The following is a 72089-nucleotide window of genomic DNA, read 5'->3' as shown; positions in this document are numbered from 1 at the left end:
CTTGCACAAATTTTATTTTTTTTCTTAATTTGGAAAAGTTGAACTTTTGTAAGTAGATTAAAAATTAGAGAAATTACCAAAAATACGATTTTTTTTTTACAATTTTACTTTTTTTTGAAAATATTTATAAAAATACTATGCAACGAAAATCAACCAAATATGCAAATAGTTGTATCGAGTTTTTTGGCAATCTAGTCAAACGCAAAAACCCATGGAGATTACATATAATTGCATCAAGTTGCAAAAAAGTCATTTTTTTGAAAAAAAAAATATTTGTAAAATCATAATTTTGCAAATAATTAAAAAGTATATATATATTTGTAAATTTTTTAAAAATTGATATTATTTTTTCAAAAATCTTTTTCAACTTGATTTTTTTAAAAAAAAGTCCTAAACATCATATAAATATTAAATATAGAACTTAACTCTTCATAAACCATATTATAGATTTTTACATAAAAATATGTTACACGTAAATTTCGTTTATTACTTGATCAATTTAACGATTCAATTATATTTTAAATTTTTTAGCATTACTTTTTTTATCACTTATTATAAAATAATAAACTAAATTCTAATGAAATACCCCTATATATATCTTATCATTATTCACATTTTAATTATTTATACTTGCTTACCTATTATGTACCGTGCTTAACCCACGTTACAAAGCTCAAGCTAAAAAACGTCGATTAGCGTGCAAGTGTAATTGATATTGTATCTCTCTCCACCTGTTCACGAGCAACTTCCTCCCCCTTTGGTCATCTCCCATCTATGACAATGGTTCTCGGCATCCCTTCAATCTCTTCTACATAATCTTTCAGATCGATCTATTCTACAAAAGGCAGAAGAGCTATTTAATTTTTTTTATTTTCTCTAATGCAGAAAATCCATGGAACTGCTTGGCTTAGTTGCTGGGTCTTATCTTAGCAAATCGACTTGGGCTTTTGGATCTTCGTAGCAAATCAATTTATGAGTTTTCATTCAAATCGAATTGAGCACTCTACTCAATTTATTTATATTAAATTAGAAATGATAATTTTTTAGGTTTTAATTTTGGGGTTTTTATTGAAATTGATTTGACAATCTTTGTATTGAATGTATTTACCAACTAAGAATTCTTAGTTTTTTCTTTGTTTGTACTAAAAACCCTCAAGTTACAATGTAATTGACATAAATGACATGTATGTAATGGACCAGTTCAACTAATCTATCTCTATTTTATTCCTAGAATTTGAATTCTGAGCCCTCAACTCTCCACGTTTTCCCCCCTGTAGTCTATTATATGTTTCTCATCTCTGGTCCCGTGATTCAATTCTTTGTAATTCTCTGCAATTCTCACCTCTGATATTTAGGAATTTGTTTTACAGACACTGCATATACACTGAGCTACGTGACTAATATTATATAAAACACATGTTACGAGGACACTATATAACCAAAATCTTTTGCTTTGTACTCTCATCTACTTAATTATTTTAAATAGAGAGAAAGTGAAGTTTATATTACTGCTTTGGGCTTCTCTTTACCTTTTTGTTTAGGTAACTAATAGATATGAAAATAGCACAATCAATGAGTAAAGCTGTAAATTACTTTTGTTTTCTATCCCTGGCTAATCAAAGTGATTAATTCATGTTTATTGACTTTCAAAATTAATGTTCTATTCGTCTAATGTTCTGCTACTATAGATTGTTTGTCAGGATTTTGAATTAATGTCAGTGTTTTTCTTGTCTCACTTTGTGTCCTAACATGCTTTTATCTGAAACTATCTAGTAACATTATTGAGCCTGATTAATAGATTTAAATTTTCAACCTTGTATTAGAATGAAGATAAATAAATCCAAACTTTATTTGAGCAAATATTTTGTGGTAGTTGCTTTAAAGCATAACTATGATAGATCAATGATAAAATTGATACCCAATATTGGTGACTAGTAATATCCATCCATTGTTATTGAAGCCATATAATTTCTTATAAATTTCTGTTCTTCTCTATCTCATTTAGTTTCTTTCGAGGAGAGACCCTATTCTGGTGAAAATGATTGCGGCCACAAATGCCCTTGAAGCTAGGCACAGGAATTCCTTATGTTTTTGCACCTTGTATTTCCGTAATTAATTAAATTTAGAGAAATATCTTCTTAACCAATATGGCTGTGCGGATTGTGTCTACAGTCTCTAAAGAATTTCTTGTGTTCATTTCTTTCACTCTCTCACTTCCTAGAGTTGTCATGCACATATGTCTACATCTTATGCACAACTAGGCAACCCTGAGCTGCAGATTGGCATTATTCCTGGATTTGGAGGTATTTTTTTATAGTTGCTACCACGTGTATAGGTTCTAAATTATGATGATAAGGGTTAAGAAAAGTAACTTTAATCTGAACAGAGAGTTCAACCACTTCTGTTAAATATTTTTGGAAGTACCAATTAGATGTATCTTCCTTACCTGTTGTTAAGACTAGGGTGTTTACCCCTGCATGCCAACTTGACTATTTAATGATCATTAATCTTTTCAAGGACGCAAATACTCCCATGCCTGGTTAGCGTGTTGAAATCTCTTGAAATGATATTGGTATGCAATTCTTTGCTTTTGTTTTTTTATATACATTATTAAATATTTTTCTCAACTTAGTACTACTAAAAAGGTTACGGAATCAATCTTTCTAAATCAAAATAGTGAGATGTCCATATAGTTGCACATCACATTTTTGTGCTAGAGATGTTTTTCCGTCCTATAAGCTTCCAGTGTAGTCTTTAGGAATTTTACTAAAACTAATAGACTGTAATACTCATAGCACACATTGAAGGTTGCAATCTTGGGAAAACAATTTAATTAAAAGTTAGAGAGTGTAGAAAGTATTCATTAAGTTCTTAATGAGTCGATTCGATGTATTTTGTATTCATGTATTTCTATTGAAATCTGGTTGTATGAACTTAATCATGTTTCTTCATTTCTGATTTATAGGGGTATGTAAACTCAGTTCTATATTTATGAAATCCACTTATGTTGACAGATTACAAGAATGTCTTATCGTGGACTGATACTATACCAAGAAGTATAAAGAAGGTTTCCATTCTTGGAGGAGGGTCAATTGGATCTTAGATAGCCACAACATTGGTTGTTAGTAATTATCCTGTGATCTCAATAGAAGTAACTGTGAATTTCTCACAGGCTGGGATAGGTACAGTCAAAGGTGAGGTCATTATCACTTAAATACTTGTTTACTTTTTCATATATGCTACTTTGCTACTCTCTCGTTTGATGTAAATCTTTCTAATTTTTTGCATCATCAGTATGGTTTGATACTTCAGTGTATGGAATTTGTTGTAGGTTGCTTTTACCATGTAAAGAATTTTATTATCAATGATTTTCTATTTGATTCAACAAATTTTGTTCTCATTTTTGTTACATTTCTATCCTCTTATTTGCATCATAAGCTAACGAGGCTCCTTCCTACTGTAGGCTTGTGGTATCGGCTTAGACCTCTGATAGCATGCCTTACAAGGTTGCAGGTTGCTATTCCGAATGAAGTCACAACTCACAATTGAAAGCTGCTATTTCCTGTTTCATTAGCTTCATTTTGAATTAAAACAGTCTGTCTGTAAAATGTAATACTCGTAGATATTAATGTACTTTTTATTCCAAGGATAAACAAGATATCACAAATTCATTTAAATTTATTTTAATTTATTTTATGATGATATTTCATAATTTTACTTTTGCGTGTTTTCCATTGATGTTTGTTATATTTTTATTTGATGGATGTGTATATATGTGAAGTAGGTTGAAAACAATATCAATAAAATGGGAAAATATATTTTTTTTAATTAAACAGCTTTAGCCGTCGGTTAGTGGAGGAGTGCCGTTATAAATAAATATTATAGGTGTCGGCATTTTTATCAACCGACGCTAATAAAAAGACTATATGTGTCGGCGGTTCAAGACGACCGACGCTGTTGTACATCCATAGGTGTCGGTTATATGCCTTTTTGTGTCAGTTATTAAACCGTCACAGACTAACTTTTAACATTGTCTAATTAACCGTCGCCTAAAGCCTATACTTATAGTGTCGCCTACATATACTACACCTAATAATCGACACCTTTGACCTATTTTAACCGACACTAAAAGCCAAGTTTGTACTAGTGGTACTTGAAGCAGGTTGTTGTCGGGCACCCAGTCATTGATCCTGTCTCTGGGAAAATTGTTGATACCTCTGGATTTGGTTGATTATATTCACTTGAAATGATGTAGTGAAAACTGAAAAGTTTATTTCGTAGAGAAATTGTGTAACGTATATGTAGTCATTTCATTACCTATTCAGTTATTTTTACCTATAATTGTTATTGCTTGCATCAGTTTTTTATATACATACGAGTCGTATATGATAATATTGATTTCATAATGGTGATATATCATACAGGTTGAGAAAAATATATTTGTGGTCTTCGTCTCCGAAGAAAAGCAAAGAATAAAATCCTAAAAATATGTGAAGCTTTTGGAGCAAATCATTATTCTTTTAGTGAGGACTAGCTAAGCAAGCTCAAATGATAACTGAGGTATTCATAGTGCTCCGTTTCATGCTTATGTATCACTCATGGTACATTGTTGGAACTGCTATGTCAAGTTGAAGGGGTCTTGTTCACCTAGGCAGCTGTTGCCCATATTTTTGTCTATTAACACTGAAGTTCCCCTCTTTTCTTTTACTTTCATTGTCGTGCTTTACTTAAGTCCTGCACAATTTTCGCTTAATATTTTATTGATAAAGTGTTTTATTGTCGATAGAAAGCCGATAAATGTAAGAAGATACATGCTTTCAAGAGGCAGAATGCATAGCAACAATTTTAGACTACCAAAGGCCGAGCTAAGATGGTTTGTTTTAAATCTATTTATCATTGTTTTAATAGCTACATTGAACAACTCCTGATCAGCCTATGTTCTAATAAGATTTATTATTTTAAGCAATTTTTTTTGTATATGTGGGTATATGTGGCTTTACAGTTACTCATGTCATGCAAATGCTACAATTTGGTAAAAGTTTCTGTTATTTGGTATCAAGTTAATTGCACTTTACATATATTATATATTTTTTAATGCAGGGTACTAGAATTGACAACGCACTATTGAATGGCAATGACTTCCGAAGCAACAATGATGAAGATGAAGATAAAGATGTTGATCGTTACTCCCTCCATTAACTACAGTAATTTTATTTTAATTAGTTATATCTACTGTGTCAATCAGGAAACCTGATTTGTAAGATAACCAAGTTGTGCTTGTAAACTGAATTTGGTTTGTGGGTGTTTGTAAACTGAATTTTAATTTGCTTTCTACTTTTGATTGTGAATTAGTACGTATTTACGGTATAACTAATGTAAATTATATATTGTGACTTGATTGCGAGGTTTAGAGTTTGTTTTGAGTTTGCGATTGCATAAGATTTTGGCAGGTTAAGAATTTAAATTGGAAGCCGAAAATGGCCGGATACTGAAAATTTAGTTTTTGGTTATTTTGGAAAAACAAACTTACGACGGTTGTTCTTCAAACATTTCGTCGTAATTAGTCTGGTAAAATGAACTTACGACGGTTGTTCTCCATATATTTCGTCGTAATGTATCCATTTTCATATTTAAAAATATTTTTTTTTGAATTTTCATTTTCCCACCTTGTAGGCCCCATCTTCTAAAATGTGACGTTTCTTCTATCAGAAATTTCTAACTTACGACGCATTTTTCCGTCGTAAGTACATAACTTATGACGTTATTGTTCATCGTATTTTGGTATTTTACGATAATAAATTCCGTCGTAAGTTGATTTATTATTTTATTGAATATGTGGGCCCCTACTTCCTAACTTGCGAAGCAATTTTATCTTGTGACGAAAAAGCGAAGTTACTACTCGACCAAAAACGACGATTTTTCTCAGTCTGAAATGGCTCAATTACGATGATTTCAGTTCAAAAAACCCGTCATAAATGGCCAGATTTCTTGTAGTGTTATGTGTTCAAGTTGAGGAAAGCTTTATATAGATTAAGGCAAGCACCTCGTTCTTGGTATGAAAAGTTAAGTGATTTTTAATTAAGAATGGTTTCATTCGAGGTACTATTAATCCAACTTTATTTAATATGTTTAAAGTTAAAGATATTTTCGTTGTGCAAATATATAATGATGATATTATATTGGTGCTATTACTGATTCTTTGTGCGAATGGTTTTCTAAGTGTTAGGATAGTGAATTTGATAAGAGCAAAATGGGAGAGCTCAATTATTTTTAGGTCTTATAAACAAGCAAACTCCTGAAGGCATATATATACATCAATAAAAGTACATCAAGAACTTACTCAAAAGTTTGGTTATAATAATGTCAAGTTGAAATCAACACCAATGAGTGTAGTCAGCAAGCTGACAACCGATGTACATGGTAAAGATGTTGATATTCGGACTTATAGAGATATGATTGGAAACTTATTATATCTTACAGCCTATAGACCTAATATTATGTATAGTTTTTGTGTTTGTGCAAGATTTCCATCTAAGCCTAAAGAGTCTCATTTGAACGTTGTTAAGAGAATTTTCAAATATTTGAGTGGAACTATTACTCTTGGTTTATTCTATCATATCACAAATGCATTTGACCTTGTTGGGTGTAGAGATGCAGATTATGCAAGTTGTCAATCATATAGAAAGAGTACCAGTGGTGTTGGTGCTTAGGACAAAGTTTGGTTTCTTGGTTAAGCAAGGAGCAAACATATGTTGAGGGAAATATTTAGCAGCTGTGAGTTGTTGGTAACAAATACTTTGGATGAGATAACAACTTAAGGATTTTGGAATTTTTTATGGTCAAACTCCTATTTACTGTGACAATACAAGTACTATCAATATTTCTGAGAATTTAGTGAATAACTCGGGAACCAAGCATATCGATGTTAGACATCATTTCTTGAGAGACAATGTGGCGAAAGTGATAGTTAAGCTGATATTTTTTGGTTACTGATGCTCAAATTGCTGATATTTTCACAAAACCTCTAGTTGAAAAGCGTTTCAGCACACTCAGAAGAATTTCTAATTTTTTTATAATTTTTTCATAGGACTAAAATTGATATATCTTAACATCCGTACGGTTGGATCGTCGAAAAAATCATTTAAAAATTAATCTTGTAAATCGGGAACGAGTCTCGTTGTGGGGATGGGTACTTTTACCGGATTTTTCTAATCCTGACATGCAAGATGAATTTCAAATTTTTTAATAATTTTTTCATATGAATAAAATTGATATATCTTAACATACGTACGGTTGGATCGTCGAAAATTTCATTTTAAAAATTAATCTTGTAAATCGGGAACACGTCTCGTTGTCCGGAGTAGTACTTTTACTGGATTTTTCTAATTCTGACGTTCAAGATGAATTTCTAATTTTTTTATAATTTTTTCATAGGACTAAAATTGATATATCTTAACATCCGTACGGTTGGATCGTCGAAAAAATCATTTTAAAAATTAATCTTGTGAATCGGGAACGAGTCTCGTTGTGGGGATAGGTACTTTTACCGGATTTTTCTAATTCTGACATGCAAGATGAATTTCAAATTTTTTAATAATTTTTTCATATGAATAAAATTGATATATCTTAAAATACGTACGGTTGGATCGTCGAAAATTTCATTTTAAAAATTAATCTTGTAAATCAGGAACACGTCTCGTTGTCAGGAGTAGTACTTTTACTGGATTTTTCTAATTCTGACGTTCAAGATGAATTTCTAATTTTTTTATAATTTTTTCATATGACTAAAATTGAAATATCTTAACATCCGTACGGTTGGATCGTCGAAAAAATCATTTTAAAAATTAATCTTGCAAATCGGGAACGAGTCTCGTTGTCGGGAGGGGTACTTTTACCGGATTTTTCTAATCCTGACATGCAAGATGAATTTCTAACTTTTTTATAATTTTTTCATAGGACTAAAATTGATATATCTAACATCCGGACAGTTGGATAGTCGAAAAAATCATTTTAAAAATTAATCTTGTAAATCGGGAACTGAGTCTCGTTGTGGGGCTATGTACTTTTACCGGATTTTTCTAATTCTGACATGCAAGATGAATTTCTAATTTTTTTATAATTTTTTCATATGAATAAAATTGAAATATCTTAACATCAGTACAGTTGGATCGTCCAAAAAATCATTTTAAAAATTAATCTTGTAAATCGGGAACGAGTCTCATTGTCTGGAGGGGTACTTTTATCGGATTTTTCTAATCCTGACATGCAAGATGAATTTCTAAGTTTTTTATAATTTTTTCATAGGACTAAAATTGATATATCTTAACATCTGTACGGTTGGATCATCGAAAAAATAATTTTAAAAATTAATCTTGTAAATCGGGAACGAGTCTCGTTGTGGGGACGGGTACTTTTACCGGATTTTTCTAATCGTGACATGCAAGATGAATTTCAAATTTTCTAATAATTTTTTCATATGAATAAAATTGTTATATCTTAACATCCGTACGGTTGGATCGTTGAAAATTTCATTTTAAAAATTAATCTTGTAAATCGGGAACGCGTCTCGTTGTCCGGAGTAGTACTTTTACTGGATTTCTCTAATCCTGACATGCAAGATGAATTTCTAATTTTTTTTTATAATTTTTTCATATGACTAAAATTGAAATATCTTAACATCCGTACGGTTGGATCGTCGAAAAAATCATTTTAAAAATTAATCTTGTAAATCGGGAACGAGTCTCGTTGTCGTGAGGGGTACTTTTACCGGATTTTTCTAATCCTGACATGCAAGATGAATTTCAATTTTTTTAATAATTTTTTCATATGACTATAATTGATATATCTTAACATCCGTAAGGTTGGATCTTCGAAAAAATCATTTAAAAATTTAACTTGGTAACCGAGAATCTCATTTTATACACTAATACTTTTACAATGGTTTCCTTGAAAAACCATTATGTAAAGATAAACTAAGACAACTTTTTTTTTATTATAAAACTGTTGTGTAAGCATATCACCTTTTTTCAATCTAACGGCTAATATCTAATCTCATTTCAATCAAGGGCTGTCATTCCGACACATCAGCAATCCGAGTAAAATGTTGACAACCTATCATCGGGTGCCACCACATCAGGTGGTGCCCATTGAAATTATAAATTAACTATTTTAGACAACTGTTTTATTCCATTGTATGAAGGTATCTAAGACAACCTTTCTAAAAACTGTTGTGTGAATTACACAACGTAATATCTAAAAGCTTGTATGAGACCAACTAAGACAACACTTTTGTTTTAACATAAAACCGTTGTTTAAGAATATCAGCTATTTTTCGATCTAACGGCCCATATCAAATCTCATATCAATGAAGGGCTTTAATTTGGCCACCTCAACAATCCTTGTGAATGATTTACCACCTATCACGTGTTGCCACCTCAATACGTGGTACCCACTGAAATTTCTTAGACAACTGTTTTCAGACCGTTGTTTGATGGTTTAGAGGACAACCTTTCTGAAAAACCGTTGTCTGAATTGGTGGGTTCCGAAGGCATAAAACGCAGCGGATAAACGTAAATAAAACAAAATTTCGAAACCCAAAAACAGGATCCATCTATAATTATGGGCAGATTATGGAGATAACGAATCATACCTTTCAAGAGATTAACTTTCACGAACTCAACGGAGATCCTAGCTATCACGCTTTGTGTCTACCTCTCGGAGAAACACCTCTATGGTATCCACACGAGCAGCTTCAAGAACGTCTCATGAACTTGACTACGGAATGGATGTACTAGCCTCCTTCTTGACGATCTGAATTGCCTCTGCCTCTCTTTGCTGCTAGGGTTTTCTTAAAAAATGTACAAGCCTCTTTAACCTCTCATTATCTATTTATAATGACTGATTAAAAAGGCCCATAATAGCAAAGCCCAACCCTAGTAGGTATTGGATTAAATAATAAAAACGAATTTCTATTATTTAATTAATAACTAAGTCATACTTAATTATTATGGGCAAAAACATTCCTTTTAATTCGAATTTATATTAACTCAATTAAGTCTTACTTAATTATAATAAAATTCAAATAATAATCAATTAATTTAAATCCATAATTTAAATTAACTATTCCATTAAGTGCTCTATTTGTGCGACCCTATAGGCTATTATTTAATTGGCAATAATTTTATTCTCTAATAAAATTATAAACAATGAGCGGTATCTAGTAATACATCATTGTTACCCAATTAAACAATAATTAAATCGTGATTAGATAAAACCTTTCGTGATTAATGTTTTTCGTGTAATATAATCCCTTTAACCATACATATTATAGATTAAACTCGAGGCATGTATTTAGTCATCCTCTTCAACATTTAATCCGGGTTTACTTGATCCATGAGTAGATTATCGAGACAAATCATTATTTGAGCATGGCCATGCTTTTATAATCTCACTCAATCAAGAGGCCAATAATATCTCTCCTAATTATAGGAGGGTTAAATCCTTTATCTATCATTCATATTTCTCATACGACTCATGATATACCCGATGTCCACTTTTATCATCACCCGATCAAAAGTAACTTTTAATGTAGTCAAAGTATATTAATCCTCGTATAGAAATATAATGATTTCAAATCAAAGGATCGTTACACCATTATCACTGTGAGTCTTTCTTATGACTTTATTAAACATGAAGAATCTCACTGTGGGTCTGTCCAGTACCATGTACTCTCACATGTACCTAGGTATTGACTTTAGTATCCCCATACTTATAACCAATGAGATGTGGTTATCTTGTCAAACAACATACTAGTCTATCTATGTATTATTATTGTCCTATATAATAATACTCGACTAGGGACCTTTAAGAATATGATATATTATATAATCTCAAGTTCAAGTCATGTACTTAAACTATACAATTTGTATCATGATTCTAAGGACATTTATTATGCTAACAAAATATCGCAGTAATTAAGGTCATAATAAATACATTTATTGAATGATCAACTGACATAAAGATAAAAGAATAATGTATTGCCTCTAGGGCACCTACACTAACAATTTCCCACTTGCACTAGAGCCAATCACCCATATATCTAATACCCATGGAACTAGTGTGACCATCGTGCTTCTGCTGCGACAAGCCTTTGGTCAGTGGGTCTGCAATATTATCATTTGTGTGCACTTTACATATGTGTATATCACCCCTTTCATTAATCTCTCGAATAAGGTGAAATCTCCTGAGTATATGTTTAGCCCGGGAGTGTGATCTAGGTTCTTTAGCATGTGCAATGGCTCCATTATTATCACAGTATAGATCAATGGGATATGCGATCGATGGAACCACTCCCAAATCAGAAATGAACTTTCGAATCCAAACGGCCTCCTTAGCTGCTTCACAAGTTGCAATGTACTCAGCCTCCATTGTAGAATCAGCTACTGTTTCTTGCTTTCAACTCTTCCAGCTTACAGCACCTCCGTTTAGACAAAACACAAAACCAGACTGTGATACAGTATCATCTCTGTCTGTTTGGAAACTTGCATCGGTGTAACCTTTTACAACGAGTTTCTCTTCTCCTCCATACACCAAGAATGAATCTTTAGTTCTTTTCAGGTACTTAAGAATATTCTTAACTGCCGTCCAGTGACCTTCACCCAGATTAGACTGGTATCTGCTCGTCATGCTCAAAGCATACGAGACATCTGGGCGAGTACATACCATTGCATACATGATAGATCCAATTGCTGAAGCATATGGAACTTTATTCATGTGGTCCTTCTCATCCAATGATTTCGGACACTGGTCCTTAGAGATCGTTATCCCTTGAGACACGGGGACATATCCCCTTTTTGCATTTTGCATTCCAAAACGATGCAAAACCTTATCAATGTATGTGCTCTGACTTAGACCGATCATCCTTCTAGATCTTTCTCTATAGATCCTCATTCCTAGAATGTAGGATGCCTCTCCTAAGTCTTTAATGGAGAAATTGCTCCCTAACCAAGTCTTAACAACCTTTAGAGAAGGTATGTCATTCCCCATTAATAGTATATCATCAACATATAGTACTATGAATGCCACATAGCTCCCACTAACCTTCTTGTAAACACACGATTCATCTTCATTTTGAAAAAAGCAATACTCTGTGACTATTTCATCAAAACGGATATTCCATCTCCTAGAGGATTGCTTCAATCCATAAATGGATCGACGCAATTTACATACCTTGCCAGTATTCCTTGGATCGACAAAACCCTCAGGTTGTGTCATGTACACATCCTCTTCAAGGATTCCATTAAGGAAGGCTGTTTTGACATCCATTTGCCAGATTTCATAATCATGGAATGCTGCAATGGCAAGTAAAATCCTTATAGACTTGACCATAGCCACTGGTGAGAAAGTTTCATCATAGTCAATACCATGAATTTGTTTGAAACCTTTTGCAACCAACCTAGCTTTATAGGTCTGAACATTTCCATCTATGCCCTTTTTCTTCTTAAAAACCCATTTGAACCCTATGGGTTTTACCCCTTCAGGTGGATCAACCAATATCCATACTTGGTTTTCTTACATGGAATCTATCTCGGAATTAATGGCTTCAAGCCATCTCTTAGAGTCTGGACTGTTCATAGCATCTTGGTATGTGAGAGGCTCATCTTCATCTATGAGCATCAAATCACCACACTGAGTCATGAGAAATCCATATATCTCTGGCTCATGGCGAAATCTACCAGATCTACGAACAACCTGTGTTTGTTGAGCATTATCATTATTCTGCTCTTGTTCCACTTCAGGTTCAATGCTATTTTGCGGTTCTCGATCTTCATCGAGATCTATAGTTCTCCCACTGTTTCTTTTGGAAACAAAATCTCTTTCCATGAAGATAGCATCTCGAGCAATAAACACTTTCTGCTCAGAAGGACTATAAAAATAATACGCCTTTGTTTCATTAGGGTATCCTACAAAAATGCACTCTTCGGATTTAGGTCCAAGCTTGTCAGATTCTTGATATTTCACCAACGCCTTACATCCCCAAACTTTCATAAAGTTCATGCCTGACCGTTTCTCTTTCCATATCTCATATGGAGTCTTTTGAACCTTCTTAGTAGGAACACGGTTAAGTGTGAAAGCCGCTGTTTCTAGAGCGTAACCCCAGAAACTAATTGAAAGATCTGCATGACTCATCATCGATCGCACCATATCCAACAAGGTGCGATTTCTCCTCTCTGAAACTCCATTCCATTGAGGTGTTCCTGGCGGAGTGAGTTGTGATACAATTCCACACCCTTTCAAATACTCTCTAAATTCGGTGCTTAAGTATTCACCCCCACGATCGGATCGTAAGATCTTAATACTTGCATCTCCGCCAATTTGCTTCTCTACTTCAACCTTGTATTCTTTAAATTTTTCAAAAGAATCGAATTTGTTCTTCATAAGATTTACATATCCATATCTACTGAAATCATCAGTAAATGTTATGAAGTAGTAGTAGCCTCCTCTAGCCATTACACGCATTGGGCCATATACATCACTATGTATTAGCTCAAGACGTTTAGTGGCCCTTTGACCCTTACCAGTGAAAGGGGCTTTAGTCATCTTACCAAGCAAACAAGATTCACATTCTTGGTATGATTCAAAATCAAACTTATCCAAGTATCCATCCTTATGTAATTTGGATATGCGTTTCTCATTTATGTGGCCTAGACGACAATGCCAGAGGTATGTTTGATTTGAGTCATTCATTTTAAGTCGTTTGTTTTCTATATTACAGAAAGGGTTATCTAAATTAAGAACATATAAACCATTAAATAAATGCGCAACACCATAGGTTAAATCATTCAAAGCAAAAGAGCAACTGTTGTTCTTTATTGTAAACGAAAAACCTTTCTTGTCCAAACAAGAAACAGAAATAATGTTTCTGCGAATCGCAGGCACGTAAAAACAGTCTTCTAGTTCTAAAACAAGCCCAGAGGGCATAGATAAATAATAAGTCCCTACAGCTAAAGCAGCAACTTTTGCTCCATTGCCTACTCTTAAGTCCACTTCTCCCTTAGCCAAAGTTCTACTTCTCTGCAGGCCCTGCACATTTATACAAATGTGAGAAGCACATCCAGTATCAAATACCCAAGATGTAGAAATAGACAAATTGACTTCTATAACATAAATACCTGATCCAGAAATCTGAACTGCTTTCTTTTTCTTCAGATCCTCCAAGTAAATTGGACAGTTTCTCTTTCAGTGACCATCTTTCTTACAGTAGTGACATTCACCCTTGGCCACACCACCTTTAGGCTTTAAAGCCTGTTTGGGACCTGACTTTGGCTTGGGTGTAGAATCAGATCCAATCTTCTTCTTACCCTTCCATTTGCCCTTCCCTTTGGCCTTACCTTTATTTCCCACCATCAGTATGGGAGCAGGTTCAGCTATCTTCATGTTGGTCTCATATGTTCTCAACATATGCAACAATTCAGTAGGTGTTTTGTCAAATTTATTCATATTGTAGTTCACAACAAACTGAGTGAATTTGTTGTTCAAAGAATTCATGATTAGGTCAATACCAGTTTCCGGACCAATCGGGAAACCCAAAGTTTCAAGGTACTCAATGTAACCAATCATCTTCAGAACATGTGGGCCAACTGGTTCACTCGCCCCTTGTTTGCAATTAAAAAGTGACTTACTCGTGTTGAACCTTTCTTGACGAGTTTGGCTTGCAAACATGCTTTGCAAGTGCTCATTGATAGTATATGCATCCATATGCACATGCTGTCTTTAAAGCTTAGCACTCATAGTTGCCAACATAAGACATGCAACATCATTTGCATCATTCTCATCCCTTGTGCGTGCTGCTCGTTCATCAGCAGTAGCACCCTCAGGAAGGGGGCCTGGAGTAGGAATATCAATGACACGAAGCTTGCGCTCCTGCCTGAGGACAATCCTCAAATTCCTCTGCCAGTCTAGGAAGTTGTTTCCTCCTGTCAGCTTGTCCTTCTCAAGGACTGAACGTACGGATAGTGTGTTTGTGTTGTTTGCCATTACTCAGTATCTACAATAATAAAAGCCCAAAATAAATATTAGATTGTTTGAGTTAAAATTTTATGTTCATATGATTATGATATATTCGTAATATATCTCCCACTATTTTTTTTATCAAATTAATAGCCCTAACTATTAATTCGGAAAGTATATCCCATAAATCATTCTAGTGAGCCAAGATCCATATTTCGTCATGTTCTAAGTCAACCACTGGTATCCTTAAAACATGATTATTTAGGTAGACAACAGTTGTCAATTATATCATATATAATTCTTGGATAATTTGGTGAACAACAATTGATCTTATCTATCTAATAGATTTTTAACCAAACTCTATGCTTTTAAGTTCATAATAGTTGAATATAACCGTTTATATTCACCTTATTATGATGACTCAGTTAAGTTAGACCCAATGATACAACGTCCGAATATAACCGTTTATATTCGTCGCATTTCACCATGATAGATAGGAGTCCCCTGCCACTGACAGCCCTTCCCCTTATTGATCTAGGATTTAATGAGTGTTCATTCATTGGAGAGCATCTGATTAAAACTTAATATTTTTACTTAGGGATTTTTAATTTAGAACGATCATGATCCCATCATAAAGAGATTTCCAATTTTTCCTTGAATAAAATACTTCAAATCAATACTCGTCAATGGTTTGATTTCCAGGTAGTGGAGGAGTCACATCGGTCTCGCTTAAAACCCACAGCCTTACAAGTTCTATGAACCCGTTGTTGACAAAATCGCCCCATGTCAGAAATAAAGAAAATTCGTATTTTATTCCGTGTTTCATAAACACGAGAATCTCATGATCGTTTGTTAATTTTAAATCTTGAGTCGTTACAGATTTTATCTTGTTTAAAGGCATGGCATGGGTGATGTATCTAATACATACATGCATCATTAATCTAATTAAAACATGCATTTTCTACTCTACACATACTATTTATACATCATATGAAAAGTACGTAAAGTAAACGTGCAATAGTTATGGCCCAATCCTATGTGATCTTTTCAGGCTAATGAAAAGATCAAGGTCAATCTATGGTGTAAAAATAACTATTACATATGTCTTCTCTATTGCTTCCATTGTCTCCTTGGCCTCCATAGGATGCCTCCTCTTTCCCTTGTCCTTCTTGGATGTTACATTAAGAATTATACTAATGAACTTACAAAAGAACTCGAGTTACATTCGAGATAAAACAACTACAAATAGAAAATGACATGCAAGTCATATTTATTACAAACCAAAAGAATAAACCATTACAACTAAGGTCTTAAGGCCATAACTATGCACCATGCTCAAGTAACCATTAAAGAACATGATAGATCATATAAAGATGACATACTATTTATCATTTATCATGATCCAATCAAGAATAATAAATAAGTAAAGCGTATGTCATAAGCACAAATTAAAAATGAAACCCTAAGCGTATGGCGGAAAGTTTTGCAAAATCAAGTATCAGAATACTAGAAAAACATGTATCAGAATACTATTCCAGAAGCATGTATCAGTATACACACAATCCATATCCCAGTTACCAAAAACGTGTATCAGTATACATATTTTAAGAGATCGCATACATATGAGTTATGGCAGATCTTAAACATATTAGTATCATTATATAGATCATTAACAAATTCATCATATCATTCATATAACATAACTGTTATCATGGCAGACTCATATAACATAACTGTTATCATGGCAGACTCATCACACATGCATACTTGTAAAAAATACAGTAAACACGTAACCAAATCAGCCCCTTATACACGTAGCTCTGATGCCATTGTTGGGTTCCGAAGGCATAAAACGCAGCAGATATACGTAAATAAAACAAAATTTCGAAACCCAAAAACAGGATCCATCTATAATTATGGGCAGATTATGGAGATAACGAATCATACCTTTCAAGAGATTAACTTTCATGAACTCAACGGAGATCCTAGCTATCACGCTTTGTGTCTACCTCTCGGAGAAACACCTCTATGGTATCCACACGAGCACCTTCAAGAACGTCTCACGAACTTGACTACGGAATGGATGTACTAGCCTCCTTCTTGACGATCTGAATTGCCTCTGCCTCTCTTTACTGCTAGGGTTTTCTTAAAAAACGTACAAGCCTCTTTAACCTCTCATTATCTATTTATAATGACTGATTAAAAAGGCCCATAATAGCAAAGCCCAACCCTAGTAGGTATTGGATTAAATAATAAAAACAAATTTCTATTATTTAATTAATAACTAAGTCATACTTAATTATTATGGGCAAAAACATTCCTTTTAATTCGAATTTATATTATCTCAATTAAGTCTTACTTAATTATAATAAAATTCAAATAATCATCAATTAATTTAAATCCATAATTTAAATTAACTATTCCATTAAGTGCTCTATTTGTGCGACCCTATAGGCTATTATTTAATTGGCAATAATTTTATTCTCTAATAAAATTATAAACAATGAGCGGTATCTAGTAATACATCATTGTTACCCAATTAAACAATAATTAAATCGTGATTAGATAAAACCTTTCGTGATTAATGTTTTTCGTGTAATATAATCCCTTTAACCATACATATTATAGATTAAACTCGAGGCATGTATTTAGTCATCCTCTTCAACATTTAATCCGGGTTTACATGATCCATGAGTAGATTATCGAGACAAATCATTATTTGAGCATGGCCATGCTTTTATAATCTCACTCAATCAAGAGGCCAATAATATCTCTCCTAATTATAGGAGGGTTAAATCCTTTATCTATCATTCATATTTCTCATACGACTCATGATATACCCGATGTCCACTTTTATCATCACCCGATCAAAAGTAACTTTTAATGTAGTCAAAGTATATTAATCCTCGTATAGAAATATAATGATTTCAAGTCAAAGGATCGTTACACCATTATCACTGTGAGTCTTTCTTATGACTTTATTAAACATGAAGAATCTCACTGTGGGTCTGTCCAGTACCATGTACTCTCACATGTACCTATGTATTGACTTTAGTATCCCCATACTTATAACCAATGAGATGTGGTTATCTTGTCAAACAACATACTAGTCTATCTATGTATTATTATTGTCCTATATAATAATACTCGACTAGGGACCTTTAAGAATATGATATATTATATAATCTCAAGTTCAAGTCATGTACTTAAACTATACAATTTGTATCATGATTCTAAGGATATTTATTATGCTAACAAAATATCGCAGTAATTAAGGTCATAATAAATACATTTATTGAATGATCAACTGACATAAAGATAAAAGAATAATGTATTGCCTCTAGGGCACCTACACTAACATGAATTACACAATGTAATGTCAAAACCGTTGTCTTATATCCCTATACGTTAACATAGTAACAACGGTTTGTAATCGTTGTGTGAAAGATCTACTACAACAATATATTTAAAAAACTGTTGTCCGACTCGATGAGAGGATACAACTTGTACAACAGTTTAAAAAAGATGGATATCCGTTGTTTGTTCTGGAGCTCACACAACTGTTTTTTCTGTAAAAATCAATTCACCGTTGTATGATTTTTTAGGATGACGGTTTTTTTTAACCGTTGTCTGATTGCAAATTTCTTATAGTGTTGTCTTGCCCCATTTTCTATCATACCTCGCATCATATATCGTACTCTGCAAAAAGTTAAATTGGCTTTTATAAGCGGTCTTGTCCCTAAAGCGAAATCCATGTCATTTGAAAGGATTTTATTTCGTGGTACCGGGGGTAATGTGTACTTGATGCAGGCTGTTGTGGGGCACCCAGTCATTGATCCTGTTTGTGGGGAAAAGGTTGATACCTCTGGATTTGGTTGATTATATTCACTTGAGATGAAGTAGTGAAAACTGAAAAGTTTATTTCGTAGAGAAATTGGGTAACGTATATGTAGTCCTTTCATTACCTATTCAGTTGTTTTTACCTATAATTGTTATTGCTTTCATCATTTTTTATATACATACGAGTCGTATATGATAATATTGATTTCCTGACAGTGAAATATCATACAGGTTGAGAAAAATATATTTGCGGTCTTCGTCTCCGAGGAAAAGCAAAGAATAAAATCCTAAAAATATGTGAAGCTTTTGGAGAAAATCATTATTCTTTTAGTGAGGACTAGCTAAGGAAGCTCAAATGATAACTGAGGTATTCATAGTGCTCCGTTTCATGCTTATGTATCACTCATTGTACATTGTTGGAACTGCTATGTCAAGTTGAAGGGGTCTTATTCACCTAGGCAGTTGTTGCCCATATTTCTGTCTATTAACACTGAAGTTCCCCTCTTTTCTTTTACTTTCATTGTCGTACTTTACTTAAATCCTGCACAATTTTTGCTTAATATTTCGCACCTTTTGCGTCGGTTTTAGAGAAAACCATCGCTTATACACATTTAAGCGTCGGTTGCTAGTTTAGGCGACGCTATTGTGCCCATGAGTAGACTTATTGCGTCGGTTGCTATGAATAATCGACGTTTAAAATATACAAATGTGTCGGTTTATAAACAGCCGACGCCTAAAATTAAGATAAGCGTCGGTTGATTGAAACAGTGATGCCAAAACAAATTCATAAGTGTTGGTTCCCTATGTCGCCGACGCACAAAGGTGAACTGGGCCGGTTGCTAACACAATCTTCTCTCCTCCTGACATCACTATAAGAAAAAATCCATAGACATCGGTTTTTGGCCGATGTCTATGTTGTTTGGCAACCGATGTTGATGTCGGTGATGTCTATTCTAGACATCGGCCATAACCCGATGTCTTTACTTGCTTAGACATCGTTTCTGGCAAAAAAACTGATGTCCATGCATTGTTTTTTTACAAAAAATGTTAGAAATAAATAATTTAATAAATAAATTGCACCTATTATAACAGATTAAACATATTACGAGCTATGTTTTTTTCCACATAGACATCGAGTATTTTCATTTAGGTGATGTAAAAGCAGATATTAAACATCGATTTCTTTAGTGAAAGGTGATGTCTATATCGGCACATAGACATCAGTTTTATCCCAAACAAAGTATTGTCTATGTTTAATTTAGACTTGAACATGTCAGTCTTTGACATCAATTATTCATCTAAAAGCGATGTACATTAACTTTTTTAATATCAGTTTTTCTTCTTTAAAAGTGATGTCTATATTGTCACATAAACATCAGTTTTATCCCAAACAAAGTGATGCCTATTTTCAATTTATACTTGAACATGGCAGTCTTTGACATCAGTTTTTTATCTAAAAGCATGTACATTAAGTTTTTTTTGACATCAGTTTTTGTTCTTTAAAAGTGATGTACAATTGCTTTTGTAACTAAGATATATGAAATATACGGAACTTGCACTCAAGTAAACTAAAAAAATAATAGATTTGAATACATGCTTAAATACATAGTCTGGTCCTTTATCATCATCAAAATAAACTGCATCTTACATTGAAAATTTTATTACTCAAATGAATATCCCAAAAAAATTAGCTTTCACACTAAAAGAAATAAATAAGTAAACAAGCGCCATAACAACTTAGCTCCAAACAGAAGTGAAGGAACATGAGTTTTGTGTTTTGACTCAGAAAACCCTGTGATCTTCTTTGAAAGATTAATAACAGCTTCATCCTGACCTGCAACGCTGTAACAAAGAGCAAGAAAGAACCACCTCTCATCTCGGGTAAAGGTCCTAGGGAAGACCTATTCAAAGTGTCCAGCCAGCGATTCAAACTGAGGAGGAAGGCTTGCTTCAATGCCTCCATAGAGTAACATAGCAGCTAAGTTCTTCTGTACATTTGCCAACTTATGTCGGTCTAAGTTCCAGGGTTAACTAGAGTTCGTCTATATGCTATAATAGCTTTATCTAGAGAGCCTGCATCTATCCAGAGCTTCAGAAGCAACTCAAGTGCTTTGTGAAGCATTTCCTATAACTTACAATCTTTATTACAGTATATGCGTAGAATTTAATTGATAAAAATCAGTCCTAAAATAAACAACTCCTAATTACTTCTTTCCCCTTATTATAACTGTATTATTACAAACTATTTATAGTTTATGATCCTATGATTCATGAATAAAAAGTATTTCATTATGCTATGATGAAGGATCTGATTCCAAGCCTTTAAAGTTTACAGCACACATACAAATTCTTACCCAACTAAATCGGCAGCAAGGACAACACATAACAGCTTTGATCGAGATGGCATCTTCAATTCAAGTCCCAAAGCAATTTTTTGAACTTGTTTTCGATCAGGATTTTCGGAGCTTCCAAAAGCAACAAAAATGACAACAACTCATTTGATGCTTCGCTGGTCAACAACTCTCTCGGCTCGTGCTGCTTTGATGCAACAACGTGCTCCAACACGTACTAATAATAATCTTACCCATCACAGAAGAATAGAGATTAACAGGTGTTGAGTTTAGTTGCTTGATCAACTTATTAACATTTGATAATGTATTGGGGTTTTTATATACTCCCTCCGTCTGAGTTATTGTTTTACATGTTTTTTTCTCTATCATGTATTTTAAGGCAATATAATATAATACAGTTCTATTATTTATTTTAAAAAAAATTCATTTTCTGTATAAAAATTAAAATATTATATTTTTACTCAAAAGGAAAAATATATTAAATTACTAAAACACTAATGTATCAGTAAAAATATATAAATCGCAAGAAAAATTATTAAAATTAGTCCAGGACAATAGTAATTACGTGTTTTTACACATACTTGTACATTTTCACTTTCACAATTCAGAATAACTTTTTTCCGTAAAATAAGTTTTTAGTACATGCTTACATGCTGACTACTGGGTAATATGTTACATTCTAAAAGAGAAACCATACCCTTCCACCAATTATTACTTATATTATCTGAATTACCAAGTGAATGTTAAATATGAGAATAATGTGCAACCTGACTTACTAGTTATACCAATCAACCTAGAAAACAATTAGTATTAAAATATAAACATCTAAACATCAAAATTACAATATTTTTTATAACCAAGTAACCCAAATAGTGAATCTAAACATCTGAGAATACAATAATAGGCTTACTTGTTGACGGATGAGCTATCTCTTCGTGCATTCATCTCAGGAAAACGATTTCTTATTGTTACTTCCTCTCCAACACAAGTTGTTGCAGCTCTTGCTTCTTCTTCTTAGAGACCCTGTTAGCAGCAAACATTGTAAGAAAATACTGATATATGAAAACAACAGAATACACACACAGAGAGAGAGGGGGGAGAGAGAGAGAGAGAGAATGCCTAAGCCCTTGCAGCAGCTGCAGTAACACTCTGCCTCCTCAACCTTCTGCTGACTCTTTGTCTCAGTGATATAAACTCAGTGATATAAACCAATTGGCATGTACTACATTCAAGTAATCAACTCTGGCAACAATTAAAATAAGAAATCAATAAAGTAACGAATACTTGAATTAATATGTACCCTGTCCATTGTCTTTCCTGTCCCAGGAGGCCCAAATAAGAGTATACCCAAGCAAGGCTACCAGAATTAATCAGTGAGATTTTAGTTACACCAGCTACATAGTGTATATGCATGTGTGACAATCTGAAAATCAGACAATCAGGCACTATGACAGTTTTATAAACTTTATATTTGAAACTCTATGACAAATCATCATTAACAAGCGAATAGATACGAACGAAAGCACCAACAACGTTAAAGACTAAGTAACACAATTTTTTTATAAAATAATAAAAAAAATGAAATTTCTTCATGTTGAAAAATTAGAGTTACTAACTAGTCATTAATATTGCAAGGAGAAATGACACATAAACACTCCAGAAAGTCTAATACTTGAGGGATTCAAGTCCTCTACAGTCTACACCATACTGTCTACCAATCATGTCCCAATGATTTCAAGGTGTTTTACCGATGATTTCAGTACCAGGCTTGCTATGCTAACTCGCTTCTTTGTAAACTCTTGATCTAAGGATTTCCTTTTTTACTTTCTACCTTCCAATATCTAAGAAACAATTCTCTCGTAAAAATACAAGTAACCCATATCCTCTGGAGGATCTTTCCAAGCCCCAACTTTTGCATCGTTAAATATCACCCCACCATCCATCTTTGTAAATATGAGCAACATAATGGCCACAGTGGGTAGAAGTACCAATGTGACTCACCAATCCAATAAGTTTGTACTCTGCATTGGCACAGAACCAAAACTTTTGTAAGAAAGGGTAAAGAGGATAGTAATTAAGCTAAATATTTTAAAATCAGAGGACGTTCAAACTAAACATAAATTAAGCAACCAAAGAAGCATACATTATCTTCTATGGCTACATATTAAAAATGTCAAATCGAGAAACCAGCTAACAAAATTTGGATTAGCTGCTACAATATTCACAAATATTATTATCCTTTATATCTGTAGATTATACAATATGGCACATAAAAAATGACACAATTTCATGCCGTTGACATATTTCCAAAAATTTAGTAATTGGCCCGTAAATGCAAGACTTACTGACATAATCGCAGCCGCGGCTTAGGCCAATTTGTGGATCCCGTGAAACCTTAATTAACAATGTAATTAAAAATAAAAAAAGTATTGAGCTAATTAATTACGCGAAGTGAAAGAGAGCAAGCAATAAAAACAAGGGAGGGGGTACCTCAACAGATTGAATGGTGCAGAAAGTATCAAAAAGATGAAGAAGGTCAGAAATATCGAAAGTAGATGGAAGATTACAAACATAGAGTTGGCAAGGTACTAGTTGTTTCTTGTGTTCCTCCTCAGGCTCAGACTCGGTGTCCAACTCAGTATGATACTCGGTATCATTGTTATGAGTGTCCAGGGCTAATGCAAGTGGAAACACGTCTCCATTTTTTCAGAAACCAAAGAGAAACATGGGTCAACACAAGACAACTGCAAAAAAATACAAGACAACTACAAAAAATTACAAACAATCAAAGTACCTTAAATTTAAACCAAAGATTACCTCAAATAATAGTTGTATCATATAGAAAAATAAAATCAATAAATTAATAAATGAAAGATAAATCCAAGTAAACGAAAATAACATGCTAATTATTACCCAAACCATACTCCTTATAACAAACAAAGAGTATTAAAATTAAAAACCCCAATTTAAAAAATTAGGGTTTCGATTTTAAAAATCCCCAATTTAAGAAATTAGGGTTTTGATTTTAAAAAACTTAACTGTTAAAGCAGAGAAGACCATAAAAGTATTCATGTAAAGGAGACACCAAGAGATTGTTAGCAGACCGGTGAAGGTGATTGTGATGGTGAACCCATCGGACCAGGTGGAGATGGTGGTTACTAAAATAGCAGAGCTGGTGGCGGTGGCCATTAGAGTAGCGAAGGTTGTAGTGGTGAGAGAAAAGTGAGAAAGAAAGAGAGAGAGAGAGATTCAGTGGGGGTGGGTTGAGAGACGAGAGAGAGATTTGTGAGAGATATACTTTTTTTTTTATTTTTAGTTTCTCTGGACAGGGGGAATAATTGGCAATCAAACGAGGGAAAGTTTTGTAAAATTTCACTAAGGGTGAAACAAATTGAAGTGGCCCGCGCTGATTTATTTTAGGGAACTTTAGACATCGGTTGTTAAATAATCGATTTCTTCAAATAACAAAGACATCAGAAAAACACTGGGTGATGTTATTACCTCTTTTAACATCAGTGGCATCCGCAATCGATGTCTAATGTGTTAGTGCATACTTCTTCTAAAATTAATAATGAAATTTTGGATTTACAAAAAATCGGTAAAAACCTATCTTTTTCAATATTTGGTTAAAATAAATTTATTAAGTTTTCGTATTTTTTTTATTTCATTTTCAAAGTCATCTTAAGTCCCTACAAAAATGATCATCACATTATTTTATTTAAGTATTTTTATCTTATAATAAATAATTTGTAGTAGATTTTATAATTTTGATAATAAATATAGGAAAGTATGTTTATTTCTTATAAATTTAGAATCATATTTCAGAATTATAATTTTTTAAATGTTGAAACAAACATGAAAAAAATGTTTCTTGCACAAATTTTATTTTTTTCTTAATTTGAAAAAGTTGAACTTTTGTAAGTAGATTAAAAATTAGAGAAATTACCAAAAATACGATTTTTTTTTACAATTTTACTGTTTTTTGCAAATATTTACAAAAATACTATGCAACGAAAATCAACCAAATATGCAAATAGTTGTATCGAGTTTTTTGGCAATCTAGTCAAACGCAAAAACCCGTGGAGATTACATATAATTGCATCAAGTTGCAAAAAAAGTCATCTTTTTGAAAAAAAATTATTTGTAAAATCATAATTTTGCAAATAATTAAAAAGTATATATATATTTGTAAATTTTTTAAAAATTGATATTATTTTTTCAAAAATCTTTTTCAACTTGAATTTTTTTTTAAAAAGTCCTAAACAATATATAAATATTAAATATAGAACTTAACTCTTCATAAACCATATTATAGATTTTTACATAAAAATATGTTACACGTAAATTTCATTTATTACTTGATCAATTTAACGATTCAATTATATTTTAAATTTTTTAGCATTACTTTTTTTATCACTTATTATAAAATAATAAACTAAATTCTAATGAAATACCCCTATATATATCTTATCATTATTCACTTTTTAATTATTTATACTTGCGTACCTATTATGTACCCTGCTTAACCAACGTTACAAAGCTCAAGCTAAAAAACGTCCATTAGCGTGCAAGTGTAATTGATATTGTATATCTCTCCACCTGTTCACGAGCAACTTCCTCCCCCTTTGGCCATCTCCCATCTATGACAATGGTTCTTGGATCCCTTCAATCTCTTCTACATAATCTTTGAGATCGATCTATTCTTCAAAAGGCAGAAGAGCTATTTAATTTTTTTTATTTTCTCTAATGCAGAAAATCCATGGAACTGCTTGGCTTAGTTGCTGGGTCTTATCTTAGCAAATCGACTTGGGCTTTTGGGTTTTCATTCAAATCGAATTGAGCACTCTACTCAATTTATTTATATTAAATTAGAAATGATAATTTTTTAGGTTTTAATTTTGGGGTTTTTATTGAAATTGATTTGACAACCTTTGTATTGAATGTATTTACCAACTAAGAATTCTTAGTTTTTTCTTTGTTTGTACTAAAAACCCTCAAGTTACAATGTAATTTACATAAATGACATGTATTTAATGGACCAGTTCAACTAATCTATCTCTATTTTATTCCTAGAATTTGAATTCTGAGCCCTCAACTCTCTAGGTTTTTCCCCCTATAGTCTATTATATGTTTCTCATCTCTATTCCCCTGATTCAATTCTTTTTAATTCTCTGCAATTCTCACCTCTCATATTTAGGAATTTATTTTACAGACACTGCATCTCTTGCTACTAACAATATATATATAAGTATAACTGTGTAAACAAGTAATGTATTTGCTGAAGGAATGCTTCGACTTATTTATTTCCCAGAGAGTTACAGCAATATATAGAAAGTGCAGAAAAACTAACATGCTAAAAATTAGCCCACGTACAAAGTGGTTTCCTAAACAAACTCTAACATCTCATGACTTATTCTTTCTCCTAAAAACATGCCATCAACAAATACTAATTCAAATAACTAAATAGAACAATGCAATAATAAATACTTTGAGATTAATTTCAACAATCTCCCCCTTAATCTCAAAGTCCTTCGTTCAGATCCTTGACTCCCAATAGCTTCCTCATGTTCTCAAACTTGACAGTGGCCACCCCTTTGTTAGAATGTCTGTTCTCTGACTATTGCTGCAAACATGCCTCAAGACGACTTCTCCTCTTTCAACGCACTCTCTAATAAAGTGAAACCGTATATCAATGTGTTTACTCCTACCGTGGAACATTGGGTTCTTCGCCAAGTCGATTGCAGACCGGTTGTCTATACACAGCACCACTGGTCCAATAGTCTTCGAGGTGATTTGCACCAGGATGTTTCGAAGCCAAATTCCCTGACAGGCTGCAGCAGTGGCCGCCATGAATTCAGCTTCACAGCTTGAGAGAGCAACGCATTTCTGTTTTTGAGAGACCCAGGTTATGATACTTTCGTTTAGGTAAAACACCATTCCTCCAGTGCTCTTCCGGTCATCCAGTTGTCCACCCAAATCGCTGTTACTGTATCATGTCAACACATGATTTCTACTGTCCTTCGAGTATACTAAGCCATGATGAATCGTTCCTTTGATGTACCTTAGGATACGTTTTACAGCATCCATGTGTTTCTTGGTGGGTTTCTCCATATATCTACTTACCACACCTACAGAGTATGCAATATCCGGCCGTGTGTGAACTAGATATCTAAGCCCACCCACCACACTTTTATATTCTGTAGCATCGACCAATTTTCCCATTTCGTCACGGCTGAGCTGTTCCTTTGGGTCCATTGGATACTTGGTTGGGTTGCAGTTTGCCATGCCAACTTTGTCCAGAATTTTCCGAGCATATCCTGCCTGTTTGAGCTCGATGCATCCTTCTCCTTGAGCGACTTCGAGTCCTAAGTAGTAACTTAGTTTGCCCATGTCACTCATTTCAAACTGCAGCTGCATTTGTTTCTTGAATGCTTCAATGGCTGTGACACTTGTTCCGGTTACCAATAGATCATCCACGTAAACTGCTATAACTAGGCTTTCATCTCCCTTTCTCCTTGTATAAACTGCATGCTCGTAGGGACAACGGGTAAATCCAAGACTTAAAAGACAAGAGTTTAGCTTAGCATACCATGCATGAGGTGCTTGACGGAGGCCATATAGTGCTTTCATTAACTTGTACACCAACTTTTCTTGCCCCTTCTTCTCAAAACCTTGAGGCTGGGCCACATATACGTCTTCCTTGATGTCCCCATTTAAAAAGGCTGTCTTTACGTCGAGGTGATGAACCTCCCACTTCTCTTTGGCTGCCAGAGCTAGTAATAATCTCACCGTTTCCAGTCGAGTGACAGGTGCATAAACTTCATCGAAATCAATGCTGTGCTCTTGTACATATCCTTTGGCCACGAGGCGTGCTTTGTGCTTCACTATTCTTCCGTTTACATCCCTTTTGAGTTTGTAGATCCACTTTAGGCCTATCACTTTTTCTCCAGGTGGCAACCTCGTCAATCTCCACGTTTTATTCGCCTCGATTGAGTCCATCTCTAGCTTCATGGCCCTCTGCCAGTTCACATCTTTTACTGCTTGTGCATAGTTGGCTGGTTCGTCCACACCCATGAGGAGGAGTTCTTCATCATCTTCCATATTTTCAGTAGCAGCATAGACCTCACTAACTAGCTTAAATCATTTGGGTGTCGTACTGTCATCATAATTATCAGAATTAATTCTTGATACAGAGCTCTGACAGCTTGGAGTTCTTACATGAGATCCGTCGCTGTCAGTATCATAGTTGTTCCCAGATTCTTGCGACCTTGGTGTGGTCTCCTGTGAGTTATCTCCGTTATCTGAATTTGCATCATCAGTTCTGTCCTCTTCTTCGATGTTCTCCATGTCTGGTACTGTGAAATATTCTGGTGTATTCTCGTCTCCATTTTCCTCGTTCCACGGCCATTGCTTTGCTTCTTCAAACACTACATCCCGGCTTATATGTACTCGATTTTCGTTGGGATCGTACAACCTGTATCTTTTTGTGCCAGGCTCTCTACCCAGATTTACTACCCTTTTGCTACGATCATCGAGCTTTGTGTTGTGAATGCTTGGAGTTTTCATATGGGCCATATACCCAAAGACACGAACATGACTGATGTCTGGCTTTTTGTTTGACCAGGCTTCATATGGTGTTTGTTGTGTCAACGCCCTTGTGGGTAATCTATTTAGTAGATAGACCGCATTTCGAACAGCTTCAGCCCACAACTTTGCTGGCAACTGCATCTCTTTCAAGCTGGTTCTCGTCATTTCCACTATAGTCCTGTTGCGACGCTCTACTACCCCATTTTGTTGAGGGGTGTAAGGCGTCGTGAAGTTTCTTTTAATTCTGGCCCCTTCACAGTACTCCCTGAATTCATTAGAGTTGAATTCGCCACCTCTGTCCGTTCTGAGCACTTTGATCCTTCTCTCAGGTCCATCTTCAACCAACGCTCGAAAATTTTTGAATGTTTGTAGAGCTTCACTCTTGGTTTTAAGAAAATATACCCACATGTACCTGCTACAGTCATCGACCAAGAGAAAGAAATACCTGTATCCTGAGGTTGTGGTTGGCTGAATTGGTTCGCATAAATCACCGTGAATTAATTCAAGCACCTTCTTTGCACTGTATTTGGCTTTACCAGGAAAAGGTCTCCTGATTTGCTTTCCCATCAGGCAACCATCACAAACTGCACGTTGCTGGGTTATCCTGGGCATTCGTTCCACCATTCGTTGTTTTAACATGAGAGCCATGTCTGTCGAGGAGGCTGTGGGAGCTCTCAAAGCACACGAAGAACGTGTAAAGGGTAAGACAGAAACTAAGGAGAACCAGCTAATGTTGACCGAGGAAGAGTGGGCAAAACGTGATGGAGAAGAGAAGAAACTCCTACTGACACGCGAGGAGTGGCTGAAAAGGACTAATGAAAGAAACCCAAGACAAAGGGGTCGAGGCAGGTTTGACAAGAGTAATATTAAGTGTTTTAATTGTAACATTTACGGTCATTTTGCTTCAGATTGTAAGAAACCCAGGAGAAACAGAGGAACGACCGATGCAGAGGCAAACATGGCCGTAATGGACGATGAACCTGCCCTCCTTCTGGCAAAGCATGACAAAACTGATCCACAACTGTTAGTAAATGCAGAAAAACCAGCATCACTACAACTGATCAGGGATGGGGAGCAAGTAAGCGAGTCCAATATTTGGTATCTCGACAACGGGGCAAGCAACCATATGACGGGATTCAGAGGTAAATTCACTGAGTTGGATGAAAATATTACTGGACAAGTTCGATTTGGTGATGGTTCTACTGTCGAGATCCGAGGCAAAGGTTCAGTTCGATTCATGTGCAAAAACGGAGAAGAAAAACAGTTCTCTGAGGTATACTACATTCCTAGTTTACGAAACAATATTATCTCATTGGGGTAGATGTCCGAAGAAGGCTACAAGGTGGAACTAAAAGGGGATTTTTTGAGAGTATATGACGCACAAGAACAACTATTGATGAAGGTAAAGCGATCCCCAAACCGTCTTTATAAAATTTTGATAGAAACTAACAAACAGGAATGCTTAATGAGCAAAACGGAGGAACTCTCAAAACTATGGCACGCCCGACTTGGCCACGTTAATTATCAAGCCATGGCTCTCATGTCAAAACAACGAATGGTGGAAGGAATGCCCAGGATAACCTAGCAACGTGCAGTTTGTGATGGTTGCCTGATGGGAAAGCAAATCAGGAGACCTTTTCCTGGTAAAGCCAAATACAGTGCAAAGAAGGTGCTTGAATTAATTCACGGTGACTTATGCGGACCACTCCTCGCGTGTCAGTAGGAGTTTCTTCTCTTCTCCATCACGTTTTGCCCACTCTTCCTCGGTCAACATTAGCTGGTTCTCCTTAGTTTCTGTCTTACCCTTTACACGTTCTTCGTGTGCTTTGAGAGCTCCCACAGCCTCCTCGACAGACATGTTCTCCAAATCTCCAAACTGTTCAAGTGTGGAGGTTATTTGCAGGAATCTGGTTGGGACGGCACGTAACAGCTTCTTTACGATGTAGGACTCGTCCATCGTTTCGCCCAATGCTCGTATATTGGTTACGAGCCCAATCATCCTCATCTGAAAATCCTCAATTTGTTCAGTCTCATTCATATGCAGCATTTCAAACTCTGACTTCAGATTTTGTATCCGTGCCCTTTTTGCTTTGTCTGCACCTTGACATAATACTTTTATCGTGTCCCAAGCATCTTTCGCCGTTTTCTTGCTGGCGATCGTTAGCAACACGTCTTCAGGGAGTCCCTGATATATCATTGCCAACGCTACATTGTCAGCTTTCTCTTCTACTGCCACCTTGGGATCGATGGGTTCGATAGCGCGCCATACCCCCTGTGCTTGCATCACCACCTTCATTTTAAGGGCCCAAGCCGTATAGTTGTTTCTGGCAAGCGTTGGATAACTCAGACCGTACGAACCTCCTTTCGTTTTGTTCCCCTCCATCGCTGGTGAGATCGTCAGTCAAAGCCTTCTAGCTCTGATACCACTTCTTGCTACTAACAATATATATAAGTATAACTGTGTAAACAAGTAATGTATTTGCTGAAGGAATGCTTCGACTTATTTATTTCCCAGAGAGTTACAGCAATATATAGAAAGTGCAGAAAAACTAACATGCTAAAAATTAGCCCACGTACAAAGTGGTTTCCTAAACAAACTCTAACATCTCATGACTTATTCTTTCTCCTAAAAACATGCCATCAACAAATACTAATTCAAATAACTAAATAGAACAATGCAATAATAAATACTTTGAGATTAATTTCAACAGCATCTACACTGAGCTACGTGACTAATATTATATAAAACACATGTTACAGGACACTATATAACCAAAATCTTCTGCTTTGTACTCTCAACTACTTAATTATCTTAAATAGAGAGAAAGTGAAGTTTATATTACTGCTTTGGGCTTCTCTTTACCTTTTTGTTTAGGTAACTAATAGATATGAAAATAGCACAATCAATGAGTAAAGCTGTAAATCACTTTTGTTTTCTATCCCTGGCTAATCAAAGTGATTAATTCATGTTTATTGACTTTCAAAATTAATGTTCTATTCGTCTAATGTTCTGCTACTATAGATTATTTGTCAGGATTTTGAATTAATGTCAGTGTTTTTCTTGTCTCACTTTGTGTCCTAACATGCTTTTATCTGAAACTATCTAGTAACATTATTCAGCCTGATTAATAGATTTAAATTTTCAACCTTGTATTAGAATGAAGATAAATAAATCCAAACTTTATTTGAGCAAATATTTTGTGGTAGTTGCTTCAAAGCATAACTATGATAGATCAATGATAAAATTGATATGCAATATTGGTGACTAATAATATCCATCCATTGTTATTGAAGCCATATAATTTCTTACAAATTTCTGTTCTTCTCTATCTCATTTAGTTTCTTTCGAGGAGAGACCCTATTCTTCTCTATCTCATTTGTTGGAATTAATCTGGTTTATTTTGGTTTGAATAACTTGAATGCGGTTTAATTTAATATGATGATGTTATGATTGCTTTATATATTTATCTTATTACCACGTGATATATGATTCAGGGGGACTATCATATACTTATAGCTTGATATGTTATCTTAATAGCAAGCTGATTATAATGTATCTATATTTGTTACTAATACTATTTCACAGAAGTCAAATATTATAATATAGTTATTATATCAGCAAGCTAACAATATTTTGATAGGGTTATCAACGTGCCTAGAGTTACAGCTTGAAGTTATTCTGGATAAACCGAAATTACGGTTTTTGAGGAAATAGATAGGAAAGAGTTTTTGTAAGGACTCTATGGTATATTTGATATGTTTATTTATATTAGAGCTCTTTGTTTCATCAAACTTTTTTATTAAACCCATTTGCTATTTTCTAGAAAGTTGTAAATAAATATTTTATCTTAATAACTTTCTTGTTCGATTGGTATTTGAATTTAAACTAAAGATATACGTTTTTAAAATCTTTTTTTATATATCTTTTATCTTTAGTTTAAACTAGTTGTGAGACTTGGTCAAGATTGGGAGTATTGTTGAATTGATTTGAAATTTAACTTAGTCCATAAACACACTGGGGTATACTTTTTTTGAGGCTGATCCACGAAGTATACACCATGCCATGTGAGAAAATATAACTTGCATTCATTGAATATTCTTATTCTGACCTCAAATTTATTCACGTATATTTATATTCATCGAGTTCAAATTTTCTTTTATAATTTTCATTGTATCGTTCAAGATGTAAAAATTTGTTATTGAGTAGTTGAGTTTAGATAACAAGGCTTCGAGGAGTTAGATTGCTAGAGAAGGCTATGCAGGTTTGGTATAGGGCTTTAAGGACAATCCACTCAAGGGAACAGGTGTTATCAGCATGCTGCTATCAGGAATAAGGGATACAGGGAGATATATTATTGACTCTTATAATCCTATCATTTAAGTGATTAATAATATATTCTCTTACCAAGTTGGTAAGGGACCAGGATGTAAAACATTAGATATAGGGGTCGATCCTGGCTAAAACTCTCTGTGCTGTGTTATTTACTTGCTGTTATTTAATTTCTGCATTGTATATCGGGTGTCAGCTTGCTGACAACAGATATTGGAATATAACAAGAGGTTTTCTGACAGTTTGATAAATATTCGGTAATACTTTCAAATCGATATTAGTTAGGAATAACACCTATTCAACCCCCCCTAGGTGTATAATTTCATTATAGACATCAAATAATATTATATATATAAATGAATCTATCAAGACCGAAGAATTGGTACATAAGAGTAGGGATATAAACGAACCGAGTCGAGCCGAGTTTTGACGAAAATGAGCCGAGTTTAACCTTTTTTCTTAACGAGCCGAGCCGAGCATCTTGATCGAACAAAATTTATGTTCGATCTCGAGCTCGTTAGTAAACTGAGTCGAACTTGAACTTATCGAATATTAGCGAGTCCAGTCATACTAGTGTACAAATCGAGCAGCTCGCTAACATTACTATTTTCATATGAATTATTTAAGCAAACTAAAAGGCTAAATTAACAAATAAAGACTCAAGTATAACTATCAATATAAAAAAAAACTAGGCCCAGCCCCACCTAAAGTAAATTGATTTAATCTAACCTAATCCCTAAATATGTAAAACTAAAACACATTAAAGCTAAAGCTATAGTTAAGGTTCATATCTCGACTCCATCATCTAACATCTCTTAGTTCTCCATAATCCTTTATCCTCTTTCTATATCTCTCACGATGCACAAATTTGATTTATGTTGTAATGTTCAATTTTGTTGTGTTTTATTGTAGATTTTTATTTTAAAATGGCTTCTTAAATAAAGAAGTGGCAGTTTAAATATATAGCATTAAAATAGAAAAAATATTATACGTTTTTTTTGAGCTCTAAAGAGCCGAACACGAGTTATTTAATTTCAAACCGATTTACTAATTTTGTATCGATCTCAAGCTGAGCTCGATTCAAACATGCTAGAGTTTAGCTCAAGCTCATTAAGCTTAAAGAACATTTTATGTGTTCAAGTTCGAGCTCTTAACGAGCCCCGCCGAATCGATCTTTAATTTAAAGAGCCGTGCTTGAACTGTTCACGAACAGCTCGGTTCATTTACCTCTTAGTTGCAATATAGAAGTCTACATCTCAACAATGGAAAAAGTTCTTTAATATAATTAAGCATCATTGGTAATATGATGTTGAATATATTTGAAACTACTATCAACAGTAAAGATTGAAAGATTCTAGCGTAATTGTTTTTTTCAGAATGGACTTGACAACTTGTTTGAAAAGATTATCTTAAGATAAAGTTGGTGTTAGTCATCTACAAACTAAATTATTGCAATAGGAATCAAGGAAATAATATGGGTTAACAGTTCTGGCAAGTTAAATTTATTAACTACAATTTTTCATCTAAAAGAATCTTAAAACGTTAAGGGGTGACCTCCTTTGATATCCCATGTCTATCTTAACTGTTTATCACAATCAGAAAATTATTAGTTCTAAGGGTTATGATATTAATTGTTAGGTGTTTGTGATGAGCTCATGACATTACATTTTCAAGTGTAATACAAGAACCACCAAACTCATCCTACTCATTTGGATTTTGAAAGATCTACATGTGCGAGTTGTGGTAGTGTTGTTATACCACCTAGCTGTTGCAACTAACACAGACCACTCACGTGTTGTTATATCCTAATGGAATCATTATACCCCTCACCATGGCTGAGAACTTATAAAATATAAAAATATAATAATCATTTGTTTTTTAAGATGATAATATGTGGTTGTGATTTGAAGCACTTAAATGTCGTAAATGATTATTAGGTGTAATAGTTTGTCATGTTGTTGAAACGATACTAATTTGAAAACTTAAAAATGTAAAAAAAATCCAAAAATGTAAAATTGCACAAGTGTTAAGCACTATAAGTGACAATTTGTAATTAAGTAATTAGAATAGAGGTACCAAATTGGTAAGCAAACTAGATTTCAACTGTCACATGTCATGCTATAAATCAATTAATAATAGCGGACCCCCTACATTCACACAAATTCCACCAATAATATCATCTCAGTCACCATGTCCTGTAATTTGGAACCAAATTTTGGTATACAATTTGATACTTCTAACAATACTCAAACTGATAATATTATTTTTAAGTTCTTTTTTTCTTTTTAGTTGTTGTTATTATTGACGTCTTTTTTGCTTTATTCTAATTATTAAAATTCATTGGTAAACTGTGATATATATATATATGTATATATATCAAGAGAGAGATATAGAGAGCAATATATATTAAAAATTTAAAGTCAACCAATCAAGTAAAAGATTAAAGGTTATTTTTTAATTTAGTACAAAAATTGTACTTCGGGCGGTAGAGGACATATGGATAATGATTCCCAACATGGTGAAAATGTTTGTTCTTTTCTTTTTTAGATTCAAATTAATCAACTCTCATTTGTTCCAAAATGGCAGCTCCACCATCATCAATTTTATTTTCTGCTCTTTTCCTTTTTTTCTCGATCTCTCTTGCAGCTTTCCTCCCCACTAGTTTTTAAAGTTCGTTCTCCCTCACCACGCATTCAGGAGTACATGGAGAAGAAGTTGTAGTACTGTCCCTTTGATTTTTTTGGATTTTTTGTAGCAAAACTTACATTCCATTTCGGTTTCTCTAAACATTCTAGCAATACTCTAACGAAATATTAGTTTTGTACAAGGTTTTGTACATATCTTTTGCACGGTTGATCTGTTTTAGTTATTACAAGAAGTAAATCAACCATAAAATTACATTAAACTTGTTTATAATAAACTAAATAAAGACTATAAATTACCTTATCACTTTCGGATCAGCCACTTGGTGCACCTACTTGGTTATAAAATACATGAAATTTATTAATCTCAAGTTCAATAACAGACAATGAGTTCTAAGTACAGTCAGATTGAACATCTTCATGCCTAATAAAATTGTCATATACTCTTTCCCAATAGCTTCCATTAGTTTGATGAACTCGAGTGATAGGGTCGGATGATAAATTTTGGAATGCCGAAATAAGCGTCTCATCCTCCTATTTCGTAAAATTTTTTATTTGGGCCCTTTTATCTTTTATTTTTTGCGAAGAAAAAACCTGGGGTGAAATAACGCTCACTTCTTCACTTAGTTCACCACTATGATATTGTGAAAAATAGATATTTTCAGTACATTATGTATACTCATCACACTAGAAGAAAAAAGGCTAAATTTCACCAAAAAAATCAGTCGAATTTAGAAGTTCGACCGTATTTAACTAAATTCGACCGACTAATTAAGACTGGATAAATACAACCGCTTAAATTCGACCGGCCAAATTTGACTAAAGGCGGTCGAATTTATATTTTCAATTAAAATTTGAAAATCCCGCACAAAAATTTGAATTTTCTGGAAAATTTAAAAGGCCTGCCCAAAAATTAAATTCGACCTTATATGGTCTAAAATACAATTTTAAATTCGACTGCTTTTGGTTGAATTCAATAAAAAATGCTTAAAAAAAATCTCATCGGAAACCGGAAAATTTCCTTTTCCCAAGGTTCTGGGCATATTTTGGCAACCCAATATTCCGGGCATATGTGAATTTGAATATACACACGCAGACACAATCAAGCTTTAATCCACCTCCTGCTTAGCTTCCTCTCAAAACATTCAACATCATCCTCACCTTTTCTCTCCCAATCGAGTTGACATACCTTTTTATCAAAAACCTCACTAAAAATCTACTCAAAACCTCCCCATCCCCACACTCTAAAGTTAAACCACTAAATCTCATATTACAAAGCCGGCAAACAATTATCCCGAGTCGACTCAGAGTTAACTCTCCTCAACATCATCTCCAAACTCATCGCCATATTGTGATGCAACATAATTGACTTTCCCTCCACACACCTGGCCATATTACACAACACGGGTAATACTCACACCGCCACATCATCATTCTCTAACAAACTTAACAGAATTGTAACTACTCTGAGTTTAATCATTTTAACTTGGTTACTCTTTATCAACGAGAGATTGTAAAGCGCCAATGCCAAGTCATTTCGAGTTCGCTCACTCTCCGACCTTAGCGCGTGTAACAACGGCTCCAACACGCCGAGAACTCCGATCTCCGTCGATGGTGGAGGAGTTGTGTCGGGTCGACCGAGAGACTTCGGGTCGGAAAAAGTCGGAGAGACCGAGAGTTCGGAGAAAAATTGAAATAAATTTATGTAACAGGATGAGGACTATTAAAGTGAGGTGAGCGGGGGAGAAGATGGTGGAGGGAGGGGAGTCCAAGTATGAGGAGAGAGAGAAATGTGGGTTGACTCGCTGTAGTGACATATTTTTGGTTTGTTTTGAGTTCAGGACTTCATGTTATTGAGAGACAGTGAGGGGGTTCGGAGATGTGAGTGGATATAGATGCAGGCGGCCACTGCTTTTTGCTTCTGTTTGTGATGGTCTTGTATAGAAAATGGTAATTAACTAGGTCTTTTTAATGGTTCGGGCCTTAATTTAATTAAGTGCTTTCCAATTTAAATTTTTTAAATTATTTCCATGATATATAACTTTTGGTAAATTATTTTAATATTATGATTTTTTACAAGAATTTGAATTTTACAAAAACTTATTTTAACCATTATTTTAAAAAGAACATAGAATCGTGATTTTTATTATTTATCATAAATCCCACCAGTATTAGTCTGCAGTGGAATTTACTATTAAGTTTAATTATATCTTATTGGTTAAAAGTAATCAAGAAAATAGAAGAAACATTATAGGGTTACAAACCCCTAAATCCATTTTGTAAAACTAACTAAGATTTACTTATTTAAATTAGTTGATTTTTCTCGAGAATCCTTTACTTTTTGAAAATTGTTATATTTGTACGGTTGGATTCATATAATAATTAAATATGAATCACAAAATCAAATCATAATCAAAGTTTTAAATTAAAATAATTTTATTTGGTTTTAAAAAGTCAAACAATAGTTTGACTAGCTAGTACAGTTAACTAGTGTTAAATCCTAAATTGGTGTTTTAGTTTTTAAAAAATATTTTTCATCAATCCAACAGTATAAATGTCAACATATATATATATATTAGTGATATAACCAAAGTTTTAGGTCAAAATAATTTTATTTGATTTTCCATTTGAAAAGTCAAACATCAGTTTCAGATCAAAATAATTTTCTATGGTTTGACATTTCAACATTCATGTATCGGTTTGACTAGTACAACTAACTAGTGTTTAGTCCTGAATTGGTGTTTTGATTTTTTTAAAAATATTTTTCATCAATCCAACTGTATGGATTTCAATAGATATATATATTAGTGATATAACGAAAATTCAGATTAAAACAAATTTGGTTTTCCATTTTCAACAGTCAAACATAACACAACTACATAGTGTTTGGTCCTGCATTGGTGTTTCAATTTTTTTTTAAATATTTTTCATCGATCAAACCGTATGGATGTTGATAGATATACATATTAGTGATATAACCAAAATTTCACATCAAAATAATTTGATTTGGTTTGCCATTTTAAAAGTCAAATATCAGTATGACTAACACATAGTGTTTGGTCCTAAATTGGTGTTTTGATTTTTTTTAAAATATTTTTCATCGATCCAACCTTATGGAAGTCGATAGATATACATATTAGTGATATAACCAAAATTTTAGATCAAAATAATTTTATTTGGTTTGCCATTTTAAAACTCAAGCATCAGTTTGACTAGTACACGTAACTAGTGTTTAGTCCTGAACTAGTGTTTTTAATTTTTTAAAAATATTTTTTATCGATCCAATCTATTAGGTAATTAATAAAACATAGTGGGGGTGAATGTGTTTTAGGATATTTCATATTTTTTGAAATATAATGGATATGGTGAAGAAAGCAATCTAATTTGTAGAGATAAAGTGTTTTAAGAGAAATGATAAAACATGCACATAAACACACTATCTTCAAAACTCACTTAGTGGTTGAGTATAAAAAATAAGCAAAGGCAATATTTATGTGAATGAGTACGAAATACAACCAAGATTATTAAATGAATGAGAATGAAGTACAACCTCGTTGATTAAATGAGAATGATAACCAGAATTGAGAGTCCAATGTACTATATTTAGGTAATGGAGCATCATATCACACGACTGGTACCAAGTCTAAGTTCAAGAGTTTAGATGAAAGCGTGACTGGAAAATCAGGTTCGGCGTCGCTATGAAGGGTAAGGGTAAAGTTGGTTTTAGATGCAAAAAAGGAGAATAATTGAATATCCATAAGGTCTAATATATTCGTGAACCTGTGCAGCAATATCATATCTTTGGGTCAACTAGCTGGGAAAAGAATGATGTCACACTTAGAGGGCTTTATTTGTGGGTGTATGACAGTAAAAAATGCTTAGTCATGAAAGGTAGACGCTCTAAAAATAGACTATAAAAGATTGTCCTAGAAACTTTGAAACCTTCATGTCTACTAGTTAATAGGGAATAATCAACTTGGGTGTGGCACTCAAGGTTTGGCCATGTTAACTTTCAAGTGATAAAATTAATATCACCATAATGGCACACGGCATACCTATTTTCTTTTAACTGAAGACTTTATATGAAAGTTGTTTAATGTCAAAGAAAATCAGAAATTCTATTACAAAGAATATTGATTATCGAGCTAAGAGGGTGTTGGAGGTGTTGGGATTAATTCATGGTGATATTTCCAGACGTATTTCACCATAGACAACAGCGGCCAACATGTATTTTTTACTCTTAGTTGATGACTTTACTTATTTAGTGTCGATTTTAAAGTTGAAAGGAAAAATTGAGGCCTTCAATGCATTCAAAAAGTTTAGAATCTTGGTTGAAAAAGAATCAAAAGAAAAATTGAAGTGTTTCATATGGACAGGGGTGGATAATTTAACTCGAAAGAATTCTTAAATTATTGTGAAATATTGTGTGGCCCAAATAAAACTGCCTAGTATGCATACAAGCAAACTCAGTGATCGTCGTAAGTTGGTGTGGGTAATATCGGGAGAGAGGACATAACTAAAGTGTATCACTCCTATAATCCAAATTTTGGCTCTATACATGACATTATATTTGAAGAAAAAAGGCCACGGCTATGAGTTGTTGAACAGGAATCATAGAATTTTGGATCACATGATTCATTTATTTTGGTAGGAAAATCGGTCGAATGAAGGTGCTGAACAAGGTGGCTATCAAAGCGAGGAGGAACCAACAACTTCTAGCATGAATACAGGGAGCCATACAATCCGAACAGAGAAATATGAGACAGGGAAAGTAGCGCACAAAATTATGCACAGAGTAAGTCATCAAATAGTAGCAATAGTGAACCTCAGAATTTTCGTGTACTGAGTGATATTTATAATGAAACGGACGCGTTGGAAGCTGAAAATGAGAAAAACATGGGAACAATCCATGAACAACGAGATTGAAACCATTGAAAAAACTAACACACGGGCCATAGTCGAATTGCCACATGGGAAAAACTGTGCATTTGAAGTGGGGTTTTAGGCGTAAGAGGGACACAAACAGGGAAATTAAGCACAATGCTAGGTTAATCATGAAGTGTTACGTAGAAAAGCAAGGTGTGGATTATGATGAGGTACTTCCACCACTGACAAGGCTTGAGACTGTGAGAATGTTACTAGAATGCACGGAAAAATGGGTGGTAGGTTCATTATTTGAATGTTGAGTTCGCATTTCCAGAACGGAGAATTGCATGATACAATTTACGTAACCCAACTAGAGAGATTTGCAAAGAAAAATGGTGTATAGGTTGATAAAAGCTTTGTACAGATTTCATCAGGATCCACCAGCCTAGTATGCTCTTTTCAGTAAGTACATCAAAAAATTGGGGCTTTCACTAAATGTCCATACGAGTATGCGGTATATACAAAAATGGAGAGAACTAAAACCTTCATAATTGGAGTGTAGGTAGATGATCTCCTTGTTACATGTACGAGTCTTTGAACTATTATGAAATTTCAATAGCAAATCATTATATTATTTTATATGAGTGACCCTACAATATTATCACACTATTGGGTATGCCATAAATCTGTTCGAAAAGGTCGTGTTGTCTGATTATAGTTTAGAGAACAATCCAATGGGCATTAAGTTGCATATTGGTAAACACGGGAAGGGTACATCAGTGGATTCAACACAATTTAAAAGTGTGGTAGGGGGCTTAAGATATTTGAAGTCTTTCATCTTTAAAATCATTAACTTATTTACAAGTGAGCCATCTTCTTCTTTATCATCATTGTCTTCAACATCCGTTAGAACAAAGTGATTTTGTCAATTACCTACTATTTACCAAAAGCATTATTTAACATATGAATATACATGTAATATTTGAGATATTTGAATACAAACACACATATGTAAAAAAAACTATAAATTTATATGTCTATACATTAAAAAGGAGATATCATCAAATACATACTCATGATTAAGTTTGTGATATGATTACATTTGAATTTGAAGAGTGTGAAGTTGACTACACCAAAAATTGGGTATTATAATGATATGATAGATTAAGTATAAGATATACAAAAAGGGAAGGGGAAAAAGTAACTATTAAATAACAAGTTGAATTAAAATCCAACCGAATGATTCAAAAAGTCGGTTGGTTATGTAATTATTGGTTAAATCAAATTTTCATGATAATACGGATTTCCCTTTAAAAATATCATAAAAAATTAATTTTTTCAGACTAAAATAAAATCAACTAAATTCGGTTGGTTATTGTCGTTGGCTTTGTAATGACGAGATATTCAAATTTCTATGGAAATTCCCGTTCCCCAAAGTTTTATGAAAAGGTAAAATATACGGCCTAAAATATAACCAACTAAATTTAGTTGATTTTTTATGTGGTTGTTTCTGTAGGCAGGTTATTCAAGTTTTTACAAAAATTCAAATCCCCCCCTCAAGGTTTAATTTCCCCCCAAATTCAAATTCAAAGCCCCCTCCCCCAAAGTTTTTTATTATGAAAACTAACAATTAAAACTATAATTAGTAATAAACTTGATACTCGTACCGTTGGATCGTTTTAAAAAATAATTTATGTATTAAAATTTTCTAACCCTGATCTAACCCCTAAAATCTAACCCTAAATATAAACCCTACACTCTAGTTTACGCAGATATAGGACATTTTATTGTCGATAATTTTTAATATTTAATTTATTTCTTTGTAATCATCTTTTAATTTCATTTGGGACCTTTCGTAACAAAAATAATATTGAAAATATTTATTTAGTTCTTTTTAATATTTTAAATGGTTTTATTACAATTTGATGAAATCATTAATTAATAAAAATAAACATTTCTTTTTATTATATTTTTTTTATTTTATATAATTTAACAAAAAAATTTGAAAAAGAAGAAAATGCAGTCCATTGGTTATAGACCATTATTATCACTTAATATGGGTCGCTTTTAAAATCTTAAACAATTATTAACCCTAACGGTTGGTTTTGGGTGGTTTCTTTCGCCCTCTAACGTGACATGTCACTTCGTCGGCTAATAGCATTGCAACACTGCATTAAAATATTGATAAGTGCATTAAATGCACGTACCACACTTTTCCAACAACCCTTTTTCCAACTAAAATATGTCGTTTATGGCAATTTAGATTTCCAATTGATTTAGGTAGTTTATAATTGTATGCATGTCCAACTGATGTTTTTTCAACCGATACTAGTCGTATTAATCTGATGTGGACAGTCACATGGCTGCTGGGCTAAAATATGGGACCTACAAGAAATATAATAAACCAAAATTGGTCAATTTTGGTAATACTTTCAACTGATTCATTTGTTTAATTTTGTCGGTTAGAAAAGAAAAGAAAACCGACCAACCGAGGGTTGGTACTTGGTTGATTATGTACATTATTACGACCAATTATATTGGTCGACCAATTACATTGGTCGATTATATATGGTTGAAAATGTAAATCAAAACCAACCAATGTGCGACAGTCTCATTTGTAACGGTTACTTATAGCCCCTGTTTCTTGTTGTGTGAGAAGACAAATGCTTATTGTTGAAGACCGAGATTGAGATGTTACCCGGAAATTTAAAAAATTATTTATAGTTCTCACTTGTTATTCAACTGCAGTAGCCGAGGCTCTTTAATTCCAGATGCAATGTATAATTTTTCATTTCATCAATTCTGATGGTCCTTTGTTCTTAGTTCGTGTGTCAGGTCGATAGCCCATTTTGTTAATACTTGTTTTTACTTCATGCATGTTATCTTGATTTTAAATGTTCAAGTTTCTTAGTATTTGCCTACTTGTTCACTTAGTATATGTACTGTTATATTTCTTTTCATGTTAATTTTTTTTTCAAAAAAATATATATACATAACAGTTATTCATTTTTATCGAGGACATTAAATAAATATGGTAACATATTATCATGTCTTGTTTATTTATTAATGAATATTGAACGGATCTGATTTTATCATTTTTAGAGGAAAAAATGATGTGAATATAAACTACTTTAAAAATATTCCATAAATTTACATCATTCTATATTAAATGCAGAAAGATGGGGAGCTCTTACACGACGCTTAGTTATTGATCAATCTTAATAATTTAATAAAAGTTATGCATGTAAATATCCACTCATAATTCAGATTAATCAACGTAAAAGTGATAAAAGAAATAAGAAGTTGATCGCTAGCACTCTAGGTTGTAATATACCACTCAAAAAAATTCACAATGTGTTTTTTTTACTTATTCTTTTATCTGTATTTTTTAAGGTCGAAATATTTTATTCTTCCTTCTTCGGATATACTTTCTTGCATATTTAAAATATGAATATAGATATAGTCATAATTTTTCCATTTATATTACTTAAAACATAGATCTTGTTACTAAAAATATATATTCACGTATATTCTTTTTTAAGTTTAGTTTTGTATTGTGCTACTAAAAAGGAAGTTCTTAATTTTTAAACTGTTTTAACAACGTTGATTCAACCCGAGGTTGATAAACATATCTTGACCCAAGTGATTGTGTATGCAACGTTGTCTCATTACAAACTTTTGTGTAATGAAAATAATCTTATGACACAAATATAAACCAGTTTTTTAAAATCCGGTTTGAGGGTTCCGAGGAAAAGAACATCTAGTAGTCCAAAAATAGTGAGTCACATACAAAATTAACATTTATATATAGGATGTTATTCATCTTAAATGAGTAACCTAAAATCATATGGTAATTTGTTAATATTTTTAGCATTGAAGAAATAATAATTTAAAAAAAATATCACTTATATTATAATACAAAGAACGAAAATGAATAATTGAAGTCAATATATTTGATCAATAATAATAGTAACACACAATTAAAGTGAGTTCTTTTCTAGGTATTTAATAGTTATTAATGCTTCACAATCGAACAAGGGATATTTAAAGGTAAAGTGTAACATTGATGTTAATAAAGGAATTTTAAATAATTAGGACTTATAGACATCAAATAATATTATATCTATAAAGAAATCTATCAAGACCGAAGAATTGGTACATACTAGTAAGGCCTTAAAAGAATTGAGTCATCAAGTCGAGTTTTGAGGAAAATGAATTGAGCTTAACCATTTTTCTTAACGAACCGAGCCGGGCATCTTTATCACATAAAAGTTGTATTCGGGCTGGAGCTCACTAGTAAACCGAGTCGAACTAGAGCTTATCAAACATTAACGAGTCGAGTCGCACTAGTGTACAAATCGAGCAGCTCACAAACATTACTCTTTTTGTACTAAGTAGTTTAGCAAACTATTAACAAATAAAGGCTCAAGTATAACTATCAATATAAGAAAGAAAATTATGTCCAACCCAACCTTAAGAAAATTAATTTAATATAACCTAAACCGTAAATATGTAAAACTAAAACAGAGTAAGCTAAAGTTGCAGATGAGGTTCGTATCTCGACTAACTCTTCAATCATCATTTATCATCTCTTAATTCTCCATAATCATCTATCCTCTTTGCATATCTTTCACGATGCACATATTTGATTATGTTATATATATATATATTACGTCTGCAATTATATAGTTTAATTTTCCTATTTATGTATCTTGGTATACATCGATTTATGTTGTAATGTTCGATTTTTCTGTGTTTTATTGAAGATTTGTATATTAAAATAGCTTCTTAAAGAAATAAGGGGTGGTTTGAATATATACCATAAAAATAGAAAAAATATTATATCTACTTTTTTCGAGCTATAACGAGCCGAACACGAATTATTCAATTTTGAACCGATTTATCAATTTGAAACCGCTCTCGAGCCGAACTCGAGTCGAACATGCTAGAGTTCGGCTCGAACTCGTTATGCTTAAATAACACTCTTTGTTGTTCGAGCTGGAGCTCTTACGAGCTAAGCCAAACCGAGTTTTAATTTAATGAGACGAGCTTGAACTGCTCACGAACAGCTCCGTTCATTTATAGTGTCTTAGTTGCAATGAAGAAATTTGCATTCCAATAGTGAAAAATGTTCTTTAATATATTCAAGCATCATTGGTAATAAGAGGTTGAGAATATTTGAAACTACTATCAACATTGAAGACCGGATGATTCTAGTGTAATTTGTTTTCGGGAATGGAGTTGACAACTTATTTGAAAAGATTAACCTAACATCAAGTTGGTGTTACTCAACTACAAACCAGAATTTTGCACTAGAAATAAAGGCAACAAGACGGGTTAACATGTTTGGCAAGGAAAATTTATTGAATAAATTTTTCATCTAAAAGAATCTTAAAAAGTTAAGGGGTGACCTCCGTCGATATCCCCAAACTATCTCAACTTTTATTATAATGAGAAAATTATTAGGAGTTCTTAGGGTTATGACGAGCTCACGACACCACATTTTTAAGTGTAATACATGAACAAACAAACTCATCCAATTCATTCGGAGTTTGAAGGATCAACATGTGTGAGCAGTGGTAGTTTTGTATACCACCTAGTTCTTGCAGCTAATACAGACCATTCATGTGTTGTTATGTCATAATGGAAATATTGTACCCCTCACCATGGCTGACAACCAATAAAATATAATAACATAATAATTAGTTATTTTTAAGGTGATAGTATGTGGTTGTGATTTGAAGCACTTAAATGTAGTGAATGATTATTGGGTGTAATAATTTGTCATGTTGTTGAAACTATACAAATTTGAAAACTTAGAAATGTCAAAAATATAATTGAGTACATAATACAAAAAGATAAAAATATAAAAGGGCACAAGTGTTAAGTATTATAAGTGACAATTTATAATAAAGTGATAATAATAATGATACACTTAACAGATTGGTAACCAAAATGGACCTCCTCCATTCACAAAAATCTCACCAGTAATATCATCTCAACTCACCATGTCATGTAATTTGGAACCAAATTTTAATATACAATATGATACCTCTAGCACTACTCAAACTGATAATATTATTTTTAAGGACCTTTTTTGCTTTTTAGTTGTGTATTTTGTTTTATTCTAAATAATAAAACTAATTAGTAAACCGTGATATACCTATAGGATATACCTATATAGAGAGAGAGGAATATACTTTCAAATAAATCAAAATCAACCAATCAAGTAAAAGATTAAAAGATTATTTTTCAATTTATTACAAAAATTGTACATGAGGAGGTACAGGACATATGGATAAAGATAATGCAAATTGACATCATAAAATTTTGAAAATTGATGAAACTATTATGCTACATGCTATTAATACAATTGACATGATTGAATTGCAAACATCATATATGATTGGATCGGCATACATAATCTAACATTTCCACTTTTAGTAGAAGAGACCCTCCCTTTTCAAAAGGTGTGTTAATGGGAATTGGTTCAAAATTGAGTAGAGAATATATCTGCATCACGAAGAAGGGCAATAAAAAATAATATTATAAAGTATTCATCAGTGATCATGTCAGCCAATAAAAGAAGGATGTGCAATAAAAACAAACTACTTGCCTATGTTCAACGATAATCCCAGGTGTGTTGACAGTTTCACCTTCAAATCAAGAATAAATAATTTGTCATCCAATAATCTTTTGAATCAAATGTAAGTAACAAATACAAATGACTATTACATGGAATCTGATAATTAAATAAATAATTAATAATTATATTCTATGAATTTGATAAATATAAAAGAATAGTACCTCTTAATTGTGGAGCAATTTCTTCATTGTTTACTGTAAATGATAAAACAAGTAATATGAGTATTTTGGATTAGAGTATTTAAAATCAAATTGATAATATATGCGTAGAATCTTCAATAAATAGATTTTAATAGTTTATATGGACATGGATGACAATTAAAATTTTGAGTTCTCATATTTAGATCTAAAAAAAGAACAAATAATGAACCAAAAATAAGAATTTATATATCTTGATTTGGTTGTACATGGGTGAAATTTGATGAAAACCAAAATTAATGAAAAACTTAGCTCAAATCTCAAATCAAAATTAGTTAAGATCTAAGTAGCTCTAATTGTGAAAAACTATTGAATTCAGTATCAAAACAGAAATGAAAACACAACTTTTTTGTGATGCCAGGAAAGATATCTTGAAAAAACAAATCTGAAAAGTTATGACTAGACAAAGAATTAATTCTAAGTGATCATAGTATACATACATATATAAAAACTAGATTTTAGATGATTATTCAAAAAGACCATGTGACTTACAATCTGGCTCATACAAAATCAAAATTGTGATAGTGGAGATGAAGTTCTAGAAAAAAATAAAAACTGATACATCTCCTATACTATCTTAATAAGATTATTCAAAACTACAAAAACTATAGTTACTTGTAATTTTTACTAAAATGTATATTGAGTTGCTTAGGAGAAGAGGGGAGAAGAAAATGTGGGGAGGGATGAGATATTGATAGGCCAAGGACTATCTATTTATAAAATAAAATTGAAGATTCTAGATTTTACTAGATCTTACTAGAGGAGTTTCTTCACGAGTGAGTCAAGAAGGAAAAATTATATATTTTATTAATCTTTTAATCTTTTGTACTTTAAATTTGTTTCTTTTGCCTTGATTTAATATTTTCTAGATATTTTTGTAATTTACTAAATATGGTGGTAGATATATTTTAATGTTGTGTCTTATTTTAATGGTGGACAACCTTACTCTAATCCCCGAGGCTTTGTTGAAGCCGGAGAATCAGGAGACTGTTTTTGAAGACCTCCCGCATTGTGTACATCTAAAAATAAGTAAATAGTCAAAAGAACTATACATTAAAAATAATAACTTTAAACAAATAGAAATCTAATCACTATATTTTAAAAGTAATCCAAATAAATCTTTCCCAATGATATTCTTTAGATAGCACCTACCTAAATTTATTTTTATTTTCTCCTTTAACCATTTATAAACCATGTAAATTTTCTCTTTGTGCACATGAATGTCAGCATCTTATAACCTTTCAAAATAGATGCTAAAATAATGTTCTTGTTGTATGTGCCAATATATAAATAAAATATGGATAGCTCATAAATTGCTTATTTCAAATTTAGATGCTTCTCATTATAACTTAACCAAGTGGAATTTGATAACGTGCTATGAAAATATTATCACAAAACATTGGAGTTTTTGATATAATGTAGTATAAAGCAAATAAATTACCAACTACCTTTAAAATTCGAAATGAAAAAGTAAAATACAGTGGAACCAATGGAGAATGTTGACAAAAACCATTTTTGTTTTTATTTTTAAGAGGTCAGTGTAACCCCCAAAGAAAAATCAAGATTAAACAGAAATGGATGTACATACATCTCAAGCAATCCGATAGTACATAAATTAGAGTGATGTGACTAAAGTTAAATATATGATAATGTATATATACCCATCAAACTTAAATGGTAATATATACGCCCACCCATAACTTACCCACCAAAACATAGGGTTAGGTTCTATGGAGTCCGTGTTTCATTGGAGTCCTTGGAGTCCACATATGTTCTGCAAGTAAAATATAGCTTAAACTGCTGCAAAACGTATTATTTTTCGAATGATATTCTACAAATATCACAATTTTATTGAAAATCTTGCAGATGACATAGATTTTACAAGTAGAACGTTTCAAAATATATTATTCTACAAAACATGCTTAGTTTGCAGAACATAAATTTTCATGTTGCAGAACATACCTATTGTACTTGTAAATATATGAGATTTGCATGATTTTATTGAAATAATGATATTTGTGAAACATGTTTTGTAAGATAATATTTGTGAAACATGTTTTGTAAGATAACACGTTTTAGAAGATATTTTATTTGCAAAACATAGATGGACTCTGAGGACTCCGAGGACTCCAATTAAAAGGTGGACTCCATAGAACTTTACTCAACAAATATAAATCTAATCACTGTATTTTAAAAGTAATCCAAATAAATCTTTCCCAATGATATTCTTTAAATAGCACCTACCTAAATATTTTTATTTTCTCCTTTAACCATTTATAAACCATGTAAATTTTCTCTTTGTGCACATGAATGTCGGCATCTTATAACCTTTCAAAATAAATGCTAAAATAATGTTCTTGTTGTATGTGCCAATATGTAAATAAAATATGGATAGCTGATAAATTGCTTATTTCAAATTTAGATGCTTCTCATTAGAACTTAACCAAGTGGACTTTGATAACCTGCTATGAAAATATTATCACAAAATATTGGAGTTTTTGATATAATGTAGTATAAAGCAAATGAATTACCAACTACCTTTAAAATTCGAAATGAAAAAGTAAAATATAGTGGAACCAAAGGAGAATGTTGACAAAAACTGTTTTTGTTTTTATTTTCAAGAGGCCAGTGTAACCCCGACAGAAAAATTAAGATTAAAGAGAAATGGATGTACATACATCTCAAGCAATCCGATAGTACATAAATTAGAGTGATGTGACTAAAGTTAAACATATGATAATGTATATATACCCATCAAACTTAAATGGTAATGTATACACCCACCCATAACTTACCCACCAAAACATAGCATACTTGTTCTAAAATTCTTCCCATACTTATTATACAAACTTCCTTTCTTGATGTCCAATCTCCAACTTTGTGACAAACACATAATATTTATAATAATTTTCTAAATATAATTTTTATCCAAATCAATTATGATAATAATTTTTCACCCGTATAATTATTACTCAATCTAATTATATTTTTTATCACCAAGCACATACAACTATTAGGAGAAAACCGAAAGAAAAGTATTAAATGTCCATGCAGACTATCGCTATTAGGAAACTATAAGAGCTACTTGCAAGGCTCCTTTTAAAAACTTCTACTTAAGGGGCTCTTAAGATAATATTTGGCCCCCAAGTGTTGCGCTTTTAATCAAGACTGTTGGGCTGTCAAGACTGCTGGGCTTGTTTTATTTTAATTGCTGAATAAATAATAGATACATTTATCAGATATAGTCTTGTGACTTAGTCATGCACGTAGTTGAGTAGTTTTAGGAAGCGTTTGAATTAGTAGCAGTACTAGAGTAATAGTAGGAATGTTTTCAGTTTTTTTCTGCACCACCTTCCTGGTTGGTTTCTATTATTTATGTATTGCAGTTTCTTTTAGTAATACAACAACGCAACTTTCTTTTCTCAGTTTTATATCTCAAACACTTTACATAAGTCCGTCTGTATAAAGATTGTAGATGCCCAAGTGGATGCCCAAGTACATGCCTAAGACATCAGTTGTAATGGAGACGCAGAAGCACAAAGAAGGCACTATTGGTTTGAGTTATCCTATGTTGGCGAAAAACAACTACACGTAATGGTAACTGAAGCTAAAAGTCTATATGCAAGCACAAGGAGTGTGGGATGCTATAGACCTAGATGACCCAAAGGTAGCTGTAGAAGCAAGGATGGATAAAATAGCATTAGCTACTATCTACCAGAGCATACCAGAGGAGGTATTGCTATCCATTGTTGAGAAGACATCCGCCAAGAAGGCATGGGATGCGATCAAGACAATATGCATAGGCGCTGACCGTGTACAAAAGGCAAAAGTACAGACGTTAAAGACGGAGTTTGAGACGATGAGCATGAGGGAAACGGACCAGCTTGACGACTTTTGTATGAAGTTGTATGGTATAGTAACAAATATCCGTGTTCTAGGAGAAAAGATGAAGGAATCCAACGTCGTGAAGAAATTGCTTCGTGCAGTTCCTTCAAGATATTTGCAGATTGCTTCAACCATAGAGCAATTTGGAAATATGAAAGAGATGACGGTAGATGAGGTGGTGGGTCGACTGAAGGCCCATGATGAAAGGTTGCGTGGACAGGCAGAAAGCACTGGAGGTCAACTTCTGTTAACTCAGGAGGAGTGGCAGAAAAGATCGAATAAGGGTGGCCTTGAAAAGTATCGTTCTGGAGGTGGGAGTCATGGTAAAGGAAAAGGTTTTTCCAAAAGCCACAGTACAGACAAAGGAAAACAAGGCCAAGCCAAAGATGGAGGTCGTGAAAATGGCTCAAGACGTGATAGGAGTAAGCTGAAATGCTATAATTGTGGCATTTACGGTCATTACGCATCAGAATGCAGAAAACCAAGGCGAGAAAAAGAGAAAAAATAAGAGGCAAATTTGACACAGATAGTTGATGACGAGCCAGCACTTCTGTTGTCTGAAAAGAATACAAGTGACGGTGAGCTTGTCTTACTGAACGAGGGAGGAGTTGTTCCTAAGCTAAGTACAGATGGTGACAGAAAAATACAGAGCAAATTTTGGTATCTTGATAACGGGGCAAGCAACCATATGACTGAGGATCGATCTAAATTCAAGGAACTAGATGGAAATGTAGCTGGGCAGGTTCGTTTCGGAGGTGGATCAACAGTCAGTATAAAGGGAAAGGGATCGATAGTTTTTAAATGCAAGAATGGAGAACAGAGGTTGTTGAAAGAGGTATATTTTATCCCAACTCTTTGTAGTAATATCATATCTTTGGGTCAACTGTCAGAAGAGGGGAACAAAGTAATTATGAAAGCTGAATTCTTGTGGGTTTATGACACGTCTGGAAAGCTGGTGATGAAGGTACGTCGATCTCCAAACAGACTCTATAAAATAATTATTGAGGATACAGGAGGTGTTTGCTTGTTGTCAAGAGCTGAGGAAACAACTCGGTTGTGGCACACCAGACTGGGCCACGTTAATTTTAAGGCTATGTTAATTATGTCAGAAAATGATATGGTGTATGGTTTGCCAAAAATGGTACAACCAAAAGATGTGTGCCAGGGTTGTCTGGTATCTAAACAGACCAGAAAATCATTTCCTTCAAAAATGACGTTCACTGCAAGCAAAATTCTGGAGCTCATCCATGGTGACTTGTGGGGTCCCATTTCACCGCCAACACCAGGTGGCTGTCACTACTTCATGCTGCTAGTTGATGATTTCAGTAGAGTTATGTGGGTGTACATGTTGAAAAAAAAGGATTAGGCTTTGGATTCTTTCAGAAAGTTCAAAGCTCTGGTTCAAAATGGTCGTGAAGAAAAAATAAAAATCTTGAGGACAGACAGAAGTGGGGAGTTTTGCTAAGCAAAATTTAATGAATTTTGTGATGAAGCAGGCATCATGAGACATCTCACGGCACCATATTCCCCGCAGCAAAATGGGGTGGTTGAACGTCGGAATAGAACCGTAGTTGAGATGACAAGGAGCTTGTTGAAAGAAAGGGAAATGCCATAAAAATTTTGGGGTGAAGCAGTAAGGCACGCTGTTTACTTGTTGAACCGATTACCCACTAGAGCTCTAACTGGAAAAACACCCTACGAGGCTTGGTCAGGTAACAAACCAAACATTGATCATGTTAAAAATTTTGGGTGTATGTCACATATGAAAATTCCTGCTTTTTATGTTAAGAAGTTGGCTGACCGGAGTAAGCCGGTTGTGAACCTCGGTAAAGAACCAGGGTCCAAGGCATATCATTTATTTGATCCAAAATCAGGGAGAATCCATGTAAGCAGGGATGTCATATTTGAGGAATTGAAAGGATGGCCATGGAATGACACATAGATGGGTAAGGGTGTTGTAGCACCTATATTTTCTGTGATCAACATTAGCACAGGGGTGACAGAAACTAGTGAACTTGAGCTGGAGTCCCAGTCATCTTCATTTCAGTCGACTCCATACACTCCTGAGAATTCTCGACTGTTAGAGTCCTCACAGTCAGCTAAACAAATAAGCAGAGCAACAGATTCATCACAAAGCATTGAACCGAGAAGATTCAGGTTGTTGGGAGAAATTTATGATGAAACAGAAGAGATAGAATTGCCTGATGATTTACTTCTGCTAAGTGTGGAAGAGCCCTCAAACTACCATGAAGCAGCCAAAGAAAAGGAGTGGAAAATTTCAATGAATCAAGAGATATAATCGATAGAAAAAAATCAGACTTGGAGGCTAACAGAACTACCAGTTGGAAAAAGGGCGATTGGGCTAAAGTGGGTTTTCAAAGTAAAGAAAAATACTGAAGGAGAAGTCATCAAGTACAAAGCCCGTCTCGTAGCAAAAGGTTATGTACAAAAACAAGAGGTTGACTATGAAAAAGTTTTTGCCCCGGTTACTCGGTTGGAGACAGTCTGGTTGATCTTGGCTGTTGCAGCTTAAAATGGATGGGAAGTCCATCATTTAGATGTAAAATCCGCCTTCCTCAATGGCGATTTGCAAGAGGAGGTATATGTTTTTCAGCCTGAAGGTTTCGAAAAAACTGGTGAGGAACATAAAGTGTACATGCTTATGAAAGCTCTCTACGGAGTGTGTCAGGCGCCAAGGGCATGGTATGCTCACTTAAGGAGATGTGTTGAAGGACTGGGTTTTACTAAATGTCAACACGAGCATGCGGTTTATACACGTAGAGAAGGATATGAGTCTCTGATAGTGGGTGTCTATGTGGATGATTTAATAATTACCGGGACAAGGCTGTCGAATATAGGAAAATTTAAAGAGCAGATGGCTAAAGAGTTTGACATGTCTGATTTAGGCAAGTTGTAATACTACCTGGGTATTGAGGTCGAGCAAGGAAAGGACTACATAGAACTGAAGCAGGCTGTGTATGCGAGAAAATTATTGGAGAAAGCTGGGATGTGTGAGTGTAACTCTGTGAAATATCCTATGGAGCCTAAAATCCAGTTGCACAAGGACGAGAAAGGAAAGGCTGTGAACCCAACTGATTATAAAAGCCTTGTGGGTAGTCTGAGATATTTGGTGCACACACGCCCAGATATTTCATTTTCAGTTGGTGTTGTTAGCAGATACATGGAAAGACCCACTATCCTCCACTTGAATGCAGTGATGTGTATAATGCGATACGTACGTGGAACTTTGGACTTCAGACTGGTTTACTTGAGAGGTAAAGGGAATTACCTATTAGCAGGGTTTTCGGACAGTGATTTAGCTGGCAACTTGGATGACAGAAAGAGCACAGGTGGGTTAGCATTTTATCTGAATGAAAGTTTAATATCCTGGGTGTCACATAAACAAAAATGCGTAGCTTTATCTTCGTGTGAAGCCGATTTTATGGTTGCAACTGCTGTAGCATGTCAAGGTATATGGTTGCGTAAAGTTCTAAATCAAATCTCGGATGCATACATTGGACCTGTGGAACTGTACGTTGACAATAAATTTGCAATTGATCTGTCAAAGAATCCAGTATTTCATGGACGCATCAAACATATTGATATTCTTTACCACTTTATTAGAGATTGTGTTGAGCGTGGAGAAGTGATCCTTAAGCATGTTCGAACAGAGGAGCAGAAGGCTGATATTTTAACCAAAGCCATGTCGAAGGTGAAGTTCGAGCAGATGAGAGCGTTACTGGGAGTTAAAGATTTAGTCAAGAAAAGTCTTTGATTAAGGAGGTGAATGTTGGGCTTTTAATCAAGACTGTTGGGCTATCAAGACTGCTGGGCTTGTTTTATTTTAATTGCTGAATAAATAATAGATAGATTTATCAGATATAGTCTTGTGACTTAGTCATGCACGTAGTTGAGTAGTTTTAGGAAGCGTTTGAATTAGTAGCAGTACTGGAGTAATAGTAGGAATATTTTCTGTTTTTTTCTGCACCACCTTCCTGGTTGGTTTCTTTTAGTAATACAACAACGCAACTTTCTTTTCTCAGTTTTATATCTCAAACACTTTACATAAGTTTATCTGTATAAAGATTGCAGACAATACCAACAGCCCTCCTCAACATCCTCTTTGTTTCTATTCCTAACGGTCACACCGCCACATCATCATTCTCTAACAAACTTAACAGAATTGTAACTACTCTGAGTTTAATCATTTTAACTTGGTTACTCTTTATCAACGAGAGATTGTAAAGCGCCAACGCCAAGTTATTTCGAGTTCGCTCACTCTCCGACCTCAGCGCGTGTAACAACGGCTCCAACGCGCCGAGAACTCTGATCTCCGTCGATGGTGGAGGAGTTGTGTTGGGTCGACCGAGAGACTTCGGGTTGGAAAAAGTCGGAGAGACCGAGAGTTCGGAGAAGAATTGAAATAAATTTATGTAACAGGATGAGGACTATTAAAGTGAGGTGAGCGGGGGAGAAGATGGTGGAGGTAGGGGGTCCAAGTATGAGGAGAGAGAGAAATGTGGGTCGACTCGCTGTAGTGACATATTTTTGGTTTGTTTTAAGTTCAGGACTTCATGTTATTGAGAGACAGTAAGGGGGTTCGGAGATGTGAGTGGATATAGATGCAGGCGGCCACCGCTTTTTGCTTCTGTTGGTGATGGTCTTGTATAGAAAATGGTAATTAACTAGGTTTTTTAATGGGTCGGGCCTTAATTTAATTAAGTGCTTTCCAATTTAAATTTTTTAAATTATTTCCATGATATCTAACTTTTGGTAAATTATTTTAATATTATGATTTTTTTACAAGAATTTTGAATTTTACAAAAACTTATTTTAACCATTATTTTAAAAAGAACATAGAATCGTGTTTTTATTATTTATCATAAATCCCACCAGTATTAGTGTGCAGTGGAATTTACTATTAAGTTTAATTATATCTTATTGGTTAAAAGTAATCAAGAAAATAGAAGAAACATTATAGGGTTACAAACCCCTAAATCCATTTTGTAAAACTAACTAAGATTTACTTATTTAAATTAGTTGATTTTTCCTGAGAACCCTTTAATTTTTGAAAATTGTTATATCTGTACGGTTGGATTCGTATAATAATTAAATATGAATCAGAAAATCAAATCATAATCAAAGTTTTAAATCAAAATAATTTTATTTGGTTTTGAAAAGTGAAACAACAGTTTGACTAGTACAGCTAACTAGTGTTAAATCCTAAATTGGTGTTTTAGTTTTTAAAAAATATTTTTCATCAATCCAACAGTATAAATGTCAACATATATATATATATTAGTGATATAACCAAAGTTTTAGGTCAAAATAATTTTATTTGATTCTCCATTTGAAAAGTCAAACATCAGTTTCAGATCAAAATAATTTTCTATGGTTTGACATTTCAACAATCAGGTATCAGTTTGACTAGTACAGCTAACTAGTGTTTAGTCCTGAATTGGTGTTTTGATTTTTTTAAAAATATTTTTCATCAATCCAACTGTATGGATTTCAATAGATATATATATTAGTGATATAACGAAAATTCAGATTAAAACAAATTTGGTTTCCCATTTTCAACAGTCAAACATAACACAACTACATAGTGTTTGGTCCTGCATTGGTGTTTCAATTTTTTTTAAATATTTTTCATCGATCAAACCATGTGGATGTTGATAGATATACATATTAGTGATATAACGAAAATTTCACATCAAAATAATTTGATTTGGTTTGCCATTTTAAAAGTCAAATATCAGTTTGACTAACACATAGTGTTTGGTCCTAAATTGGTGTTTTGATTTTTTTAAAAATATTTTTCATCGATCCAACCTTATGGATGTCAATAGATATACATATTAGTGATATAACCAAAATTTTAGATCAAAATAATTTTATTTGATTTTCCATTTTAAAACTCAAGCATCAGTTTGACTAGTACACCTAACTAGTGTTTAGTCCTGAACTAGTGTTTTTAATTTTTTAAAAATATTTTTTATCGATCCAATCTATTAGGTAATTAATAAAATATAGTGGGGGTGAATGTGTTTTAGGATATTTCATATTTTTTGAAATATAATGTATATGGTGAAGAAAGCAATCTAATTTGTAGAGATAAAGTGTTTTAAGAGAAATGATAAAACATGCACATAAACACACTATCTTCAAAACTCACTTAGTGGTTGAGTGTAGAAAATAAGCAAAGGCAATATTTATGTGAATGAGTACGAAATACAACCAAGATTATTAAATGAATGAGAATGAAGTACAACCTTGTTGATTAAATGAGAATGATAACAAGAATTGAGAGTCAAAAGTATTGTATTTAGGTAATGAAGCATCAAATCATACGACTTGTACCAAGTCTAAGTTCAAGAGTTTAGATGAAAGCGTGACAGGAAAATCAGGTTCGGCGTCGCTATGAAGGGTAAGGGTAAAGTTGGTTTTAGATGCAAAAAAGGAGAATAATTGAATATCCATAAGGTCTAATATATTCGTGAACTTGTGCAGCAATATCATATGAAAGCGTGAACTTGTGCAGCAATATCATATCTTAGAGGGCTTTATTTGTGGGTGTATGACAGCAAAAAATGCTTAGTCATGAAAGGTAGACGCTCTAAAAATAGACTATAAAAGATTGTCCTAGAAACTTTGAAACCTTCATGTCTACTAGTTAATAGGGAATAATCAACTTGGGTGTGGCACTCAAGGTTTGGCCATATTAACTCTCAAGTGATAAAATTATATCAACATAATGGCACTGGGCGTACCTATTTTCTTTTAACTGAAGACTTTATATGAAGGTTATTTAATGTCAAAGAAAATCAAAAATTCTATTCCAAAGAATATTGATTATCGAGCTAAGAGGGTGTTGGAGGTGTTGGGATTAATTCATGGTGATATTTCCAGACGTATTTCACCATTGACAACAGCGGCCAACATGTATTTTTTACTCTTAGTTGATGACTTTACTTATTTAGTGTTGATTTTGAAGTTGAAAGGAAAAATTGAGGCCTTCAATGCATTCAAAAAGTTTAGAATCTTGGTTGAAAAAGAATCAAAAGAAAAATTGAAGTGTTTCATATGGACAGGGGTGGATAATTTAACTCGAAAGAATTCTTAAATTATTGTGAAATATTGTGTGGCCCAAATGAAACTGCCTAGTATGCATACAAGCAAACTCAGTGATCGCCGTAAGTTGGTGTGGTTAATATCGGGAGACAGGACAGAACTAAAGTGTATCGCTCCTATAATCCAAATTTTGGCTCTATACATGACATTATATTAGAAGAAAAAAGGCCACGACTATGAGTTGTTGAACAGGAATCATAGAATTCTGGATCACATGATTCATTTATTTTGGTAGGAAAATCGGTCGAATGAAGGTGCTGAACAAGGTGGCTATCAAAGCGAGGAGGAACCAACAACTTCTAGCATGAATACAGGGAGCCATACAATCCGAACAGAGAAATATGAGACAGGGAAAGTAGCACACAAAATTATGCACATAGTAAGTCATCAAATAGTAGCAATAGTGAACCTCAGAATTTTCGTGTACTGAGTGATATTTATAATGAAACGGACGCGTTGGAAGTTGAAAATGAGAAAAACATGGGAACAATCCATCAACAACGAGATTGAAACCATTGAAAAAACTAACACACGGGCCATGGTCGAATTGCCACATGGGAAAAACTGTGCATTTGAAATGGGGTTTTAGGCGTAAGAGGGACACAAACAGGGAAATTAAGCACAATGCTAGGTTAATCATGAAGTGTTACGTAGAAAAGCAAGGTGTGGATTATGATGAGGTACTTCCACCACTGACAAGGCTTGAGACTGTGATAATGTTACTAGAATGCACGAAAAAATGGGTGGTAGGTTCATCATTTGAATGTTGAGTTTGCATTTCCAGAACGTAGAATTGCATGATACAATTTATGTAACCCAACTAGAGACATTTGCAAAGAAAAATGGTGTATAGGTTGATAAAAGCTTTGTACAGATTGCATCAGGATCCATGAGCCTAGTATGCTCTTTTCAGTAAGTACATCGAAAAATTGGGGCTTTCACTAAATGTCCATACGAGTATGCGGTATATACAAAAATGGAGAGAACTAAAACCTTCATAATTGGAGTGTAGGTAGATGATCTCCTTGTTACATGTACGAGTCTTTCAACTATTATGAAATTTCAATAGCAAATCATTATATTATTTTATATGAGTGACCCTATAATATTATCACACTATTGGGTATGCCATAAATCTGTTCGAAAAGGTCGTGTTGTCTGATTATAGTTTAGAGAATAATCCAATGGACATTAAGTTGCATATTGGTAAACACGGGAAGGGTACATCAGTGGATTCAACACAATTTAAAACTGTGGTGGGGGCTTAAGATATTTGAAGTCTTTCATCTTTAAAATCATTAACTTATTCACAAGTGAGCCATCTTCTTCTTTATCATCATTGTCTTCAACATCCGTTAGAACAAGGTGATTTTGTCAATTACCTACTATTTACCAAAAGCATTATTTAACATATGAATATACATGTAATATTTGAGATATTTGAATACAAACACACATATGTAAAAAAACTATAAATTTATATGTATATACATTAAAAAAGAGATATCATCAATTACATACTCATGATTAAGTTTGTGATATGATTACATTTGAATTTGAAGAGTGTGAAGTTGACTACACCAAAAATTGGGTATTATAATGATATGATAGATTAAGTATAAGATATACAAAAAGGGAAGGGGAAAGACTAACTATTAAATAACAAGTTGAATTAAAATCCAACCCAATGATTCAAAAAGTCGGTTGGTTATGTAATTATTGGTTAGATCAAATTTTCATGATAATTCAGATTTCCCTTTAAAAATATCATTAAAAATTTAATTTTTTCACACTAAAATAAAATCAGCTAAATTCGGTTGGTTATTGTCGTTGGCTTTGTAATGACGAGATATTCAAATTTTTATGGAAATTCACGTTCCCCAAAGTTTTATGAAAAGGTAAAATATACAGCCTAAAATATAACCAACTAAATTTGGTTGATTTTTTATGTGGTTGTTTCTGTAGGCAGGTTGTTCAAGTTTTTACAAAAATTCAAATCCCCCGGTCAAGGTTTAATTTCCCCCCAAAATCAAATTCAAAGCCCCCTCCCCCAAAGTTTTTTATTATGAAAACTAACAATTAAAACTATAATTAGTAATAAACTTGATACTTGTACCATTGGATCGTTTTAAAAAATAATTTATGTATTAAAATTTTCTAACCCTGATCTAACCCCTAAAATCTAACCCTAAATATAAACCCTACACTCTAGTTTAGGCAGATATAGGATATTTTATTGTCGATAATTTTTAATATTTAATTTATTTCTTTGTAATCATCTTTTAATTTTATTTGGGACCTTTCGTAACAAAAATAATATTGAAAATATTTATTTAGTTCTTTTTAATATTTTAAATGGTTTTATTACAATTTGATGAAATCATTAATTAATAAAAATAAATATTTCTTTTTATTATATTTTTTCTGTTTTATATAATTTAACAAAAAAATTTGTAAAAGAAGAAAAGTCAGTCCATTGGTTATAGACCATTATTGTCACTTAATATGGGTCGCTTTTAAAATCTTAAACAATTATTAACCCTAACGGTTGGTTTTGGGTGGTTTCTTTCGCCCTCTAACGTGACATGTCACTTCGTCGGCCAATAGCGTTGCAACACGGCATTAAAATATTGATAAGTGCATTAAATGCACGTACCACACTTTTCCAACAACCCCTTTTCCAACTAAAATATGTCGTTTATGGCAATTTAGATTTCCAATTGATTTAGGTAGTTTATAATTGTATGCATGTCCAACTGATGTTTTTTCAACCGATACTAGTTGTATTAATCTGATGTGGACAGTCACATGGATGCTGGGCTAAAATATGGGACCTACAAGAAATACAATAAACCAAAATTGGTCAATTTTGGTAATACTTTCAACTGATTCATTTGTTTATTTTTGTCGGTTGGAAAAGAAAAGAAAACCGACCAACCGAGGGTTGGTACTTGGTTGATTATGTACATTATTACGACCAATTATATTGGTCGACCAATTACATTGGTCGATTATATTGGGTTGAAAATGTAAATCAAAACCAACCAATGTGCGACAGTCTCATTTGTAACGGTTACTTATAGCCCCTGTTTCTTGTTGTGGGAGGTCGACCAATTACATTGGTCGATTATATTTGGTTGAAAATGTAAATCAAAACCAACCAATGTGCGACAGTCTCATTTGTAACGGTTACTTATAGCCCCTGTTTCTTGTTGTGGGAGAAGACAAATGCTTATTGTTGAAGACCGAGATTGAGATGTTACCCAGAAATTTAAAAAATTATTTATAGTTCTCACTTGTTATTCAACTGCAGTATCCGAGGCTCTTTAATTCCAGATGCAATGTATAATTTTTCATTTCATCAATTCTGATGGTCCTTTGTTCTTAGTTCGTGTCGATAGCCCATTTTGTTAATACTTGTTTTTACTTCATGCATGTTATCTTGATTTTAAATGTTCAAGTTTCTTAGTATTTGCCTACTTGTTCACTTAGTATATGGACTGTTATAGTTCTTTTGACTATTTACTTATTTTTAGATGTACACAATGCGGGAGCTCTTCAAAAACAGTCTCCTATTCTCCGGCTTCAACAAAGCGTGGGGGATTATAGTAAGGCTGTCCACCATTAAAATAAGACACAACATTAAAATATATCTACCACCATATTTAGTAAATTACAAAAATATCTAGAAAATATTAAATCAAGGCAAAAGAAACAAATTTAAAGTACAAAAGATTAAAAGATTCAATAAAATATATAATTTTTCCTTCTTGACTCACTCCTGAAGAAACTCCTCTAGTAAAATCTAGTAAAATCTAGAATCTTCAATTTTATTTTATAAATAGATAGTCCTTGGCCTATCACTATCTCATCCCTCCCACATTTTCTTCTCCCCTCTTCTCCTAAGCAACTCAATATACATTTTAGTAAAAAATACAAATAACTATAGTTTTTGTAGTTTTGAATAATCTTATTAAGATAGTAGAGGAGATGTATCAGTTTTTATTTTTTTCTAGAATTTCATCTCCACTATCACAATTTTGATTTTGTATGAGCCAGATGGTAAGTCACATGGCCTTTTTGAATAATCTTATATATGTATGTATACTATGATCACTTAGAATTAATTCTTTGTCTAGTCATAACTTTTCAGATTTGTTTTTTCAAGATATCTTTCCTGGCATCACAAAAAAGTTGTGTTTTCATTTCTGTTTTGATACTGAATTCAATAGTTTTTCACAATTAGAGCTACTTAGATCTTAACTAATTTTGATTTGAGATTTGAGCTAAGTTTTTCATTAATTTTGGTTTTCATCAAATTTCACCCATGTACAACCAAATCAAGATATATAAATTCTTATTTTTGGTTCATTATTTGTTCTTTTTTTAGATCTAAATATGAGAACTCAAAATTTTAATTGTCATCCATGTCCATATAAACTATTAAAATCTATTTATTGAAGATTCTACGCATATATTATCAATTTGATTTTAAATACTCTAATCCAAAATACTCATATTACTTGTTTTATCATGTACAGTAAACAATGAAGAAATTGCTCCACAATTAAGAGGTACTATTCTTTTATATTTATCAAATTCATAGAAAATAATTATTAATTATTTATTTAATTATCAGATTCCATGTAATAGTCATTTGTATTTGTTACTTACATTTGATTCAAAAGATTATTGGATGACAAATTATTTATTCTTGATTTGAAGGTGAAACTCTCAACACACCTGGGATTATGGTTGAACATAGGCAAGTAGTTTGTTTTTATTGCACATCCTTCTTTTACTCGCTGACATGATCACTCATGAATACTTTATAATATTATTTTTTTATTGCCCTTCTTCATGATGCAGATATATTCTCTACTGAATTTTGAACCAATTCCCATTAACACAGCTTTTGAAAAGGGAGTGTCTCTTCTACGAAAAGTGGAAATTTTAGATTATGTATGGCGATCCAATCATATATGATGTTTGCAATTCAATCATGTCAATTGTATTAATAGCATGTAGCATAATAGTTTCATCAATTCTCAAAATTCTATGTTGTCAATTTGCATTATCTTTATCCATATGTCGTGTACCTCCTCATGTACAATTTTTGTAATAAATTGAAAAATAATCTTTTAATCTTTTACTTGATTGGTTGATTTTGATTTATTTGAATGTATATTCCTCTCTCTATATATAGGTATATCGTATAGGTATATCACCGTTTACTAATTAGTTTTATTATTTAGAATAAAACAAAATAGACAACTAAAAAGCAAAAAAGGTCCTTAAAAATAATATTATCAGTTTGAGTAGTGCTAGAGGTATCATATTGTATAATAAAATTTGGTTCCAAATTAGATGACATGGTGAGTTGAGATGATATTACTGGTGAGATTTTTGTTGTGAATGTAGGAGGTCCATTTTGGTTACCAATCTGTTACGTGTATCATTATTCTTATCACTTTATTACAAATTGTCACTTATAATGCTTAACACTTGTGCCATTTTATATTTTTATCTTTTTGTATTATGTACTCAATTATATTTTTGACATTTCTAAGTTTTCAAATTTGTATAGTTTCAACAACATGACAAATTATTACACCCAATATCATTCACTACATTTAAGTGCTTTAAATCACAACCACATACTATCACCTTAAAAATAACTAATTATTATGTTATTATATTTTATTGGCTGTCAGCCATGGTGAGGGGTACAATATTTCCATTATGACATAACAACACATGAATGGTCTGTGTTAGCTACAAGAACTAGGTGGTATACAAAACTACCACTGCTCACACATGTTGATCCTTCAAACTCCGAATGAATTGGATGAGTTTGTTTGTTCATGTATTACACTTGAAAATGTGGCGTCGTGAGCTCGTCATAACCCTAAGAACTCCTAATAATTTTCTCATTATAATAAAAGTTGAGATAGTTTGGGGATATCGATGGAGGTCACCCCTTAACTTTTTAAGATTCTTTTAGATGAAAAATTTATTCAATAAATTTTCCTTGCCAGACAAGTTAACCCGTCTTGTTGCCTTTATTTCTAGTGCAAAATTCTGGTTTGTAGTTGAGTAACACCAACTTGATGTTAGGTTAATCTTTTCAAACAAGTTGTCAAGTCCATTCCCCAAAACAAATTACACTAGAATCATTCGGTCTTCAGTGTTGATAGTAGTTTCAAATATTCTCAACCTCTTATTACCAATGATGCTTGAATATATTAAAGAACATTTTTCACTATTGGAATGCAAATTTCTTCATTGCAACTAAGACACTATAAATGAACCGAGCTGTTCGTGAGCAGTTCATGCTCGACTCGTTAAATTAAAACTCGGTTTGGCTTAGCTCGTAAGAGCTCCAGCTCGAACAACAAAGAGTTTTATTTAAGCATAACGAGTTCGAGCCGAACTCTAGCATGTTCGACTCGAGTTCGGCTTGAGAGCGGTTTCAAATTGATAAATCGGTTCAAAATTAAATAATTCGTGTTCGGCTCGTTAGAGCTCGAAAAAAGTAGATATAATATTTTTTCTATTTTTATGGTATATATTCAAACCACCCCTTATTTCTTTAAGAAGCTATTTTAATATACAAATCTTCAATAAAACACAGAAAAATCGAACATTACAACATAAATCGATGTATACCAAGATACATAAATAGGAAAATTAAACTATATAATCGCATACGTAATATATATATATATATATAACATAATCAAATATGTGCATCGTGAAAGATGTAGAAAGAGAATAGATGATTATGGAGAATTAAGAGATGATAAATGATGATTGAAGAGTTAGTCGAGATACGAACCTCATCTGCAACTTTAGCTTACTCTATTTTAGTTTTACATATTTATGATTTAGGGTTGGACATAATTTTCTTTCTTATATTGATAGTTATACTTGAGCCTTTATTTGTTAATAGTTTGCTAAACTATTTAGTACAAAAAGAGTAATGTTTGTGAGTTGCTCGATTTGTACACTAGTGCGACTCGACTCGTTAATGTTTGATAAGCTCTAGTTCGACTCGGTTTACTAATGAGCTCCAGCCCGAATACAACTTTTATGTGATAAAGATGCTCGGCTCGATTCGTTAAGAAAAATGGTTAAGCTTAACTCATTTTCCTCAAAACTAGACTTGATGACTCAATTCTTTTAAGGCCTTACTAGTATGTACCAATTCTTCGGTCTTGATAGATTTCTTTATAGATATAATATTATTTGATGTCTATAAGTCCTAGTTATTTAAAATTCCTTTATTAACATCAATGTTACACTTTAACTTTAAATATCCCTTGTTCGATTGTGAAGCATTAATAACTATTAAATACCTAGAAAAGAACTCACTTTAATTTTGTGTTACTATTATTATTGATCAAATATATTGACTTCAATTATTCATTTTCGTTCTTTGTATTATAGTATAAGTGATATTTTTTGAAATTATTATTTCTTGAATGCTAAAAATATTAACAAATTACCATATGATTTTAGGTTACTCATTTAAGATGAATAACATCCTAAATATAAATGTTAATTTTGTATGAGACTCACTATTTTTGGACTACTAGATGTTCTTTTCCTCGGAACCCTCAAACCGGATTTTAAAAAACTGGTTTATATTTGTGTCACAAGATTATTTTCATTACACAAAAGTGTGTAATGAGACAACGTTGCATACACAATCACTTGGGTCAAGATATGTTTATCAACCTCGGGTGGAATCAACGTTGTTAAAATAGTTTAAAAATTAAGAACTTCCTTTTTAGTAGCACAATACAAAACTAAGCTTAAAAAAGAATATACGTGAATATATATTTTTAGTAACAAGATCTATGTTTTAAGTAATATAAATGGAAAAATTATGACTATATCTATATATTAATATTTTAAATATTCAAGAAAGTGTATCCGAAGAAGGAAGAATAAAATATTTCGACCTTAAAAAATACAGATAAAAGAATAAGTAAAAAAAACACATTGTGAACTTTTTTGAGTGGTATATTACAACCTAGAGTGCTAGCGATCAACTTCTTATTTCTTTTATCACTTTTACGTTGATTAATCAGAATTATGAGTGGATATTTACATGCATAACTTTTAGTAAATTATTAAGATTGATCAATTATTAAGCGTCGTGTAAGAGCTCCCCATCTTTCTGCATTTAATATAGATTGATGTAAATTTATGGAATATTTTTAAAGTAGTTTATATTCACATCATTTTTTCCTCTAAAAATGATAAAATCAGATCCTTTCAATATTCATTAATAAATAAACAAGACATGATAATATGTTACCATATTTATTTAATGTGCTCGATAAAAATGAATAACTGTTATGTATATATATTTTTTTGAAAAAAAATTAACATGAAAAGAAATATAACAGTCCATATACTAAGTGAACAAGTAGGCAAATACTAAGAAACTTGAACATTTAAAATCAAGATAACATGCATGAAGTAAAAACAAGTATTAACAAAATGGGCTATCGACCTGACACACGAACTAAGAACAAAGGACCATCAGAATTGATGAAATGAAAAATTATACATTGCATCTGGAATTAAAGAGCCTCGGATACTGCAGTTGAATAACAAGTGAGAACTATAAATAATTTTTTAAATTTTCGGGTAACATCTCAATCTCGGTCTTCAACAATAAGCATTTGTCTTCTCCCACAACAAGAAACAGGGGCTATAAGTAACCGTTACAAATGAGACTGTCGCACATTGGTTGGTTTTGATTTACATTTTCAACCAAATATAATCGACCAATGTAATTGGTCGACCTCCCACAACAAGAAACAGGGGCTATAAGTAACCGTTACAAATGAGACTGTCGCACATTGGTTGGTTTTGATTTACATTTTCAACCCATTATAATCGACCAATGTAATTGGTCGACCAATATAATTGGTCGTAATAATGTACATAATCAACCAAGTACCAACCCTCGGTTGGTCGGTTTTCTTTTCTTTTCCAACCGACAAAAATAAACAAATGAATCAGTTGAAAGTATTACCAAAATTGACCAATTTTGGTTTATTGTATTTCTTGTAGGTCCCATATTTTAGCCCAGCATCCATGTGACTGTCCACATGAGATTAATACAACTAGTATCGGTTGAAAAAACATCAGTTGGACATGCATACAATTATAAACTACCTAAATCAATTGGAAATCTAAATTGCCATAAATGACATATTTTAGTTGGAAAAGGGGTTGTTGGAAAAGTGTGGTACGTGCATTTAATGCACTTATCAATATTTTAATGCAGTGTTGCAACGCTATTGGCCGACGAAGTGACATGTCACGTTAGAGGGCGAAAGAAACCACCCAAAACCAACCGTTAGGGGTAATAATTGTTTAAGATTTTAAAAACGACCCATATTAAGTGACAATAATGGTCTATAACCAATGGACTGACTTTTCTTCTTTTACAAATTTTTTTGTTAAATTATATAAAACAGAAAAAATATAATAAAAAGAAATATTTATTTTTATTAATTAATGATTTCATCAAATTGTAATAAAACCATTTAAAATATTAAAAAGTACTAAATAAATATTTTCAATATTATTTTTGTTACGAAAGTTCCCAAATGAAATTAAAAGATGATTACAAAGAAATAAATTAAATATTAAAAATTATCGACAATAAAATATCCTATATCTGCCTAAACTAGAGTGTAGGGTTTATATTTAGGGTTAGATTTTAGGGATTAGATCAGGGTTAGAAAATTTTAATACATAAATTATTTTTTAAAACGATCCAACGGTACAAGTATCAAGTTTATTACTAATTATAGTTTTAATTGTTAGTTTTCATAATAAAAAACTTTGGGGGAGGGGGCTTTGAATTTGAATTTGGGGGGAAATTAAACCTTGACCGGGGGATTTGAATTTTTGTAAAAACTTGAACAACCTGACTACAGAAACAACCACATAAAAAATCAACCAAATTTAGTTGGTTATATTTTAGGCTGTATATTTTACCTTTTCATAAAACTTTGGGGAACGTGAATTTCCATAAAAATTTGAATATCTCGTCATTACAAAGCCAACGACAATAACCAACCGAATTTAGTTGATTTTATTTTAGTGTGAAAAAATTAAATTTTTAATGATATTTTTAAAGGGAAATATGAATTATCATGAAAATTTGATTTAACCAATAATTACATAACCAACCGACTTTTTGAATCATTGGGTTGGATTTTAATTCAACTTGTTATTTAATAGTTAGTCTTTCCCTTCCCTTTTTATATATCTTATACTTAATCTATCATATCATTATAATACCCAATTTTTGGTGTAGTCAACTTCACACTCTTCAAGTTCAAATGTAATCATATCACAAACTTAATCATGAGTATGTAATTGATGATATCTCTTTTTTAATGTATAGACATATAAATTTATAGTTTTTTTACATATGTGTGTTTGTATTCAAATATCTCAAATATTACATGTATATTCATATGTTAAATAATGCTTTTGGTAAATAGTAGGTAATTGACAAAATCACCTTGTTCTAACGGATGTTGAAGACAATGATGATAAAGAAGAAGATGGCTCACTTGTGAATAAGTTAATGATTTTAAAGATGAAAGACTTCAAATATCTTAAGCCCCCACCACAGTTTTAAATTATGTTGAATCCATTGATGTACCCTTCCCGTGTTTACCAATATGCAACTTAATGTCCATTGGATTATTCTCTAAACTATAATCAGACAACACGACCTTTTCGAACAGATTTATGGCATACCCAATAGTGTGATAATATTATAGGGTCACTCATATAAAATAATATAATGATTTGCTATTGAAATTTCATAATAGTTGAAAGACTCGTACATGTAACAAGGAGATCATCTACCTACACTCCAATTATGAAGGTTTTAGTTCTCTCCATTTTTGTATATACCGCATACTCGTATGGACATTTAGTGAAAGCCCCAATTTTTCGATGTACTTACTGAAAAGAGCATACTAGGCTCATGGATCCTGATGCAATCTGTACAAAGCTTTTATCAACCTATACACCATTTTTCTTTGCAAATGTCTCTAGTTGGGTTACATAAATTGTATCATGCAATTCTACGTTCTGGAAATGCAAACTCAACATTCAAATGATGAACCTACCACCCATTTTTTCGTGCATTCTAGTAACATTCTCACAGTCTCAAGCCTTGTCAGTGGTGGAAGTACCTCATCATAATCCACACCTTGCTTTTCTACGTAACACTTCATGATTAACCTAGCATTGTGCTTAATTTCCCTGTTTGTGTCCCTCTTACGCCTAAAACCCCATTTCAAATGCACAGTTTTTCCCATGTGGCAATTCGACCATGGCCCGTGTGTTAGTTTTTTCAATGGTTTCAATCTCGTTGTTCATGCATTGTTCCCATGTTTTTCTCATTTTCAACTTCCAACGCGTCCGTTTCATTATAAATATCACTCAGTACACGAAAATTCTGAGGTTCACTATTGCTACTATTTGATGACTTACTATGTGCATAATTTTGTGCGCTACTTTCCCTGTCTCATATTTCTCTGTTCGGATTGTATGGCTCCCTGTATTCATGCTAGAAGTTGTTGGTTCCTCCTCGCTTTGATAGCCACCTTGTTCAGCACCTTCATTCGACCGATTTTCCTACCAAAATAAATGAATCATGTGATCCAGAATTCTATGATTCCTGTTCAACAACTCATAGTCGTGGCCTTTTTTCTTCAAATATAATGTCATGTATAGAGCCAAAATTTGGATTATAGGAGCGATACACTTTAGTTCTGTCCTGTCTCCCGATATTAACCACACCAACTTACGGCGATCACTGAGTTTGCTTGTATGCATACTAGGCAGTTTCATTTGGGCCACACAATATTTCACAATAATTTAAGAATTCTTTCGAGTTAAATTATCCACCCCTGTCCATATGAAACACTTCAATTTTTCTTTTGATTTTTTTTCAACCAAGATTCTAAACTTTTTGAATGCGTTGAAGGCCTCAATTTTTCCTTTCAACTTCAAAATCAACACTAAATAATTAAAGTCATCAACTAAGAGTAAAAAATACATGTTGGCCGCTGTTGTCAATGGTGAAATACGTCTGGAAATATCACCATGAATTAATCCCAACACCTCCAACACCCTCTTAGCTCGATAATCAATATTCTTTGGAATAGAATTTCTGATTTTCTTTGAAATTAAATAACCTTCATATAAAGTCTTCAGTTAAAAGAAAATAGGTACGCCCAGTGCCATTATGTTGATATAATTTTATCACTTGAGAGTTAACATGGCCAAACCTTGAGTGCCACACCCAAGTTGATTATTCCGTTTTAACTAGTAGACATGAAGGTTTCAAAGTTTCTAGGACAATCTTTTATAGTCTATTTTTAGAGCGTCTACCTTTCATGACTAAGCATTTTTTGCTGTCATACACCCACAAATAAAGCCCTCTAAGTGTGACATCATTCTTTTCCCAGCTAGTTGACCCAAAGATATGATATTGCTGCACAAGTTCACGAATATATTAGACCTTATGGATATTCAAGTATTCTCCTTTTTTGCATCTAAAACCAACTTTACCCTTACCCTTCATAGCGACGCCGAACCTGATTTTCCTGTCACGCTTTCATCTAAACTCTTGAACTTAGACTTGGTACAAGTCGTATGATTTGATGCTTCATTACCTAAATACAATACTTTTGACTCTCAATTCTTGTTATCATTCTCATTTAATCAACAAGGTTGTACTTCATTCTCATTCATTTAATAATCTTGGTTGTATTTCGTACTCATTCACATAAATATTGCCTTTCCTTATTTTCTACACTCAACCACTAAGTGAGTTTTGAAGATAGTGTGTTTATGTGCATGTTTTATCATTTCTCTTAAAACACTTTATCTCTACAAATTAGATTGCTTTCTTCACCATATACATTATATTTCAAAAAATATGAAATATCCTAAAACACATTCACCCCCACTATATTTTATTAATTACCTAATAGATTGGATCGATAAAAAATATTTTTAAAAAATTAAAAACACTAGTTCACGACTAAACACTAGTTAGGTGTACCAGTCAAACTGATGCTTGAGTTTTAAAATGGAAAATCAAATAAAATTATTTTGATCTAAAATTTTGGTTATATCACTAATATGTATATCTATTGACATCCATAAGGTTGGATCGATGAAAAATATTTTTAAAAAAATCAAAATACCAATTTAGGACCAAACACTATGTGTTAGTCAAACTGATATTTGACTTTTAAAATGGCAAACCAAATCAAATTATTTTGATGTGAAATTTTCGTTATATCACTAATATGTATATCTATCAACATCCACATGGTTTGATCGATGAAAAATATTTAAAAAAATTGAAACACCAATGCAGGACCAAACACTATGTAGTTGTGTTATGTTTGACTGTTGAAAATGGGAAACCAAATTTGTTTTAATCTGAATTTTCGTTATATCACTAATATATATATATCTATTGAAATCCATACAGTTGGATTGATGAAAAATATTTTTAAAAAAATCAAAACACCAATT

The 72089-nt window shown here is 32.9% G+C and overlaps 1 protein-coding gene across 1 annotated transcript; it reads right to left on the bottom strand.

Moving 5' to 3' along the window:
• Positions 1-30480: 30480 nt before the first annotated feature.
• Positions 30481-31170, bottom strand: LOC141702818 (uncharacterized). The gene has a single exon (XM_074506426.1). It carries the CDS (start codon positions 31168-31170, stop codon positions 30481-30483), a length of 690 nt encoding a protein of 229 aa, XP_074362527.1.
• Positions 31171-72089: the final 40919 nt, after the last annotated feature.

Source organism: Apium graveolens, unplaced genomic scaffold, assembly GCF_009905375.1.
Source record: "Apium graveolens cultivar Ventura unplaced genomic scaffold, ASM990537v1 ctg5769, whole genome shotgun sequence".
Classification (NCBI taxonomy): Eukaryota; Viridiplantae; Streptophyta; class Magnoliopsida; order Apiales; family Apiaceae; genus Apium; species Apium graveolens.
This window is presented reverse-complemented; position numbering and strand designations above follow the sequence as displayed.

Excerpts from the sequence above, each read along its gene's own strand:
- LOC141702818 (XM_074506426.1), bottom strand. The coding sequence starts at position 31,170 with ATGGAGGGGAACAAAACGAAAGGAGGTTCGTACGGTCTGAGTTATCCA.